The sequence below is a fragment of the Convolutriloba macropyga genome, chromosome 4 (genome assembly GCF_964194025.1).
Source record: "Convolutriloba macropyga chromosome 4, txConMacr16.3, whole genome shotgun sequence".
Taxonomy (NCBI): domain Eukaryota; kingdom Metazoa; phylum Xenacoelomorpha; order Acoela; family Convolutidae; genus Convolutriloba; species Convolutriloba macropyga.
The window spans coordinates 14,146,856-14,218,944 of record NC_134471.1 but is presented as its reverse complement, the minus strand read 5'-3'; positions in this window follow the sequence as shown (position 1 = coordinate 14,218,944).

Below are 72,089 nucleotides of genomic sequence, written 5' to 3'. Positions count from 1 at the left end.
ACACCTGATTACACGAAAACAGTTTTCCCATCACACCTTGAAATTGATTCTCTACTAGATTCAGGCGCCGCGCTGAGTGTACTAAATAATGATACTTGGAATGAAATTTAAGAAAACCACAAATTACAACTAAAAGCATCAACAATTGCTCTCTCAGCGGCAAAAACTTCTAAACTACAATCGAATGGCACTTTAAAGCTTACTCTTAATCCAGATGTAACAGAAAGTAGAACTCTCAAAAATACATCCTTCACACTCACGTTTTAAGTTTCAAATACAAAATTCAGCATCTTAGGAACACCTTTCCTAGAAATATATGTCGATTCTATTAAATGTTCATCTCTTACACTAGAGATTAAAGATAGTCGCGAACTCGAAATAACTAAAATTTCATGACTCTTCGACAAAATCACCCCCGTGATATTCACGGTTATCATTGTCTTTGGTGATCAATCACTATTTTCAACCCTTTGAACACAGAACTTTAACTTATTCTTTAACTGCATATGAATGTCAAAAACAAAAATACCAACGACACTGTTCTTTATGCGTCTGTTTTTCATTTATACAACTTCGCAAATAACAACCTCGAATATCCTTACCGATCGTTTATCCAAGTATTAATACAAAACCCATTAAATCATCCTCTTACTCTTGACTTGTAAAAGGACTAATTGGATATGCACAACAAGATGTTTCACTCCATGATTTACAAACAATGAAATATCGCATCAATGAACATACACAATTCATAATCTTACGCTTTAAACTACCTTACAATCGGTACATCAGAAACACACAGAAAAATTAATTGTCTTAACTTCCATAAACAACAAGAACGTGAGAATGAAGCAAAAAAGGTTTTATATACATTTTTATGTCTCAGAGTTTACAGAAAACAATCGAGATTTTCTCGCAAAGTCGAATTTTGAACACACAAAATCAACACTACCACAGTTGAAAAAATAGCACAACTTCTCACACAATTTAAACAATTTCATGCAACGTCTAAATTCGATGTAGGTAAAATCAAAGTAGAACTCAATCTACCCTTATAATTAACAGCGATATTTGAGAAACAGCGAGCAACTCGTATCCCTATGCAATTACAAGAACGATTTCAACACTTACTTGATATTTCAACTTATTTTGATATCATAGCCCCTGTGAACAAAGATTCACTTACTACGGGAAACACTTTAATGATTCCAGTAATTACTCTCAATAAAGGAGAAGCACTAAAAAAGAAGCTGTCCCATAGAACCAAACCAAATAATACTCACACGTAAAACAGGACCAAATTGTCTAAAGCCGACTTGAACAGCGCATACAACCAGATGCCGCTAGACAAACCATCACAACGACTCACAAATTTTGTCATAGCAGAACAACAATACTGCTTAAAACTGTTATTTTAAGGCATTTCAATTGGCCCAGCAGCCTTTTCATCTTTCATGAAGTATTTTCAAACCACTGATTTGCAAAACATAAAATCACATATCTTGATGATATTTTTATACAAGACGTTACAAAAGACACAATGTTGAAAACACTTGAACACTACCACAATATTCTTAAATGAAAAACGGAAAGTCGCTTCAGATAAATCGCTTAAATTTTTTAAGACCCCAAATTCAAAACAATCATATACACCTAAAATCCAAAATCGATGGATTTTTGAAATTACAACCAACAAAAAATAAAAAAGACTAAAAATTACGTTGGATTTCTCACTTTCATCAATATATATATATATATATATATATATATATATATATATCACCAAATCACAGTATACAAATATCAATTAAATTTATTGAAATTCCCAAACTTACGCATAATTTGGACGGAAAGGAAAAAACTTTCAATTCCGGATTTATTGAGACGTTCACTTACAACAACAAAACAAGACGACCACAAAAAACGAACTGTTGAAATCCCATATACAATTAAATTTTTTATGACACATAACCAACACACTCAACCTTTACAGTGTCACTAAGCTGTTTCAAAAGAATATATTAACACAATAACTATAAACAGTTGTAGAATCACCACACTTTCCAATATACTTACATGTAAAAGATAACTGTTTTGAAGTACAAATCGAATTCGATCTTTATCTTTCTGTCTCGTATCACGATTTCAAAATTAAGGCAAAACCCCTAGAACATTTGCAACAAAACAGAGTACAACAACTCAAACAAAACCACTCATTGCTAGAAAACTATCCTATTGTACAAAACACTGATGTCACTCTAAACACAAATAAAACAGTCCAATGAAGATGCAAAAAACGCCATTAAATTTTCACTCCCAGCACTGAACGATTTTTTGCCTAAATCTTCAGAAATCTATATTTTTACAACGAACAAAATAAACAATACACTCCTATATGAAGCACAACAACAAGACCCGGTTATTAGACAACTTCGCCTCTGGAAAAAACAAATCACCCTCATCCCTTCATTCACTATCCTAGCAAACAAAGGAGTATTACATTATTATCAAAGTTTCGAAGACCTAAGCATAAATGAAAGAAATCATCTTCTATACTATATACAAGAAACCACTTCACCAAAAAACTACCATTCTCTCTTCTTCTAACTGTATTTCACATCGCACAATCTCACGATCTTTCAGACCACCCTGGTCGTAAAAAACATGCTACAAAAACAGAAAAACTTACTTCCCCAACATTAAAACATGGATAGCAAAACCTACACAAGATTGCTTGAATTGCCAAACGAGCAAGTCCATGCCAAACCTCCTTATGGTTCCACAACAGCCTTTTTCAGAAGTTTAGCCATACTTTAACCACAGCATCTCAATGGATACGAAAGTCCCAATCTCTCCGTCTTCGGATGGATATTCCTATGTTTAGGTAATAGTAGACGCCTTCACACATTATGTTGTCCTTCACCCTTCTCCCAAAAATGATGCATCAAATGCACTCACTGTACTATTTCACCACTGGATTGTCAAATTTGGAATACCCGACATTTTAACAGATAACGGAAATGAATATATTTACGATGAATTCACACATTTGGTCCGCGGATATAATGTGCAGTTTAAACCACGAACGCCATACGCACCATGGTCCAGGGGACTCGTTGAAAATAGTAAATGACAAACACATTTCTCCGCAAAGTTCTAGATTCACAATACGACACAATCACAAAGTAAAAACAAACATTTCCTTTTGCTTTTAATTCACAAATCAGAACCAATATGACTGTCATCATATGAAGGATGGTTTTTAAACCATCCTATGAAACTTCACGTGATCTGTACTGCTCGAATCTCTAACTAGGTCAAAACTACTTGCTCCGAAAAGACTGTTTTTGTCCATTGTTAAACTTGAACTTAAACCTGTATGACGGTTTGGATTGCTTTTACACTTTTCAGCTAAATGTCCTTTTCTTTTGCAAACTGTGAACTCTGCACTGTCTTTTGTTTTAAAAAAATTGCTCTTACATGTCCTGCTTTTCCGCAGTTATAACAAGTTAGAACCTTTTGGCTCAGACTACTTGAGCTATCTTGCTTAGGCTGATAATGACTGCCTGGTTTCCAATGAGAATGAGATGGATTTTGAGCTCTAGAATAGTCTTTTTGCCATGGTAGCAATGTGCTCTTCATTTTCAGTTCACGTTGGTGTCTGTTCTCATCAAAGTTGGTTAGTCATTTTTGCGACTCAATGAAATTGTTAGTTGGGTTGAAAGGTTCTTGTATCACAAATTGCTCGAATTGACCAGGAAGATCGCTCAAGATCATGGCATTGACGAGTTTCTGAAATTTGTCCACCTGCTTGACCAAGTCCCCTGATCAACTCTTGGGCTCTGATGGAATACTCATGTAATGGTTCATCGTCTTTCAGCTGTCATTGGACCAATTGTCGCTACTGTTGTCGTTTCCTTGCTTATAGTTCTTTCAAAAATCTTCAGGCTCGTTGTCCATCACCAAGTCCCTTCTTGTCGACGCAGTCGTGTCTGATTAACATCAGGCTGGAAGAGTCCAGTGTCATTGCCAGATAGCACCAATTTAGTTTTTCCGTTTCTCACTTTCAACTAGTGCCGCTGCTCTTTCTGGTGTCAGTCGCCGATGTTCTTGCCTGTCCTCTGCTGATGCATTTTTGCCAAGTCGTGGGGGTGCCTCTGGGAATTCTTCTGTACCCACCAGGTTGTCATGCGGTTCCTTTGTCTGAGCGATTGCTGCAAATGGTGTGAACCATGAAGTAAAGTCAACACTGAAGACCACTGAAGCTCATCCACGTATTTTAGCTGGACTCCATTCTTTGGCAGTGTGATCTCTTTTTTTGGTAACTTGTTCGTTAACTGTATATATTTTTGAGATTTCAAAATTTAGTGAGGGAACAATTGATTAGCGATTATTGCTCTGGGCCCATAACTTGTTAGCCAGGACTACAGAACCTCAGCGAAATCGATTGGCGCACAAAGTTAATTGCTAGCAAAATTGATTAAATTTGACGTTATCGTACAGAAATTTGTGGTAAAAATGTCACTAATGTACACTATATATACAAGATTTTGTTTAATGTCAACGGGCGTACATATTAATCACAAAATTGTTAGTTTGTAATAAATTAAAGTCACATTATTTTTTATTATATACAGTTTGCTATTTGAGTCCAAATAGCTCAGCACAGGCATTTTTTATGAAGATTAATTGACATGTCGAAAAGTTGACATGTGTTCTGTGAATATGAACGTTCGATCAGTTGGTGATTTTAAATGGCTTCTAGTTTTTCAATATGATTTCGTTTTTGCGTTCTGCTTTTTTTTATCAAAAGGTCCAATCGGGCTCATAATAGATGACTCTGAAAGCTTACCTAAATGTCTAGAACTGTACTGCGAGATTCATAACAAGTTTGTTCTTCAAAAATGAGATATTCGTCTTTATGTTCTAATACCCCCACTCAGATTAAGCCTTTTTTCGTAATGTATAATCTGGATTTGTCCAAATGGACTTTTGGAGTGTTGCTCCACTTTTGGTAGAGGTAGAAATATTTTGTTAAAATATCTGCTCCCATTTCGTTTGTTGGCGTATACTTGAGTTGAATCGTTTTATCTTCAACTTTGTCACAGATGGAATATTGTTTCTATCGATGTATTTCGACTGTTTATGGAATATTGGGTTTGTCGCCAAATTGGTAGCACTCTGATTATCATCGCCAATTGTAGTAGGCTCGGCTCGTTCTGTGGGTAACTCATCTCTTTTAAGAGACTTCGAAGAAAATGACCTCTTGTACTGCTGCGGCTAGTCCATGATACTCTGCCTCGCATGATGGTTAGACAACTGTTTGTTTTTGAACTTGCCAGCTGACTGCTGCAGTATTTTTTCCAAGTTTGAAATAGTATCCAGTATTTGATTGTCGATCGTTTACATCGCCGCTTCAATCTGCTTCTGTTTCTTCGATTAGTTCGAAATCGTTGTCGCGTGGAGAATTGAACTTGAAATCTGTTGACTACTTTAAGTATCTCAAGACTCGCTCTCCGGCAGATTAAATTATCAATTGTAGGTTCATTCATGAAGCGTGAAAAAATGTTGATGAACCACATGATATCAGGTCTAGTTTGCTTAGCTAACAAAAAATTGTTGCATTTATAAATTGTTGCATTAGCTTTGCTTGACTCTGGCTTAGCTTTCAAATTTTAAGCTAAGCTCCTCTTTTGTTTCTGCTGGTTTGCAATCACTGGATCTCTGCAGAACGTTCTCATGATATATGCTCTGATTTTGACCGATTTGTGCCTCATGTTTTCAATTTTCTTGCCTAAGAAACAGTTATTTTCCCCACGATCCTCAGTTTTGAAATTTTTTTCTAGTGCTAATTTAAGTTTTTGTTCTTCTTTGCTTGTGTTTGCCATAATTAAGTAATCTACCCAGCTTAGTTTATATAATTTCTTGCTTAGTATAAAAACAATAGTCTTTTTTGCTTCATTCAAACTTTTCACTTTGCAGATAGTTTGCGAATTCTTGAAACCAATTTTTCGCCGTTTTAAACCATAGGTGCTTTTGTTGAGCTTACAAATTAGTTTTCCTCCATTCTGATCTCATTTTTCAAAACCCTGATTTTGCTCTAAACAAATCTGTTCTTCAATTTTAGGATTTAAGTGAGCTGATTTTGCGTGCATTTGTTTAAGCACCAAGTTTTCTTTAGCAGCTAGAAGTAGCAAAATTCTAAATGATTCGGGTTTACTTGTTGGTGCGAAAGTATCAAAATATTTAAGACCCTCATTCTGCTTGAATCCTTTGCATTATAACTTGTTTTGTATTTTTCAATATCAATAGCACCGTTCTCATTTGTTTTGATTTTGTACACCCATTTTCCAGGTATTACTTTTTGACCTGCTGTTTTTGATCTAAATCACTCTTGTCAGTTCTTTGTTTTCTGATTCGATAGCACTTTTATAGGTTTCTGGTTCTTTCAAAGACTCATAGCATTGTGCAGAATGCGTAAAGTTTTGACCATAACGTTGCGGTAACTGTCTATCTCTCACTTCGTGTAAGTGCTTTTTCTCATGCTTACTTGCTTTTCGTCTTCTTTTTCTAGTACTCAACCCAACGCTTAGCTGCTGTACCGAATGAGCTAGGTATCATAATAAATTCTGCGTACTGTCCAATCATTTGCGTTTTGGTCGGAATTTTTTCGGTTCCGAAGTAATTCTTCGTTGGAAGCTGGAATTAGTTGCTGTTTTAACCTCTTTGTTAAAAACAACTTTTGGACGTACAGCTGTTTTAGTTTTGGAATGTCCATTTTTGGCTCGAGAGATTGCGTTTGACAGGTCCTCATTGTCTTCCTTTAACTCACTCGAATCACTGGAACTGAACTCCGAACTTTCTACAAATTGTACTGCTTCCTGAGTTTGTCCTATTTCAACCTGCTTCAACAACCTGTCTGGTTTCTAAATTTTGAACACGGTATGTTGTGCTATTGTAAAAGTAGCCTAAGAAAACATGTTTTGGGGACTTGGGGTCAATTTTTCCCGTCTTCCTTGCACTCTTGCCTTTCACATAAGCTAGACAACCAAATACTTTCAAATGCTCTGTTTTGGGTTTTCTCCTGAAGGAGTTTCGAATGAAGAGTTTTCGTCTGTTTTTGCTAACTATATTTCTAACATATTTCGCGGTGTCTATCTGGCGTACCCCATAAGTTTTTGGTAGCCTTGATTCAATCAGTTAGCATTGTGTTGATTCAATTAGTGTTCTGTTATATCTTTCAGCAGCACCATTTTGCTCTGGGATTTCTGGTACTTTGAACTCATGATTTACATTCGTTTTTCATAATTGTTTAACTTTTGTTTTCAAACTCTGTGCTGTTGTCTGATCGCAGATTTTGTGGGGTTCCCTTATAAGCCACCTATTGTTTGAAACATTTAGGTCAGATTTGTACTTCATGTACTTGACACATCTATTACCATTTTTAGTAGAGGGAGTTACAGGTCTCAATCTGAAAATACTCTTTCGAGTTTTTGAGTAGCTTTGTTCCCACTTAATTTAGGTACTGGTTTGTTGGCTTTTTTACAAAGTGCACAAGTTAGTTGTTTTCTTCTGTTTTGAAGTTTCCTGTGTTCCCTACGTCTTTTAAGTTTAATTGTCCTAACCTTCTGTGCCAAAGTTTTTTCGTTTTCCCCTCACTGAAATTTCCAAAGTAAGGCTTTATGAGTGAATCGAATGGTAGAAAAAAATTGTCCCTTTTTGACATTTTTGAAAAGTTCACAAGTTTTAAGTTTCAAGACACTGCTTTTACTGAAATGCTTTATTGAATGTCCTTTCAATTTCAATTTTGAAATTGAAACTAGATTGGTTTCGTAGCCTGGTACATGCAATACTTGCTTTAATTCTCAGACAAAGTTTACACCCTTAGACTAATATCAACTTTTAAACCTTCAACATTTGTTTTCCCTCCAACTGGATTATTAACACTTGCATCTTGTTTTCTATGGTTTTTAAACCATTCTTCTGGCAATATCAGGTGATCTGTACTGCCTGACTCTCTAACTAGGTCAAGCTAAGCTTACTTTCCCCGAAATGACTGTTTTTATCAATTGTTAGACTTGAAGCTAAACCTGTATGACTGTTTCGATTGCTTTTGCACACTTGAGCTAAATGTCTTTATCTTTTGAATACTGTGCACTCTTCCCTGTATTTTTTTTTAAATTTCGCTTTTACATGTCCCACTTTTCCGCTGTTATAACAAGTTCGAACCTTTTGGTTCAGACTACTTGAGCTATTTCGCTTAGGTTGATAATGACTACCTGGTTTCATATGAGAACGAGATGATTTTGTGCTCTAAAGTGGTCTTTTTGCCGTGACAGCAAGGTGGTTTTCAATTTCAGTACTCTCACGATGGTTTCTGTTCTCATCAAACTTCGTTAGTCGTTTTGCGTCTCAAGGAAATTGTTAGTTGGGGTGAAAGATTGTATCACAAATTGCTCGTATCGACCAGGAAGCCGTCCAGGACCGTCGCATTGAAGAGTCTCAGAAATTTGTTCACCTGCTTGACCAAGTCGCCTGATCAGCTCTTGGGCTCTGATGGTATACTCATGCAGAGGTTCATCGTCTTTCAGCTGCAATTGGCCTAATTGTCGCATGAGACTTACTACTGTTTTTGTTTCCTTGCTTTGAAATAGTTCTTTCAAAACTCTTCAGGCTCGTAGTTCTTTCTTGTTGACGCTGTCGTGTCTGATCAACATCAGGCTGGACCATGTAGCAAAGTCAATACAGAACACCACTGAAGCTCATCCACGTAAGTAAGCTGACTCCATTCTTTGGCAGTGGAAACAATTAGCCTCGAAATTAACTAGGGTCCTCGACCGTGCAATTTAATTCAATTTTTAGCCCACTACCTGGAGTTAATAGGTCTGTTCATAAATTCCAGGTCTCGACTAGGGGAGGGAGAGTACATTGAATTCTGCACAAACAGGCTGAGCAGGGCAGACAGAAGCTCTTCAAGCTCATGTTCCAAAAACCCAAGAGTCTGAGTACATCTATGAGAAAGCCAAAGAGAGATGCATTGAAGAATGCGATGGTGACTGTCATTAACAGTAGACTGTGTACTGAATCGCATATGTGAAACAGCGAAACGCACAAAAATTGATAGCTAAAAAATTAGAGTTATAGAGAAGTTGGCAACTCAAAATTTGAAGCCATTTCAAGCCAAAACGCAAGCGTTTCTCAAGCAAGGGAGCTTTTTGACTTACTCAGTAAGGAAGGCGAGTGTTCAAAATTTAGAGAACTTGTATTCAAGGGGAGAGAAGTCAAAAGTAGAAGGTTGCTGAAGTACTCCTACCCGGGTCGAATGTCCTCCCTAAAATCCTCCCATTTTGATGTAAGAGTGGGGGGGGGGGTAATTTGTCTATGGGGGGTAAATTGATGTAAGAGTGTGGGGGTAATTTGCTCAGAGGGGGTAAAATGATGTAAAAAACGGGCTGCAATGGGAGGACTTTTGAGGAAAAACCCCCCTGACTGAAATTGCCATGTAGGAGTGGGCTGCAATGGGCTGCAATGGGAGGACTTTTCAGGAATTACCCCCCTGACTGAAATTGCCATGTAAGAGTGAGCTGCAATGGGCTGCAATGGGAGGACTTTTCCGGAATTCTCCCCCAGACTGAACTTGCCATGTAAGAGTGGGCTGCAATGGGAGAACTTTTCAGGAATTACCTCCCTGACATTAATTGCCAAGTAAGATTGGCTGCAATGGGCTGCAATGGGAGGACTCCTCAGAGTGAGGGGGTAATTTGTTCAGAGGGGGTAAAATGATGTAAGAGTTGGGCTGCAATGGGAGGACTTTTGAAGAATTACCCCCCTGACTGAAATTGCCATGTAAGAGTGGGCTGCAGTGGGCTGCAATGGGAGGGCTTTTCAGGAATTACCCCCCCCCCCCCCTGACTGAAATTGCCATGTAAGAGTGAGCTGCAATGGGCTGCAATGGGAGAACTTTTCCGGAATTATCCCCCAGACTGAACTTGCCATGTAAGAGTGGGCTGCAATGGGCTGCAATGGGAGAACTTTTTAGGAATTACCTCCCTGACATTAATTGCCAAGTAAGATTGGCTGTAATGGGCTGCAATGGGAGGACTCTTCAGAGTGAGGGGGTAATTTGTTCAGAGGGGGTAAAATGATGTAAGAGTTGGGCTGCAATGGGAGGACTTTTGAAGAATTACCCCCCTGACTGAAATTGCCATGTAAGAGTGGGCTGCAATGGGCTGCAATGGGAGGGCTTTTCAGGAATTACCCCCCCCCCCCCCTGACTGAAATTGCCATGTAAGAGTGAGCTGCAATGGGCTGCAATGGGAGGACTTTTCCGGAATTATCTCCCAGACTGAACTTGCCATGTAAGAGTGGGCTGCAATGGGCTGCAATGGGAGGACTTTTCAGGAATTACCTCCCTGACTTTAATTGCCAAGTAAGTTTGGCTGCAATGGGCTGCAATGGGAGGACTTTTCGGAGTGAGGGGGTAATTTGTTCAGAGGGGGTAAAATGATGTAAGAGTTGGGCTGCAATGGGAGGACTTTTGAGGAATTACCCCCTGACTGAAATTGCCATGCAAAAGTGGGCTGCAATGGGCTGCAATGGGAGGACTTTTCAGGAATTACCCCCCCGCCCCTGACTGAAATTGCCATGTAAGAGTGAGCTGCAATGGTCTGCAATGGGAGGACTTTCCAGGAATTATCCCCCTGACTGAACTTGCCATGTAAGAGTGGGCTGCAATGGGCTGCAATGGGAGAACTTTTTAGGAATTACCTCCCTGACATTAATTGCCAAGTAAGATTGGCTGTAATGGGCTGCAATGGGAGGACTCTTCAGAGTGAGGGGTAATTTGTTCAGAGGGGGTAAAATGATGTAAGAGTTGGGCTGCAATGGGAGGACTTTTGAAGAATTACCACCCTGACTGAAATTGCCATGTAAGAGTGGGCTGCAATGGGCTGCAATGGGAGGGCTTTTCAGGAATTACCCCCCCCCCCTGACTGAAATTGCCATGTAAGAGTGAGCTGCAATGGGCTGCAATGGGAGGACTTTTCCGGAATTATCTCCCAGACTGAACTTGCCATGTAAGAGTGGGCTGCAATGGGCTGCAATGGGAGGACTTTTCAGGAATTACCTCCCTGACTTTAATTGCCAAGTAAGTTTGGCTGCAATGGGCTGCAATGGGAGGACTTTTCGGAGTGAGGGGGTAATTTGTTCAGAGGGGGTAAAATGATGTAAGAGTTGGGCTGCAATGGGAGGACTTTTGAGGAATTACCCCCTGACTGAAATTGCCATGCAAAAGTGGGCTGCAATGGGCTGCAATGGGAGGACTTTTCAGGAATTACCCCCCCGCCCCTGACTGAAATTGCCATTTAAGAGTGAGCTGCAATGGTCTGCAATGGGAGGACTTTCCAGGAATTATCCCCCTGACTGAACTTGCCATGTAAGAGTGGGCTGCAATGGGCTGCAATGGGAGGACTTTTCAGAGTGAGGGGGTAATTTGTTCAGAGGGGGTAAAATGAGGTAAGAGTTGGGCGGCCAAGGGAGCTAAAATGTTGTAAGATTGAGGGGGTATTTTGTTCAGAGGGGGTAAAATAATGTAATAGTTGGGCTGCCAAGGGGGATAAAATGATATAAGAGTGAGGGAGTAATTTGTTCAGAGGTGGTAAAGTGATGTAAGAGTTGGGCTGCCAAGGGGGGTAAAATGGTGTAAAAGTGAGGTAGTAATTTGTTCTGAGGGGGTAAAATGATGTAAGAGTGAGTGGGTAATTTAATGAGATTGGGCAATTCTAACAAGTATTATATATATATATACATATATATATATTATATATATATATATATATATATATATAGAGAGAGACCGTCAAGAGTAGGACAAGCTTTGATGGTCTGGAGGATAAGGCGACGCAGCTGAGGGTACAGAAGTTGTGGGTTCAAGACTGGCAGTCTTCAGGTATGGGGGCTAAAACAATGTAAGATTGAGGGGGTAAAATGATGTAAGAGTTGGGCTGCCAGGGGGGTAAAATGATGTAAGAGTTGGGCTGCCAAGGGGGTAAAATGATGTAAGAGTTGGGCTGCCAAGGGGGATAAAATAATGAAAGAGTGGGGCTGCAATGGGATAATTTTTTAGGAAAATGCAGCTCAAAACTCTTTTTGGGCTGCATTGGGCTTTCAAGGGGGGTAAAATGGTGTAAGAGTGAGGGGGTAAAAGACAAATTAACCCCCCACTCTCACAGATTTTTTGGTCTGCCAAGGGGGGTAAAATGGTGTAAGAGTGAGGGGGGAAAGACAAATTACCCCTGAACTCTTACATCGTCTTAACCCCCTTGGCAGACCAAAAAAGATGTAAGAGTGGGGCGTTAATTTGTCTTTTACACCCTCACTTACACCATTTTACCCCCCTTGGAAGCCCAATGCAACCCAAGAAGATGTAAGAGTTTTGAGCTGCATTTTCCTAAAAAATCCTCCCACTGCAGTCCCACTCTTACATAATTTTGGGCGGAAAAATTCAACCCGGGATTCAGGGATGTGAAATTCAAGTTATGTCAAGAATGTGCTCTCTACAATTCTAGAGAGACCGATCTTGTGCCTCGAACTTAGGAAGAATCTCATTGATCCGCAGCCTACATTAAAATCAGTCTCTGATGGCGTTTTCTGCACTTGTGAAACAAAATATGATTCAAATCTTCTTTCATATGTGAAGTGTGGTCTACAGTGCAAAAAGATTAAATATGCACAATTGAAAACACACCCTGAACTTGGTTGTTAACACTTGGATACTTAGTATTATTTAGAACCTAAAACTAAATCGATCCTTTGGAGGAATATACAATATTCTACTGGTGTTAAAATCATTTTCGACAAAGTTTGGCCTGTTGGAAAGCGCCGTAACGACGAGAACGACAGATTGTTACGAAATGTGTTATAGACATCTACAATTTTAACTTAAAAATTCTTTTAGAAAGCCCGAGATTTGATGTTTCAATCGTTTGGATATTTTATAATCAATACTTTTGAAAAAATTGCCCATTTTGTACAGGAAAAGATAGCAAATTTGCATTGAAATTTGATCCTAACATAGCGTTTTTCATTAAATTAGAAAATGACGTGTCTGATAATGTACCTACTGGAGCGGCCAAGATTGAAGGAACAGGAGATGGAAAGGGAAAACCAGTGCCAATTATGAAGTTGACTGTAATAAATATACGGAATCTGATATATGAGGCTAAATCTGATATATGAGGCCTTCATTGAAGTAAAAAAAAATCGATGGCTAATTGATTAACAGGAATTGAAAGCCCAAAAAATGAAGAAGGCGTAACTAATTTTACTTAGCTCGCAATTATTGAGAAGCTAATCAAACTCCGAGGCGAAGCCCCGTTTATTAACTCAAAACTCGTGGTCTAATGTCACAGCAGATCGCGTCATAGTCGACTGTTCAAAGAATCTACCTACCCTACTCAAACGGACTCAGCAGTTCAGACTGGATGTTGTGCACGCTCATTTTCCGAAAGTGCCAAGATCCCGAGTACCTGTGCAAGTATGAGCAAGCGGAACAAAAATCTTTTACAGGAGCAGGAGGTGGTCGTGGCTGCGATAAATACCCAGTGCAACGTTTCCCGGAAAAATTTGAATTTTCACGGTAAACTTCCAAAGTTTAATTTCCCGGCGGGAAAATACCAAGAACCCTACCGGGAATGACATTTAATGGTAACTTAAGGTAATTTCTCGACATTGTGATCGGGGTTATCAGTAACTTTGCCAGGAAAAAACCAGGAAAGTTGGACATCACAGCAATGTGTGCTTTTTCCTGTCAATCCTGGTAATTTCCTTACAGGAATTTGGCATTTTTAGCGGGAAACACCAGGAATGGTAATTTCCCGGTTTTGCCGCCAGGATTTACCGGGAATCGTCGCACTGGGTAGTACAGACTTTGTACTGAATCTGATATATCGGTGAGGGACAGAATCAATTTTGATAGCAAATTCGTTGAAGAGATTACAACACTAGAAATAAAGGAGAAAGCCTAAACGAACTTCTCTTTACATCACAGTTATCGAGAAGCTAATCAGACTTCGAGGGGACGCCGAGTTGAATAGCTTCGAAACTCCTGGTCTAGTGGCAAAGCAGATCGCATTAAAAGCGACTCTTCAATGAAGGGGTCTCCTAATGTACGCAAACATACCGAGTTGTGCACACTCATGTTCGGCAAGTTTCAAGAACTCGAGTACCTGTGGAAGCATGAGAAAGCGGAATAAAGATCTGTTAAGAGGCAAAAGTGGGATAAATAGTACATACTGTGTACTAAAGCTGATTTTGAGGCACACAGTGAGGATCAAAATCATTTTTGATAGCAGTTTGATCAAAGAGAATATTACAGCCCAAAATATAAAGTAGACATGCTAAACAAAAGTTACTTGACCGCATATTTATCGAGAAGCTAATCAAACTCCGAGAGGGCAAATCCCAGTTTTATAGCCTTGAAACTCGTGGTCTAGTGGCAAAGCAGAACGCGTCATAACTGCCTGTGCACTGAGCGTTTACCTAATTTACACAAATGGTCTGAGGATGGCACACTGAAAGTTCTACAAGCAACTTTTGCACAAGACTCAAAACCCGAGTTCTTCCGGAAGTATGAGAAAGCGAGACAATGGTCTTTGAAGGAGCAGATGACGATTGTGGCAGGGATAAGTAGTACACATGGTGTACTGAATCTGATATATGAGGCTCTCAGTGGAGGTCTAGAACAATTTTGATAGGAAATTGATTAAATTTGACAGCACAAATTATAAAAGAGAAAGGCTAATCAGATTTTACTCTGCCTCAAAGTTATCGAGAAACTAATCAAATTGCCAGGCAAAGCCCAGCTGAATAGCGTCGAAGTTCATCGTATAGACTCAAAGCAGATAGCGTCATAATTGAATCTGCAATGAGTATCCACTCTACACGAACGGACTGAGCAGGGCAGACTGGAGGTTCCGCAAGCTAATTTTGGGCAAGAGTCAAGACCCCAAGCACCTGTGAAAGTAGACGAAAGCAGACAGGAGGCATTTTCGGCCTGGCTAAATACGCAGACTGTTTATCAAATCTGATATGAGGCTGTAATTAAACGTCAAAAACTTTTTTGATAGCAGATTGATTAAAGAGAGAATGACAGCCCAAAACATAGAGATAGGCTAAACGAATTTTAATTTACTTCACATTTCTCGAGAAGCTAATCAAACCCCGAGGCGAAGCCCCGTTGTATGCTTCGAAACTCGTAGTCTAGCGGCAAAACAGATCATTTCGTAACCTACTGTGCAATGACTGTGTACCTTAGCTACACAAATGGTCTTCTAATGGCAGACTGGAGGTTCTGCAAGCTCAAATTAGACAAGTGTACTGACCCCAATTACATGTGGAAGAATGAAAAAATACATGCGGAAGTATGAAAAAGTGGAACAAATTTCCTTTTAGGAGCAGGATGTGGTCGTGGCCACAATAAATGGTACAAAATTTGTACTCAATCTGATATCAGTCTTTCACTGAAGAGCAGAAATAAATTTGATAGCCATTTCATTAAAGAGAAATTGACAAACCAAGTTACAGAGAAAAGCTAAACAATTTTTTTTACGACACAGATATCTAGAAGCTAATCAGGCTCCAAGTGAACGCCGAGCTGAATAGCTCCAAAACTCGTGCTCTAGTTGCAAAGCAGATAGCGTCATAACCGTCTGTGCAAAAAGTATCTACCCTACACAAACAGACTCAGCAGGTCAGACTGCAGGCTCATTTTCCGTAAGTGCCAAGATCTCAAGTTCCGTGGAGGCATGAAAAAGCGGAAGAAAGCTTTTTAGGAGCCGGAAGTGTATGTGGCTCCAATAAAAAAGTACAGACTTTGTACTGAATCTGATGGTACAGACTTTGTACTGAGGCTTTCTGTGAAGGGCAGAAATTAAACTGACAGCAAAATCAATAAAGAGAAGCTGACAACCCAAATTATAGAGAAAAGCTAAACTAATTTTTTTCTACCACACAGTTTTCGAAAAGCTAATCAGACACCGAATGGACGCCGAGTTGAATAGCTTCAAAACTCGTTGTCTCGTGGCAAAGCAGATTGCGTCATATTTGTAATGAGCGTACCTACTGTACATAATCGGGCTGACTTGAAGTTCTGCAAGCTCTTGTTAGAGTCAAGACCACATGCACCAGTAGAAGTATGAGAAAGCAGAACAAACATCTGTTAAAGAGCAGGAGGCGATAATGGCCGGGATAAATAGTACAGACTGTGCACTAAAGCTGATTTATAAGGCTCTGTGAAGGTCAAAAGAACTTCTGATAGAAAGTTGATTGAAGAAAAATTGACAGCACAAACTGTAAAGGAGAGTCTAAACGAACTTTCTTTTTCCTCAAAATTATTGAGAAGCTAATCAAACTCTGGTGCGATGCCCAGTTGAATAGCTCGAAACTCGTGGTCTAGTGGCAAAGCAGATTGAACAATAATCAACTATGCAAAGAGTACCTACCCTACGTAAAGGGAGTCAGGTCAAACTGGAGGATCTGCAAGCTCAATTTCCGCAAGTGACAAGAGTCCGAGTACCTGTGGAAGGAAGAGAAAGCATAACAAAATTCTTCTAAGGAGCAGGAGGCGTGGCCGCAGTAAAAATCACAAAACTTTGTAATGAATCTGATATGAGGCTTTCAGTGTAAAGCAGAACTAAATTTGATAGCAAAATCATCAAAGAGAAGTTGGCAACCCAAAATAGAGAAGAAAAGGCTAAACAAATTTTATTTTACAACACAGTTATCGAGCAGCTAAACAGACAGAGTGGACGCCGAGCTAAATAGCTTCGAAACTCTTGGTCTAGTGGCAAATAACATTACGTCGTAATCGACTCTGCTAAGAGTACCTACTGTACACAAACGGACTGAGCAGGGCAAACTGGAAGTTCTGCAAACTCATGTTGGGAGAGAGTCAAGAATCCGTGTACCTGTGGAAGTATGAGAAGCAGAATAAAGATCTGTTAAAGAGCAGGGGGCGATAGTTGCCGGGATTAATAGTACAGACCGTGGACTATTGCCGATTGATGAGGCTCTCAGTGAAGGTCTAAAGCAATTATGATAGCAAATTCGTTAAACTATAGAGGACAAAGGCTAATCAGGTTTTACTTTACCTCACAGTTATCGAGAAGCTAAAAAATCTGAGGCGCAGCCCAGTTGAATAGCATCCAAACTCGCGGTCTATTGGCAAAGCATAATTGACTCTGCAATGAGTGTGTCTACTCTACACAAACGGACGTAATAGATCAGACTGGACGTTCTGCAAGCTCATGTTGGGCAAGAGTCAAGACCCCAAGCAATTGTGAAATTACAAGAACGCGGAACAAAGATCTGTTCACGAGCAGGAGACGATAGTGGCCGGGATAAACAGTACCGACGATGCACTGAAGATGATTTATGAGGCTCTCAGTTTAGATCAAAAAACCTGATAGCAGAAACCTGATAGCAGAAACCTGACAGCACAAATTATGAAGGAGAAAGGCTAGACAAATGTTCAACGCTATCGAAAAGCTAATCAAATTCCTAGGCAGAGCTTAGTTGATTAGCTCAAAACGCATGGTCTAGTGGCAAAGCAGATTGCGTGCGTCATAATAGTCGATGTAATGAGTACCTACTGTTTACAAACGGAGTGAGCAGGGCAGACTGGAATTTCTGAAAGCTCATGTTCCGCAAAGTTATCGAGAAGCTATTCAGACTCCCAGTGGACGCTGAGTTGAATAGCTTCGGAACTCGTGGTCTAGTGGCAAAGCAGATTGCGTCATATTCGATGCTGTAATGATTGTACCCACTGTAAACAAACGGATTGGGCAGGGCAGACTGAAAGTTTTGCTGGCTCATGTTGGGAAAGAGTCAAGAACCCAGGTACCTGTGGAAGGTTGAGAAAGCGGAAAAAAAGATCTCTTAAAGATCAGGGTGCGATAATTGCCGGGATAAATTTTAAATTCTCTGCGCTAAAGCTAATTTATGAGGCTCTCAGTGACGATCAAAAATATCTTTGGTAGCAAATTGATTAAAGTTGACAGCACAAATTATAAAGAAAGGCTAACAAGATTTTAATTTGCCTCACAATTATCGAGAAGCTAATCAAACTCCGAGGCAAAGCCCAGTTGAATAGCGTCGGAACTCGCAGTCTAATCGCAAAGCAGATAGCAGATAGCGTCATAATTGACACTTCAATGAGTATCTACTTGCACGAACGGACTGAGCAGGGCAGACTGGAAGTTCTGCGAGCTAATGTTGGGCAATAGTGAAGACCCCAAAAACCTCGAAGTACGAGAGGGGAACAAAGATCTGTTAAGGAGAAAGACCAACTGTGGCTGTGATAAAAAAATACAAACTTTTTACTAAATCTGATAAAAAATTATCAGTGTAGGCCAAAAAAATAGTATAGTGATAGCAAATTGATTAAAGAGAAACTGACAGCCCAAATAATAAAGGAGATAGGCTAATCAAATTTTACTCTACCTCACATGTATCGAGAACCTAAGCAAACTCCGAGGCGAAGCCCAGTTGTATGCTTCGAAACTCGTAGTCTAGTGGCAAATCAGATCGGTTCATAACCTACTGTGCAATGACTGTGTACCTAACCTACACAAATGATCTGATTATGGCAGACTGGAGGTTCTGCAAGCTCATGTTAGGCAAGTGCACTGACCCCAAATACCTGCTGTGGATATATGAAAAAATGGAACAAAATTCTTTTTAGGAGCAGATGTGGTCTTATGAGGCTTTTTAGGAGCAGATGTGGTCTTATGAGGCTTTTATTGATGAGCAGAAATAAATTTGATAGCAAATCCATTTAAGAGAAGTTGACAAACCAAGTTACAGAGAAAGGATGAACGATTTTGTTTTACCAAACAGTTATCGAGAAGTTAATCTGACTCCGAGTGGACACCGAGCTGAATAGCTCCAAAACTAGTGGTGTAGTGGCAAAGCAGATTGCGTCGTATCCAAACTTGCAATGCGTACCTACTGTACACAAACGAACTGAGCAGGGCAGAGAGGAAGTTCTACAAGCTCATGTTGGGAAAGAGTCAAGACCTCGTGTACTTGTGGAAGTATGAGAAAGCGGAACAGAGATCTGTTAAGGAGCAGTACCAATAGTGGCTGGGATAAAAAAGAGACTGTGTACTAAATCTGATGAGGTTGTCGAAGAAGATCAAAAATAAATGTGATAGCAATTTGATTAAAGAGGAATTGACAGCACAAAATGTAATGCAGATAGGCTAAAAGAATTTTACTTTAACTCACATTTATCGAGAAGCTAAGCAAACTCCTGGGCGGAGCCCAGTTGTATGCTTCAAAACTCGCAGTCTAGTGGCAAAGCAGATTGGTTCATAACCTACTGTGCAAAGACTGTACCTCAGCTACACAAATGCTCTGATTATGGCAGACTGGAGGTTCCGCAAGCTCAAGTTAGGCAAGTGTACTCACCCCAATTACCTGTGGATATATGAAAAAATGGAACAAAATTCTTTTTAGGAGCAGATGTGGTCTTATGAGGCTTTTTAGGAGCAGATGTGGTCTTATGAGGCTTTTATTGATGAGCAGAAATAAATTTGATAGCAAATCCATTTAAGAGAAGTTGACAAACCAAGTTACAGAGAAAGGATGAACGATTTTGTTTTACCAAACAGTTATCGAGAAGTTAATCTGACTCCGAGTGGACACCGAGCTGAATAGCTCCAAAACTAGTGGTGTAGTGGCAAAGCAGATTGCGTCGTAACCAAACTTGCAATGCGTACCTACTGTACACAAACGAACTGAGCAGGGCAGAGAGGAAGTTCTACAAGCTCATGTTGGGAAAGAGTCAAGACCTCGTGTACTTGTGGAAGTATGAGAAAGCGGAACAGAGATCTGTTAAGGAGCAGGACCAATAGTGGCTGGGATAAAAAAGAGACTGTGTACTAAATCTGATGAGGTTGTCGAAGAAGATCAAACATAAATGTGATAGCAATTTGATTAAAGAGGAATTGACAGCACAAAATGTAATGCAGATAGGCTAAAAGAATTTTATTTTAACTCACATTTATCGAGAAGCTAAGCAAACTCCGGGGCGGAGCCCAGTTGTATACTTCAAAACTCGCAGTCTAGTGGCAAAACAGATTGGTTCATAACCTACTGTGCAAAGACTGTACCTCAGCTACACAAATGATCTGATTATGGCGGGCTGGAGGTTCTGCAAGCTCATGTTAGGCAAGTGTACTGACCCCAAATACCTGTGGATATATGAAAAAATGGAACAAAATTCTTTTTAGGAGCAGATGTGGTCTTATGAGGCTTTTTAGGAGCAGATGTGGTCTTATGAGGCTTTTATTGATGAGCAGAAATAAATTTGATAGCAAATCCATTTAAGAGAAGTTGACAAACCAAGTTACAGAGAAAGGATGAACGATTTTGTTTTACCAAACAGTTATCGAGAAGTTAATCTGACTCCGAGTGGACACCGAGCTGAGTAGCTCCAAAACTAGTGGTGTAGTGGCAAAGCAGATTGCGTCGTAACCAAACTTGCAATGCGTACCTACTGTACACAAACGAACTGAGCAGGGCAGAGAGGAAGTTCTACAAGCTCATGTTGGGAAAGAGTCAAGACCTCGTGTACTTGTGGAAGTATGAGAAAGCGGAACAGAGATCTGTTAAGGAGCAGGACCAATAGTGGCTGGGATAAAAAAGAGACTGTGTACTAAATCTGATGAGGTTGTCGAAGAAGATCAAAAATAAATGTGATAGCAATTTGATTAAAGAGTAATTGACAGCACAAAATGTAATGCAGATAGGCTAAAAGAATTTTACTTTAACTCACATTTATCGAGAAGCTAAGCAAACTCCGGGGAGGAGCCCAGTTGTATGCTTCAAAACTCGCAGTCTAGTGGCAAAGCAGACCTACTGTGCAAAGACTGTACCTCAGCTACACAAATGATCTGATTATGGCAGACTGGAGGTTCTGCAAGCTCATGTTAGGCAAGTGTACTGACCCCAAATACCTGTGGATATATGAAAAAATGGAACAAAATTCTTTTTAGGAGCAGATGTGGTCTTATGAGGCTTTTTAGGAGCAGATGTGGTCTTATGAGGCTTTTATTGATGAGCAGAAATAAATTTGATAGCAAATCCATTTAAGAGAAGTTGACAAACCAAGTTACAGAGAAAGGATGAACAATTTTGTTTTACCAAACAGTTATCGAGAAGTTAATCTGACTCCGAGTGGACACCGAGCTGAATAGCTCCAAAACTAGTGGTTTAGTGGCAAAGCAGATTGCGTCGTAACCAAACTTGCAATGCGTACCTACTGTACACAAACGAACTGAGCAGGGCAGATAGGAAGTTCTACAAGCTCATGTTGGGAAAGAGTCAAGACCTCGTGTACTTGTGGAAGTATGAGAAAGCGGAACAGAGATCTGTTAAGGAGCAGGACCAATAGTGGCTGGGATAAAAAAGAGACTGTGTACTAAATCTGATGAGGTTGTCGAAGAAGATCAAAAATAAATGTGATAGCAATTTGATTAAAGAGGAATTGACAGCACAAAATGTAATGCAGATAGGCTAAAAGAATTTTACTTTAACTCACATTTATCGAGAAGCTAAGCAAACTCCGGGGCGGAGCCCAGTTGTATGCTTCAAAACTCGCAGTCTAGTGGCAAAGCAGATTGGTTCATAACATACTGTGCAAAGACTGTACCTCAGCTACACAAATGCTCTGATTATGGCAGACTGGAGGTTCCGCAAGCTCAAGTTAGGCAAGTGTACTCACCCCAATTACCTGTGGAAGTATGACAAAGTGGAAAAAAATTCTTTTTAGGAGCAGGATGTGGTCGTGGTCACGATAAATGGTACAATTTTGTACTGAATCTGATATGAGGTTTTCACTGAAGAGCAGAAATAAGTTTGTAAGCAAATTCATTAAAGAGAAGTTGACAAATAATGTTAGAGAAAAATTGACAAAATTTTTTTACAACAGTTATTGAGAAGCAAATCAGACTCCGAGTGGACGCCAAGCTCTGAATAGCTCCGCAACTTGTGGTCTAGTGGCAAAGCAGATTGCGTCGTAATCGACTCTGCAATGAGTACCTACTATACACAAACGGACTGAGCAGGGCAGACAGGAAGTTCTGCAAGCTCATTTTGGGAAAGAGTCAACACTACGTGTGCCTCTGGAAGTATGATAAAGTGGATCAAAGATCTTAAGGAGCAGGACCTATAGTGGCTGGGATAAAACACAGACTGTACTAAATCTGATATTAGGCTATCAAAAGATGTCAAAAAAGTGTGATAGTTTTTGATTAAAAAGAAGTTGACAGCTCAAAAAATAAGGAGATAGGCTAAACGAATTACTTTACCTCACATTTATCGAGAAGCTAAGCAAACTCCGAGGCGAAGCCCAGTTGTAAGCTTCAAAACTCGTAGTCTAGTGGCAAAGCAGATCGGTTCATAACCTACTATGCAAAGACTGTGTACCTCAGCTACACAATTAGTCTGATTATGGCAGACTGGAGGTTCCGCAAGCTCAAGTTAGGCAAATGTGCTGACCCCAATTACCTGTGGAAGTATGACAGTGGAGAAAAATTCTTTTTAGGAGCAGGATGTGATCGTGGTCACGATAAATGGTTCAATTTTGTACTGAATCTGATATGAGGTTTTCATTGAAGATCAGAAATAAGTTTGTTAGCAAATTCATTAAAGAAAAGTTGACAAAAAAAGTTACAGAAAATTTAACGAAATTTTTTTACAACAGTTATCGAGAAGCAAATCAGACTCCGAGTGGAAACCGAGCTCTGAATAGCTCCGCAACTTGTGGTCTAGTGGCAAAGCAGATTGCGTCGTAATCGACTCTGCAATGAGTACCTACTATACACAAACGGACTGAGCAGGGCAGACAGGAAGTTCTGAAAGCTCATTTTGAGAAAGAGTCAACACTACGTGTGCCTGTGGAAGTATGAGAAAGCGGAACAAAGATCTTAAGGAGCAGGACCAATAGTGGCTGGGATAAAACACAGACTGTACTAAATCTGATATTAGGCTATCAAAAGATGTCAAAAAAAAGTGTGATAGCTTTTTGATTAAAAAGAAGTTGACAGCCCAAAAAATAAGGAGATAGGCTAAACGAATTACTTTACCTCACATTTATCGAGAAGCTAAGCAAACTCCGAGGCGAAGCCCAGTTGTAAGCTTCAAAACTCGTAGTCTAGTGGCAAAGCAGATCGGTTCATAACCTACTATGCAAAGACTGTGTACCTCAGCTACACAAATAGTCTGATTATGGCAGACTGGAGGTTCCGCAAGCTCAAGTTAGGCAAATGTGCTGACCCCAATTACCTGTGGAAGTATGACAGTGGAGAAAAATTCTTTTTAGGAGCAGGATGTGGTCTTGGTCACGATAAATGGTTCAATTTTGTACTGAATCTGATATGAGGTTTTCACTGAAGATCAGAAATAAGCTTGTTAGCAAATTCATTAAAGAAAAGTTGACAAAAAAAGTTACAGAAAATTTAACGAAATTTTTTACAACAGTTATCGAGAAGCAAATCAGACTCCGAGTGGAAACCGAGCTCTGAATAGCTCCGCAACTTGTGGTCTAGTGGCAAAGCAGATTGCGTCGTAATCGACTCTGCAATGAGTACCTACTATACACAAACGGACTGAGCAGGGGAGACAGGAAGTTCTGAAAGCTCATTTTGGGAAAGAGTCAACACTACGTGTGCCTGTGGAAGTATGAGAAAGCGGAACAAAGATCTTAAGGAGCAGGACCAATAGTGGCTGGGATAAAACACAGACTGTACTAAATCTTATATTAGGCTATCAAAAGATGTCAAAAAAAGTGTGATAGCTTTTTGATTAAAAAGAAGTTGGCAGCCCAAAATATAAGGAGATAGGCTAAACGAATTTTACATTACCTCACATTTATCGAGAACCTAAGCAAACTCCGAGGCGAAGCCCAGTTCTAGGCTTCGAAACTCGTAGTCTAGTGGCAAAGCAGATCGGTTCATAACCTACTGTGCAAAGACTGTACCTAACCTACACAAATGATCTGATTATGGCAGACTGGAGTTCTGCAAGCTCATGTTAGGCAAGTGTACTGACCCGAAATACCTGTGAAAGTATAGAAAATTGGAACCAAAATCCTTTTCAGGAGCAGGATGTGGTCGTGACCACGATAACAAGTACAGATTTTGTACTGAATCTGATATGAGGCTTTCACTGAAGGGCAGAATTAAATTTGATAGCAAATTCATTAAAGAGAAGTTGACAATCGAACTTACAGAGAAAAGCTAAACCAATTTTTTTTACAACACAGATATCTAGAAGCTAATCAGACTCCAAGTGGACGCCGAGCTGAATAGCTCCTAAACTCGTGGGCTTGAGCAACGCAGATTTCGTCGCAATTGACTCTGCAATGAGTACTTACTGTACACAAACGGACTGAGCGGGGCAGACATGAAGTTCTGCAAGCTCATTTTGGGAAAGAGCCAAGACCCCGTGTACCTGTGAAAGTTTGAGAAAGCGGAACAAAGATCTGTTACGGAGCAGGACCAACAGTGACTGAAATAAAAATAGTCTGAACTAAATCTGATATGGGGCCAAAGTAGGTCAAAAATATGATAGCAATTTGCTTAAAGAGAAGTTGACAGCCCAAAAGATAAGGGAGATAGGCTTAACGAATTTTACTTTACGTCACATTTATCGAGAAGCTAAGCAAACTCGGAAGCTAAGCCCTGTTGTATGCTCAGAAACTCGTGGTCTAGTGGCAACTTAGATCGGTCCACAGCCTACTGTAATAGGTTGGTACCTAGTCTACACAAATAGGCTGAGGATGGCCGACTGGAGGTTCTGCAAACTCATGTTAGGCAAGTGTACAAATCCCAAAAACCTGTAGAAGTATGAGAAAGCGGAATAAAATTCTTTTTAGGAGCAGGATGTGGTCGTGACCACGATAACAGTACAGACTTTGTACTGAATCTGATATGAGGCTTTCACTGAAGGGCAGAATTAAATTTGATAGCAAATTCATTAAAGAGAAGTTGACAATCGAACTTAGAGAAAAGCTAAACAAATTTTTTACCACGCAGATTTCGAGAAGCTAATCAGACTCCAAGTGGACGCCGAGCTGAAGGGCTTCGAAACTCGTGGTCTAGTGCCAAATCACATTACGTTGTAATCGACTCTGCAAAGAGTACCTACTGTACACAACGGACTGAGCAGGGCAAACTGGAAGTTCTGCAAGCTCATGTGGGGAAAGAGTTGAGACCCCGTGTACCTGTGGATGTATAAAAGGAACAAAGATCTGTAAAAGAGCAGGGGCGATAGTTGCCGGGATAAATAGTACAGACTGCGCACTAAAGCAAATCTATGAGGCTCTCAGTGAAGGTCAAAAATGATTTTGAGAGCAAATTGCATAAATTATAAAGGAGAAGAGCTAATCAAATTTTACATAACCTCACAGAGTTATCAAGAAGCTAATCAAACGCTTTCTGCAACTGTGAAAAATTTTTGAGTTTTCAGTATCTAGTCAATTTTTGTTTCATTTCAAGTGTAAGACATCCCACTGGTTAGTCGAGGTTTAACCAACCATTCAATACTAAAATTTCAGCAATTGGATCTCTTTTGGCGAATTTTTTCTATTGTACGAATCTAGTAGTGTCGAGAACTTAAGAACACAGGCGCGTTTAGTTACGCATATGTATAGGCTCTGAAGACATCACAAATCTGATTTCGATCCCAATGAGCTGGAGATTGCATGCGAAACAACACAACCCCTTATTTTTCTTGGAAGCTTAAGTACTTGAAAAGCAACTAATTCATTGTTATTTTATAAGCAAGACTAACTGTCAAGATGCAAATCTTTAATCCATGCATGTTGTAAAAGCATGCTGTGGGATTTTGATAAAACAAGAATATTTCATGGAATTGGATAATTATCGAGTAAGTGAATCTTTAAAAAATCAATTCAATCGAGAATAGTTATCTTAATTCAGAGCAAATACTATAAGTTTGGCTAGAAAAAAACATTAGATATTAAGATCTAAGAGAATCGATTATCGACATTTGCGTCAAAATAGCAAAAAAAATTTAATCAAAAAAAAATGTAGCTCTTTCAACACTTGGCTCTAGCTTGCGTTATAATAGATTGTTCAATGGAAGTTCAAACTCAATACAGACACCGACCAAGGATGACAGACTGGAAGTTCTGCGAACTCGCGTTTTGTCCAAGATTGAGTACCTCTGGAAGTGTGAGCAAGCGGAAGAGAGATCATTAAGGTGGTAGAGGCCTGGATAAATATTACCGACTATGCACTGAAAAGGATGTATGAGGTCTTCAGTGAAACGCAAGAAAATTGATTGCAAATAAATTTCATCGAAAAAGTTGGCAACTCAAAATTTCAACAATTAAGCAAATGCGCAAATAATTTTCAAGCAAGGGATCTTTTGTTACTCGAGTCAAAAACATTAGGTTGCTGTCTAAATATTGCATTTCTGGGATGTGATTTTCACGTTACTAGAATGTGTTGTTTGAAAAAAAGCAGTTTGTGCCAGGGGGACCAAAGTTTATATAGCCCCAATGAGCTGGAGATTGGATGCGGAACAACAGATCCCATATGTTTCTTGGAAGCTTCAATGCTTGACAAGCAACTAATTCAATGTTATTTTATAAGCGAAACTAAGTGCAAAGATGCAAATCTGTAATCCAAGCATGTTGTTAAAGCATGATGTGGGATTTTGATAAAACAAGAATTAATCTTGGAATTGCATAATTATCGACTAAAGTGAATCTTAGAAAAATCAAGTCAGTCGAGAATAATTATCTTAATTCAGTGCCAATACTATAAGTTTGGCTAGAAAAAACATTAGATATTAAGATCTAAGAGAGTCGATTATCGACATTTGCGTCAAAAAAGCAAAAAAAATTTTAAAAAACTGTAGCTCTTTCAACACTTGGCTCCAGATTGCGTTATAATAGATTGTTCAATGGAAGTACAAACTCAATACAGAAACTGACCAAGGATGGCAGACTGGAAGTTCAGCAAACTCGTGTTTTGTCCAAGATTGAGTACCTCTGGAAGTGTGAGCAAGCGGAAGAGAGATCATTATGGTGGAGGAAGCCTGTATAAATATTACCGACTATGCACTGAAATGGATATATGAGGTCTTAAGTGAAACGCAAGAAATTTGATAGCAAAAAAATTTTCAGTTAAAAACTTGGCAACTCAAAATTTCAACAATTAAGCAAATAGGCAAATATTTTTCAAGCAAGGGATGTTTTTGTTACTCGAGTCAAAAATATTAGGTTGCTGTCTAAGTATTGCATTTCTGGGATGTGATTTTCACTTTACCAGAATGTGTTGATTGAAAAAAGCAGTTTATGCCAGGGGGAACGAAGTTTGTATAGCCCCAATGAGCTCAAGATTGGATGCGAAACAACAGATCCCATATTTTTCTTGGAAGCTTCAATACTTGACAAGCAACTAATTCATTGTTATTTTATAAGCAAAACTAACTGCAAGATGCAAGTCTGTAATCCAAGCATGCTGTTAAAGCATGCTGTGGGATTTAGATAGAACAAAAATTAATCTTGGAATTGGATAATTATCGACTAAAGTGAATCTTAAAAAATGAAGTAAATTGAGAATAGTTATCATCTTAATTCAGAGCAAATGCTATAATTTTGGCTAGAAGAAACATCAGATATTCAGATCTAAGAGTGTTTGACATTTGCGTCAAAATAGCAATAAAATTAAGAAAACAAAATAGCTCTTTCAACACTTGGCTCCAGATTGCGTTATAATAAATTGTTCAATGGGAGTACAAACTCAATGCAGAAACTGACCAAGGATGGCAGACTGGAAGTTCAGCAAACTTGTGTTTTGTCCAAGATTGAGTATCTCTGGAAGTGTGAGCAAGCGGAAGAGAGATCAATAAGGTGGAGGAAGCCTGGAAAAATATTACCGACTCTGCACTGAAACGAATATATGAGGTCTTCAGTGAAACGCAAGAACATTTATAGCAAAAAAGTTTTCAGTTAAAAAGTTGGCAACTCAAAAATTCAACAATTAAGCAAATAGGCAAATATTTTTCAAGCAAGGGATCTTTTTGTTAATTGATTCAAAAAAATTAGGTTGCTGTCTAAGTTTTGCAATTCTGGGATGTGATTTTCACGTTACTTGAATGTGTTTGTTTGAAAAAAAAGCAGTTTATGCCAGGGTGACCAAAATTTATATAGCCCAAATGAGCTGGAGAATGGATGCGAAACAACAGATCCCATTTTTTTCTTGGAAGCTTCAATACTTTACAAGCAACTAATTCATTGTCATTTTATAATCAAATTTAACTGCAAAGATGCAAATTTGTAATCCAAGCATGTTGTAAATGCATGCTGTGGGATTTAGATTAAACAAAAATTAATCTTGGAGTTTGACAATTATCGACTAAAGTGAATCTTAAAAAAATGAAGTAAAGTGAGAATAGTTATCTTAATTCAGAGCAACTACTATGAGTTTGGCAAGAAGAAACATCAGATATTAAGATCTAAAAGTGTTCGACATTTGCGTCAAAATAGCAATAAAATTAAATAACTCAAAAAATTTAGCTCTTTCAACACTTGGCTCCAGATTGAGTTATAATAGATTGTTCAATGGGAGTACAAACTCAATACAGAAACCGACCAAGGATGACAGACTGGAAGTTCTGCGAACTCGCGTTTTGTCCAAGATTGAGTACCTCTGGAAGTGTGAGCAAGCGGAAGAGAGATCATTAATGTGGTAGAGGCCTGGATAAATATTACCGACTATGCACTGAAATGGATGTATGAGGTCTTCAGTGAAACGCAAGAAAATTGATTGCAAATAAATTTCATCGAAAAAGTTGGCAACTCAAAATTTCAACAATTAAGCAAAAGCGCAAATAATTTTCAAGCAAGGGATCTTTTGTTACTCGAGTCATAAAAATATTAGGTTGTTGTTTAAGTATTGCAATTCTGGGATGTGATTTTCACGTTCCCAGAATATGTTGTTGGAAAAATAAAGCAGTTTATGCCATGGGGAACAAAATTTGTATAGCCCCAATGAGCTCAAGATTGGATGCGAAACAACAGATCACATATTTTTCTTGGAAGCTTCAATACTTGACAAGCAACTAATTTATTGTTATTTTATAAGCAAAACTAACTGCAAGATGCAAGTCTGTAATCCAAGCATGTTGTTAAAGCATGCTGTGGGATTTAGATAAAACAAAATTTAATCTTGGAATTGGATAATTATCGACTAAAGTGAATCTTAAAAAATGAAGTAAATTGAGAATAGTTATCATCTTAATTCAGAGCAAATGCTATAAATTTGGCTAGAAGAAACATCAGATATTCAGATCTAAGAGTGTTTGACATTTGCGTCAAAATAGCAATAAAATTAAGAAAACAAAATAGCTCTTTTAACACTTGGCTCCAGATTGCATTATAATAAATTGTTCAATGGGAGTACAAACTCAATGCAGAAACTGACCAAGGATGGCAGACCGGAAGTTCAGCAAACTTCTGTTTTGTCCAAGATTGAGTATCTCTGGAAGTGTGAGCAAGCAGAAGAGAGATCATTGAGGTGGAGGAAGCCTGGATAAATATTACCGACTCTGCACTGAAACGAATATATGAGGTCTTCAGTGAAACGCAAGAACATTTATAGCAAAAAAGTTTTCAGTTAAAAAGTTGGCAACTCAAAAATTCAACAATTAAGCAAATAGGCAAATATTTTTCAAGCAAGGGATCTTTTTGTTACTTGATTCAAAAAAATTAGGTTGCTGTCTAAGTTTTGCAATTCTGGGATGTGATTTTCACGTTACTTGAATGTGTTTGTTTGAAAAAAAAAGCAGTTTATACCAGGGGGACCAAAATTTATATAGCCCCAATGAGCTGGAGAATGGATGCGAAACAACAGATCCCATATTTTTCTTGGAAGCTTCAATACTTTACAAGCAACTAATTCATTGTCATTTTATAAGCAAATTTAACTGCAAAGATGCAAATTTGTAATCCAAGCATGTTGTAAATGCATGCTGTGGGATTTAGATTAAACAAAAATTAATCTTGGAGTTTGACTATTATCGACTAAAGTGAATCTTAAAAAAATGAAGTAAAGCGAGAATAGTTATCTTAATTCAGAGCAACTACTATAAGTTTGGCAAGAAGAAACATCAGATATTAAGATCTAAAAGTGTTCGACATTTGCGTCAAAATAGCAATAAAATTAAATAACTCAAAAAATTTAGCTCTTTCAACACTTGATTCCAGATTGCGTTATAATAGATTGTTCAATGGGAGTACAAACTCAATACAGAAACCGACCAAGGATGACAGACTGGAAGTTCTGCAAACTCGCGTTTTGTCCAAGATTGAGTACCTCTGGAAGTGTGAGCAAGCGGAAGAGAGATCATTAAGGTGGTTTAGGCCTGGATAAATATTCCCGACATGCACTGAAATGGATATATGATGTCTTCAGTGAAACGCAAGAAATTTGATTGCAAACAAACTTTCATCGAAAAAGTTGGCAACTCAAAATTTCAACAATTAAGCAAATGCGCAAATAATTTTCAAGCAAGGGATCTTTTGTTACTCGAGTCATTAAAATATTAGGTTGTTGTTTAAGTATTGCAATTCTGGGATGTGATTTTCACGTTCCCAGAATATGTTGTTGGAAAAATAAAGCAGTTTATGCCAAGGGGACCAAAATTTATATAGCCCCAATGACCTGGAGATTGGATGCGCAACAACAGTTCCCATATGCTTCTTGGAGGCTTCAATACTTGACAAGCAACTAATTCATTGTTATTTAATAAGCAAAACTAACTGCAATGATGCAAATTTGTAATCCAAGCATGTTGTAAAAGCATGCTGTGGGATTTTGATAAAACAAGATTTAATCATGGAATTGGATAATTATCGACTAAAGTGAATCTTAAAAATCAAGTCATTCGAGAATAGTAATCTTCATTCAGACCAAATACTATAAGTTTGGCTAGAAAAAACATTAGATATTAAGATCTAAGAGAGTCGATTATCGACATTTGCGTCAAAATAGCAAAAAAATTTTTAAAAGCTGTAGTTCTTTCAACACTTGGCTCCAGATTGCGTTATAATAGATTGTTCAATGGGAGTACAAACTCAATACGGAAACCGACCAAGGATGGCAGACTGGAAGTTCAGCAAACTCGTGTTTTGTCCATGATTGAGTAGCTCTGGAAGTGTGAGCAAGCGGAAGAGAGATCATTAAGGTGGAGGAAGCCTGGATAAATATTACCGACTATGCACTGAAACGGATACATGAGGTCTTCAGTGGAACGCAAGAAATTTGATAGCAAACAAATTTTCAGTTAAGTTGGCAACTCAAAATTTCAATAATTAAGCAAAGACGCAAATGTTTTTCAAGCAAGGGATCTTTTTTTTATTCGAGTCAAAAGTGTTAGGTTGCTGTCTAAGTATTGCAATTCAAGATGTGATTTTCACATTACCGGAATGTGTTGTTTATATCTATGGACAGACCTCCCTCGACCCGTTGATCGCTTGCCTCTGTGAGAAAGATTCCTAAAGATCCGCAGTCTATTCTATAGGCAGTTTCAGGAGGCGTTTTCTGCACTTGTGAACAACAATTTATCAGCATGCAATATCTTATTTTTTTCCAATAATGCTTCGTTTTATGTGTAGACCATACCAACGGGTCGAGGTCTAGGCAACTGTTCAAAAATGCAAATTTTTGGCAATTGGATCCCTAGTGGCAAAATTTACGTTGTAGCAATCTGATATCGTCGGGTGCTACCTACAAAAGCGCGTTACATTAAGCGCGACTGCAGGCTATGATTTGTCGATAAAAAGACAGTCTAGGTCAGTGTGCGCAAAAGTTTCATCTCCCCACTGTGCTGGAGAGCGGAGGAGAAAAAGGAATCCTTTTTTATCTTTGGAAGCATCAATAATTGACAAGAAACAAAGTTCGACAAAATGTTTAAGCAAAACTGCAAAGACAGAAATCTTTAATGCGGAAAACTGTAATGCAGTCGTGCAAGCTATGCCAATTTAATGAGGCAAGAATTGCTCATGGAATTGGAATAGAAAAAGTGGCCATGGGAGGCAGTGTACATTACCTCCTTGCAGAAATAGGCTGAGTAGGGCAGACGGGAAGTTCTACAAACTTTTGAGTTCCTGAGAAGGGAGATCAGTGCAGGAGCAAATTTCCATAGAGGCCTGGAAAAATATTACGGTCTATTTACTGAATGGGATATCTGAGGACCTCGCAAAAATTTTATAGCAAACAAATATTGAGATAAGTTGGCAACTCAAAATCTCAAGCTATTTAAGCCAGAACGCAAACATTAATCAAGCAAAAGATACTATTGTCCAATTTCCAAAGGAGGTTGTTATACTTTATCTTATTGAATAGTTTAGGATTCGCGTTGCGAACACTCTATCTCGAGAATGTGTTCGGAATTGCTGAGCGAATACACAATTAATTGTGTTTTACGAATTCTGATTATTGGAAACGCGGTGCGAATCCACTGCTAAGTTTAACTCAGGAATATGAAGAGCGTTTGCAGAGCAACTTGAATTCAGACTGACTAAGTGAACTTATGATTACTTATAATAAACTAGCATGAATAAAATATGAAATAATTTAGTAGACTAACGGGAATAAAAATATAGGTGAATAAATAGAAGTCATAACTTTCAGTTGTAAAAACGCATGATATAATTATAGATATAGAGGATAACTAATTTAGTACACATAAAGGTTTCGATATATATTTAGGTATCCATGCGTATCACATTTCCCTCGTGACAAAAAAAATTTTAATGTATTTACAATTTTTTTAGAATCAACACAAAACATGTAAATGAGTGGAATGAACATAACTTAACTCAAAATTGTAGAGATACTACAAATGTTAAATTTAAGAATAACAACGATTAAAATTTAAGTATATGCGAGGCTTATAAGTCTGAGGACTTTCAATCGTACATGGGTTGTGTATGCTAATGAATGTAAATTATCACCACTTGACAGACAATTACAGCACATAAAATTCTAAATGTTCAATAATTTTGGAATCGTAAAGCGAATACGCTTCAAAATTCTCAACATGTAAACTGAATACATTACACTGAATAATTTAAGTGCACACACAGTAATAAATGGATTCGCAGGGCGAATACTTGAATGAATTTAAGGCTAACAATTGAAGAGCAACTGTAATAAATTAAAAGCAAGGTTAACATTAAAATTAGATGAAAGAATAAGTGATTGTAGTTTATGACAGTTTTACTGAGTTTTAGCTTAAATTTCATTTTCTGCATCCCGAACAGATAGTTCTCTTTCTTGTTCATATTCGTGATATCTAACTCTTGAATCTGGCGGCGAAACTTGGCCAATTTGAATGTCCGGTCTTGGGGGAGAGGGGATTCTTGAATATTCCGCACTTTGAATCATGGCTACCACTGTATTCGCGTTTTCTGCATCCTTCTCTTTTTTCGATTTGCGTTTTTTCTGTTTGCCTGAACTAGTAAAGGTCAGAGAACTGGTTGGTGAAATATCCGCGTCTGTGAAGCCGTAAAATTGGGGCCGTTTTCGTTTTCGCGTTCCTTGTTGTTCTTGCGGGTCGGAATGTGTGTCTTGATTCTGCTGGTTTTAAGAAGACATTTGTGGAGCGGGTACTATTGATATCAGTTGTTGTTCCTGAGCTGTCGCGTTGTCATTGTCGTTGATTGAAGCTGCATTTCGACGGCGTTTGGGCTGCGGTTTTGTAGGTTTGCGTACGGTGAGGGCTCGAGAAACGTTTGAATTGACAGAGGAAACAACTGAAGTAGTGTCTCGTGTCGTTGTCGAATTTTGATTTCCCCTCTCTTTTGCTTTTTGATGTCGTTGCTGTGTTTGGCAATCTTTATTTCTGTTGTTTGCTCATAGGGCGCAGGACGCCTTTGTGCGTATGCCCAGAGATTAGTGGATCTTTCAGCTTTGGTGCCAAACTTTGCCAAATCGCTATCTCTGACTTTAACTGGTGATCGCCCCGGTTCGTTAATTATTGTCGTGGGAGAGGATTTAGTGATGAATGATCCGGGTTTTAAAACTTCGTATAGCCCAGCGAGCTGTCTTTTCGCCCTCTTTTTGTTCGGTAGTTTTCGTGCTAGCTTCACATTTAATGACTTTTCCGTTCTCGGAATGGGGTTCGTGAGTCTGGGGTGTATTATTAACCGCGATTCCTTATTGTCTGAGTCACGATAGCGGAGGCCTGCATCTTGTTGTGCCTTGTTCATCGCTGTCTCAATTTCCAGATCGCTTCTCTCAGGATTGACCCATCCAGCATCATCGAGGTAGTTGTCTACAGGAACTGTATCAGCATCTAAATAGTGATTAATAATTTTTTCATATGTTAAATTTAAACTTGATGGACATGTGCTAATATTGCGCAAAGGAGTATTCACCGGACGACCAAAATGAGCTTCAAACGGAGTTATCTGTGTTGTTTTCTGTCTTGTTACTCGTAAGTCAGAAATTATTTGTTTAATTGCTTTAGATGTTGAAAATGAATCTTTATTTTCAGTTTTCATACAGTATAACCGTCGTTTAATTTTCTGTATCATTCGCTCCACTAATCCAATAGCTCTATGATCTCCGACTGGCGCGTCGAGAATGTTTATATTATTTTCATTACAGTAGTTTGTAACTTGTTCACCTACTAAACAAGTGGCTTGATCTAAACGGATTGTTCGCGGAATTCCAAGAGTATAAGCGTAATCGCGAAGAAATTTTACCACATTTGTCCCATTTGCATGTTCAAAAATTCTAGCTGTCGGATACTTTGAATAACGATCAATGCATGCCAAAAAGTAAATATCTTTGTCTTTATTATATGTTATCGGACCCCCAAAGTCAATTTGAATTTCTTCATTTGGTTCTTGACAAGCCTTATGCGGATACCATTTAGATTTTGGTATAACGGGTTTTAAATTCTTACCAATTTCTGTACACGTGACGCAATCTGATGCTTTGGCTAGAATCTCTATGCATATATGGCCACCATGCATACTGATATAGTGAAATCATGCCCCAACTACCAGGGTGGGTCATGTGAAGGGATTCTAATACCGCTTACTTTATCGAATTGGGTATAGCGACGCGCTCGTCAACACACAAGCAACCAGACCTCACGTGCAAGTCCTTCCAAAACGAATGTATGTAAGGGCTGACTTCTTTACAGCGGTTCTCGTCGTCTTGGAGGACACAATCTCTAATTTCCTTTAATACTGCGTCCTTACTTGTTAGAACCGCTAGGAATGATTTTGTAAATAGTTGATTTAAATTACTTTAAAATTTCCTCTCAGGACAATTCAATGTCTTGAATTTCGGGTGATGATTAAATTGGGGTATGAATGTTAGGGCTCGTGCTAGTTGTCGCTATTGGGGTTGATTGAGTGCGGAAAGTTACTTTGGGAGCATTAGTAGGAGTTGGGGGGTTAGATTGAGGCACTTCTTTTGCAGACATTATTATGTGGTTTACTTTTTTTTCTGCTTTTGTGGCTAAATTACAATTAAAATTATTTGACTGGATTTGCGATGCGGATGCAGTAGTGTTTTGAATCAACTGCTTTGCACGGCAATTAAAGTTGGAAATGAATTCGGAATTGTAATTGTTTACTTGTGCTCGAGGAATGAGTGGACTAATTGAGGCATTTGAATTATTCGTGCTAATTTTAGCAGGTTTGCAAAAGTGGACGCGCGTCTTGTTTACTTGTTGCTTATAATTGCTGGTTATGTGCCGCTTTTAGAAAAGAATTTTATTCGCGTGACTAAATAAAGATGTAATTGCGTCGCGAATACGGGAAATTGTTGCTACCATGAATTCCTCATCGTATTGATTGACACTTTTAGCGTTTTGATTTGGTTGTATAATCAAATATAATCAACTAAGCCCATTCTAGTACCAGGAATATGTTCGATGTTAAAATCAATTGGTAACAAACGGTCAATCCATCGTGTTAATCTACTGTTGTAGGATTTATTAGAGCGGTGTGATTTTAATACTGAAAGAAGTGCTCTGTGATCTGTTAAAACTGTAAAAGTCTTCCCAAAAGGATAATATTTAAAATATTCAATGGCCCAAACCACCCCAAGTAATTCGAGTTCATTTATACTATAGCGTTCTTCATTGCTATTGAGAAAACGAGATGCAAAAGCTACTGTTTTCCACCCTTCACAATCTAATTGTTCACGCGCAGCGCCTAAGCCTTGACGGGATGCGTCGCATTTGATTCGCGTTTCCAGTGTTGGGTTAAAATGAGTATTTTCTTTAGCGTTTGCAATAACAGTTTCGATATGTTCAAAATGTAATTGATGATTTTCATTCCAAATAAATTTTTCGTTTTTCTTTAATAGAGGCCGAAGAGGGTGGCATATTTTGGCAAGATTAGGTATAAATTTGCTTAAATGATGAACGCTACCTAAGAATGACCGTAATTGTTTCAATGTTTTTGGAGCTTTGATTTCCGCAATTGCCGCTGTTTTAGATTCTATAGGTTTAACACCACTTGTGAGAATGTGAAGCCAAGCCAATTTATTTGATGTTTTGCGAAGTGACATTTGCTTAAATTAATTCTAAGGTTATCCGCTTCGAGTTTTTGCAGATATTTGTACACGTACTTGAGGTGCGATTCCTTGGTGCCTTTGCTAACTACAATTATGTCATCCAGAAAACAGTATGTGTTAGTCAACCCAACCAATGTGTAATCCATTGCCTTTTGAAACTCGGCCGGCATATCCGTAAGGCCATAAAATCCCGTTTTGAAACGATACGTACCTGTTGCTTCGCCGCAAATGATATTAAAATTAGAATGACGTGCGGTATCCGGATGCTGCTTTAGTTGGCTATAGGCATATTTTAAATCGATCGTTGAAAAATAGACATTATCTCCCGGATTTGAATTATTAATATGTTGTGAAATTGAATCGATAAGACTATCTATGTTTGGCATTTGATACTTGTTTTTGTGGATCGCTTTATTTAATATTTTCGAATCAAGAGCTAATTTTAGGGATTTGTCCTTTTTGACCGTAATCACAATGGGAGAAATGAATTTTTTATCCGAACATTCGTGTAGTTTTTCAATGTGTCCTTGTTCAGAAAGTTTCTTCAGCTCAACGGATACTTTGTCTAATAAGTTCATAGGAACGCGGCGACCTTTTTGGTGTGATGGAGTATAATGTTTGTGGAATTTTGAACGAACTGTATGTACTTTGGAGTTACCAATTCTGGAGATTAGGTCAGGAAAATCAGTAGCAATCTGTTTATTGATTGGGCAATATTCTTGATCTACCTGGTTGATTGTTTTATGATTATTTGATTGTTGTATTGAGAGTCCAAGAGCTGTAAACAAATCTCTACCCAATAGAGAACGATGTCCATCCGCCACTACTTGAATTTCTATTGGATTCGCGTACCAATTACTGCTTTGAATTGAAGTTTGGAGAATGCCCACCGTATGAATGGGCTCGTTTGAAAATGTTTTCAATTGTTTAGGATTCGCTTCGCGTATCCACTTCGATTTTGAGTCATGGGAAATGATAGAGTTCGCCAAGGATTCATTTATTATTGTGCATATGCTGCCCGAATCCACCAAAACATTTGCTGATGTATTGCCGAAAATTACAGGAAGAATGATTGCGTCCACCGAAGTTGTGGAATCTGTTGAAGATACTACTGCTACGCAATTATCTTCATCTGAAGAATAGTTTGACTCCAAATCAGGATCGAAATTGGCCGAAATTTGATTGACACCTTCATTTTGATCATCTTTTTCTACGTTATTGACTCGCGGCTTAGGTTTTGGGTACGAATTGGGATCTTTAGGTTTGCGACAAACCTTTGCAAATGGTTTTCAATACCACAGTTGTTACATCGTTTTCCCCGAGCGGACATTTATTACGGTGGTCAGAGGTCCAACTAGATCCACAGAAACGACAGGTTGTAGGCTTTTTTCGTGCTGTTGTATTCATATTGGAGAAAGGGGTAGCATTCGCGATGCGCATCCGTTGCACTTGGTTAACAGTTGAATGTGACTCGGTTTTACTTGCATTCATTTTGAGTTGGTTGAGCGTACCCATCTCGATATTAATTGCTATTGCCAATGCTTTTTCCGGGTCTACTGTTTCTTTAAGAAGCTCCTTTTGAATGTCTTCATTTTGCATGTTCGCAATAAAGACGTCCCGGATGATAGTGTCTCCTTTATCTCCTAGATCACAGTTTTCCGAAAGTTCTTTGAGGTGTCCGTAGAACTTCTCAATAGGTTCCCCTTTTGCTGTTTTCGTGTGAGGAAGAGATATCTATCGAAGGTTATATTATGGATCCGAATGAAAGTTGTATTTAGAACATCCCAAAGATCCTTCGTTGAGATTGTTTCGAGATTGACGGTCGAATTCTTGGAGTTGAATACGCGCCGCCCTTCCATGCCTAAGCTCAAGTACATCAAAGAAGATGCTTTCCGATCACATAGCTTCCACGGTTTGTCACCGCAAAGTACGCCGACTGCTATAACACGTTGACACCGATTTTTCCACGCTGTTTTTGCCTGCTCATTGCGGGTACGTCGGTCTCGCTCTGACTGTGCCTTCGGGTTGTCAACTGCGTCCTGATATGCTGGTTCAGGAGGCAAGAGAACATGTTCTGGAGGGTCCGCCAAGAGGAGGTCCACTTCAATTCCTTCTCGGGCGAGGATTGCGAGTTTCAATTGTATTCTCCAAAACTCCCAGCGAATTGGGGGTTCTAGTGTCGCCTTTTCCCAATAGGGTTGAATTCCAAGTGGGGATTTGCCGCTGTCCTTTGTCGCTGAGTGCGCCATGTTATACTTTATCTTATTGAATAGTTTAGGATTCGCGTTGCGAATACTCTATCTCAAGAATGTGTTCGGAATTGCTGAGCGAATACACAATTAATTGTGTTTTACGAATTCTGATTATTGGAAACGCGGTGCGAATCCACTGCTAAGTTTAACTCAGGAATATGAGGAGCGTTTGCAGAGCAACTTGAATTCAGACTGACTAAGTGAACTTATGATTACTTATAATAAACTAGCATGAATAAAATATGAAATAATTTAGTAGACTAACGGGAATATTAATATAGGTGAATAAATAGAAGTCATAACTTTTAGTTGTATAAACGCATGATATAATTATAGATATAGAGGATCACTAATTTAGTACACATAAGGGTTTCGATATATATTTAGGTATCCATAAATATCACAGAGGTCGAGACTGTTTAAAATTTAGAAATTGTATTCAAAGGGGAAGAGTCAAAAGTAGAAGGTTGCTTTCTATTTCTTGCAATACAGAGATGTGAAGTTACCAAATATCTGGTCTATATCTGTGGACAGACCAATGTCTACACCGTGTACATCTTATCTTGCCTATGGAATTGAAATTTCAAGTTGAATAAGCTTGGGGTGTGAGAAAACTGAATATGAATGAACGGATCTATTCTGTCCCCCCCCCTCCCCCCCGCTTAGTGAGCATAAATCTTTTATGAACCCCAAGCGCACGTGCTATTTTCTTACATAGTAACGTGCTATATTACAACATGCAATTTGTAACTGGGGGTCATAAAGAGCCGGCCCGGGCCGAGGAATTTGGCCAAAATTATGTAAGATCAGCGGCAACTAGCGTTGACAAGTCGGAAAATTCACCGCAATTTTCTTACATAATTTTGCGTTGAATGCGTTGAATTTGAAGACAAAAATTCAACGCATTCAACGCAAAATTATGTAAGAAATGGCGGTGAATTTTCCAACTTGTCAACGCTAGTTGCCGCTGATCTTACATATTTAGCGTTGAATTTAGCGTAGATCTTACATATTTAGCGTTGAATTTAGCGTTGATCTTACATATTTAGCGTAGAATTTAGCGTAGATCTTACATAATTAGCGTTGATTTTAGCGTAGATCTTACATATTTTTGCGTTGAATTTAGCGTTGATCTTACAAAAAATCAACGCGTAGAACTCTGGGTATGGGACTCGAACCAATGACCTCCTGTTTACTTGTCGCCTCTTCTACCATTGCGCCACGGTACCTTGGTTTCCTTAAGAGCCGCAATCCTTATAAAGCGTAGATCTTACATATTTTGCGTTGAAATTAGCGTAGATCTTACATTTTTTGCGTTGATTTTAGCGTAGATCTTACATATATTGCATTGAATTAAGCGTAGAACTTGCATATATTTCGTTGAATTTAGCCTATAAAAGAGCACTAAAACGTTTTTTTCTGACTTCTTGTTTCTCACCTTAGGAGTATAGGGTTCGAAATAGTGAAAAAATTAATTTTTCGAAAAAAAAACTTGAAAAAATTTTGAAATCGTAAAATGGTCTGAAACGGATTTTGCACTTTGAAAGAGCACTAAAAAGTGATTTTTCTCACCTGTGCAGTATAGGGTCGAAACACGAAACAGTTAAAAAATTGACTTTTTGAAAAAAAAAACTTGAAAATTTTGAAATCGTAGAATGCTCTCAATTGAATTTTTCACTATAAAAGAGCATTAAAAATGATTTTTCTCTGACTTCACGTTTCTCACCTTTTCAGCATAGGGGTCGAAACAGTAAAAAAATTGATTTTTCGAAAAAAAAACTTGAAAAAGTTTTGAAATCGTAAAATGGTCTGAAACGGATTTTGCACTTTGAAAGAGCACTAAAAAGTGATTTTTCTCACCTGTGCAGTATAGGGTCGAAACACGAAACAGTTAAAAAATTGACATTTTGAAAAAAAAACTTGAAGAATTTTGAAATCGTAAAATGATCTCAAATGGATTTTGCACTATAAAAGAGCACAAAAAAGTGGTTTTTTGCTGACTTTGCTTTTCTCACCTTTGAAGTATAGGTATCGAAACAGTGAAAAAATTGACTTTTTGAAAAAAAAACTTGAAAAACTTTTGAAATCATAAAGTGGTCTGAAACGGAATTCAAAAAGTTCAACCTTAATTTTGTAAGATCTACGCCAAAACTCTACGCAAAAATATGTAAGATTGGCGTTGAATGCGTTGAATTTATGTAAAATCTAGGCTAAATTCAACGCTAAATATGTAAGATCTACGCTAAAATTCAATCCAAAATATGTAAGATTGGCGTTGAATGCGTTGAAATTATGTAAGACCTACGCTAAATTCAACGCTAAATATGTAAGATCTACGCTAAAATTCAACGCTAAATATGTAAGATCTACGCCAAAATTCAACGCAAAATTATGTAAGATTGGCGTTGAATGCGTTGAATTTATGTAAGATCTACGCTAAATTCAACGCTAAATATGTAAGATCTACGCTAAAATTCAACGCTAAATATGTAAGATCTACGCCAATTTTCAATGCAAAATATATAAGATTGGCGTGGAATGCGTTGAATCTATGTAAGATGTACGCTAAATTCAACGCTAAATATGTAAGAGCTACGCTAAATTCAACGCTAAATATGTAAGATTTACTCTAAAATTCAACGCTAAATATGTAAGATCTACGCCAAAACTCAACGCAAAATTATGTAAGATCTACGCTGAAATTCAACGCTAAATATGTAAGATCTACGCTAAAATTCAACGCTAAATATGTAAGATCTACACCAAAATTCAACGCAAAAATATGTAAGATTGGCGTTGAATGCGTTGAATTTATGTAAGATCTACGCTAAATTCAACGCTAAATATGTAATATCTACGTTAAAAATCAACGCTAAATATGTAAGATCTACGCCAAATTTCAACGCAAAATATGTAAGATTGGCGTTGAATGCATTGAATTTATGTAAGATCTACGCTAAATTCAACGCTAAATATGTAAGATCTAGGCTAAAATTCAACGCTAAATATGTAAGATCTACGCCAAAATTCAACGCAAAATTATGTAAGATTAGCGTTGAATGCGTTGAATTTATGTAAGATATACGCTAAATTCAACGCTAAATATGTAAGATCTCCGCCAAAATTCAACGCAAAATTATGTAAGATTAGCGTTGAATGCGTTGAATTTATGTAAGGTTTACGCTAAATTCAACGCTAAATATGTAAGATCTACGCTAAAATTCAACGCTAAATATGTAAGATCTACGCCAAAGTTCAACGCAAAATTATGTAAGATTAGCGTTGAATGCGTTGAAATTATGTGAGATCTACGCTAAAATTCAACGCTAAATATGTAAGATCTACGCCAAAATTCAACGCAAAATTATGTAAGATTAGCGTTGAATGCGTTGAATTTATGTAAGATCTACGCTAAATTCAACGCTAAATATGTAAGATCTCCGCCAAAATTCAACGCAAAATTATGTAAGATTAGCGTTGAATGCGTTGAATTTATGTAAGATTTACGCTAAATTCAACGCTAAATATGTAAGGTCTACGCTAAAATTCAACGCTAAATATGTAAGATCTACGCCAAAATTCAACGCAAAATTATGTAAGATTAGCGTTGAAAGCGTTGAAATTATGTGAGATCTACGCTAAAATTCAACGCTAAATATGTAAGATCTACGCCAAAGTTCAACGCAAAATTATGTAAGATTAGCGTTGAATGCGTTGAAATTATGTGAGATCTACGCTAAAATTCAACGCTAAATATGTAAGATCTACGCCAAAATTCAACGCAAAATTATGTAAGATTAGCGTTGAATGCGTTGAATTTATGTAAGATCTACGCTAAATTCAACGCTAAATATGTAAGATCTCCGCCAAAATTCAACGCAAAATTATGTAAGATTAGCGTTGAATGCGTTGAATTTATGTAAGATCTACGCTAAATTCAACGCTAAATATGTAAGATCTCCGCCAAAATTCAACGCAAAATTATGTAAGATTGGCGTTGAATGCGTTGAATTTATGTAAGATCTACGCTAAATTCAACGCAAAATATGTAAGATCTACGCTAAAATTCAACGCTAAATATGTAAGATCTACGCCAAAATTCAACGCAAAATTATGTAAGATTAGCGTTGAATGCGTTGAATTTATGTAAGATCTACGCTAAAATTCAACGCTAAATATGTAAGATCTACGCCAAAATTCAACGCAAAATTATGTAAGATTAGCGTTGAATGCGTTGAATTTATGTAAGATCTACGCTAAATTCAACGCTAAATATGTAAGATCTACGCTAAAATTCAACGCTAAATATGTAAGATCTACGCCAAAATTCAACGCAAAATTATGTAAGATTAGCGTTGAATGCGTTGAATTTATGTAAGATCTACGCTTAAGCGTAGATCTTACATAAATTCTACGCATTCAACGCCAATCTTACATAATTTTGCGTTTTTTAGCGTTGACCCCTCGACCCGGGGGGGGGGGGGGGGGCGAAACAATAGATCCGAATGAAATATATCTTGCACATTTGAACTGGAGGAATAAACTCACTTACCCGCCATCTTGATCGACAATCACCGAAACATTCAAGTTGACTAAGATTTGCGCACACTAGACAATACTAGTGCATTTTGTAGTAAATTTCGTGCATCTTGCCAATAGTGACCCATCCAAATAATCCACAGCATCCAGATCAATGTCGCAAGTGTCGGCAATTACTCATTGCCCTTTCGATTAATCGAGGATCCGTTAATCAGGATAACTCAGGCAATCCATTCAAAATTGTAGTCTCCTAGAAAATCTCCCAAGGTTGAAATAATCTGACGTTTGAAAAAGGGCAAAAACGGGCAAATGAACATAAATGTTGTCATTTTAATGATAACTTTTTCCCCTTTTTCTCAATTTCATCTCAATTTTCTCTAAATGTTTTAAGTTTGAACTTTGAGCTTTAAATAAAACTCTTAGAACTTTGACCTTTGAATCTTGCAAGTAATCTAATCCATTTGGAGGGATGTTTTATTTTTTCGCCAGAAATAGCATTTCGGTTTCGAAAGTTACATGGATTTGAACAACTTCACCAAAACTTACTTCTAGTGCCAATTAAGGAGCAAAAATAATTCCGAATTATTATCGTGAATCAATTCATGAACTTCATTTATATTGTGCTTTCCTACTCGAAATTTCGACGAGATTGGTTTTGTAAGTTTTGGCTGTAGAGGTTCCTCAAGCTAAAGTAATTTTTGCTTCTCAATTATTCTTTCGAATAAATATTTAGCATCTTCTTCATAATCTTGCAAGATTCATAAGTGAATTCATAATCTTGCCAGATTCTTGCAAGTTTCCAATTCCTACTTTACTAGGGATTTTTAAACATTCGCTTATTTTGGCGTGGCTCATAAAGTGGAAATAAGCGAAAGTTTCAAAAACTCATTTGTATGCTCAATTGCATGTTTTGGCGTTTTCAGTATGCGACAGAATATATAGTCAGTCCCATAAAATTGCAACGCTATCGAACGTTTCAAAGTTCACATTTAAAACATGCAGAGATGACTACTTCGTTGTTCATTTGCATGTCTATAGAGCTTTTGCGAGTTATGGACTTACTATAGTTGGTTCAACAAAAATATTGCAACGCAAGGGCGAACGTTCACAAAAAAACTCCTGAAGTGCAAATGAACGCTGAAACAGCGGTGTCTTAATGTCAACATTGGCCTTTGAAACCTTCGATAGCGAAGAGATTAGTCAGTCCCATAAAGTTGCAACGCTATCGAATGTTTTCAAAAGTCAAAGTTCAAATTTAAAACATGCAGATATCTAGCAAAACACTGTCCATTTGCATGCCCCGGGCTTTTCGATCGTTCGCTTGCGTTGCAAATTTATGGGACTTACTATAGTCTGTCCCATAAAGTTGAAATAAGCGAACGTTCGAAAAACGCCAAAAACGTGCAATTGAGCATCAATGTGCTCATTTTAATGTCAACGTTTTCTCCATTAAGTTTTCATTCGTCAATTTTTTCTACATGTTTTAAATATGAATTTTGACCTTTGAACTCTGTAACATGTGGCTTTTGAAATGTTCGCTTGTTTCAACTTTATGGGACACGCTATATAATCAAAAATTTCAACAATTCTGTCCATATTGCTCTTTTGTATGCTCATTTGCAATTTTTTGGCGTTTTTCAACCGTTTTTTTATTGAATTTTACGGGGGACGGACTGTATAGTTCATCACATAAAGTTGCAACGCTATCGAACGTTTCAAAAGTCAAAGTTCACAAAACACGCAGATATCCACAAATTTGATGCTCATTTGTGCGCCTCAAGCTTTTCGAACGTTTGATTGCGTTGTGCTTTCGTTGCAGCTTTATGGGACTAACTATAAAACGTTGGCATTTGAATGACCACACTTGCGCTCAATTGAACGCTCAGAATTTAGTTTTTGCATATTTTAACTTATGGGCCTTATAGCATCAAATCTAAACTCTTAGCGAACCCTTCGAAGGTCAAATTGTTGTACAGTTGGTACCACAAATTTGCAGCCCAAACCTAATGTTTCGAAAAATCATGACATGCAAATAGACGATAAAATGTTAACGCATAAACACAATTTTAATATTATCTTTGACCTCCGAAACTTTCAATAGCCTGACCTATACATACGAGATCTCTTGTCGTTTCAGCTGCACGAAATTGTTGGAATTTCACGTTGCTATGAAACAAACGCTTGCCCAAACTTGACATATTTCATAGGAATGTCATTTCAACGAATTCCAATACTCCTCTCGTTTTCTCGATTTAGATCCATTTCACTTAAATGTGTTCTTGTTTTAAATTTTAACTTCCGCCTTCAAGGAAGTTTTACCTTATAACTTATAACTAGCTTATAACTAACCCTTGACGAAATACGAACTTTTTTCGGAAGATTTAAGCATATTTACCAAAAGAAACTTAAGCGTCACAATATGGAAAATTAAATTATTACCAGTCAAGTCGTTGGTCCAAAGCAGTTGCAACCCAAACAAACCTTCGAAAAAGGCGACGTATAAATGGACAAGGAAGTGCTGATCTACTCTGACCTTTGCCCAGGCCTAGGCCTCGACTTATGAAAAGACTTTAAAAGTCTAGAAGGGGGGGAGGGGGAGGCAACTTTGACTAAAATTACACGGTCCAGTATCCTAGTTAAAGTCGAGCTAGTATCTTTTCATGGGTCGAGATTAAGTCTTTTCATAACGAAGAAAGTCCAGATAAGGTCTTTTCATGGGTCCCCCATCAGTCTCTTCATAGGTCCTGTTTTTCAAACGAAATTTTTCATTTTCTGCTTCTGTGCATACAGAAGCAGATCCGGAGCAAGACTAAATATTTTTGCACCAGAGCAGTTCAACTTAAGAAAACTGTCAAAAGTCTTAAGATCTTCGTCAAATGTTAAGATAAAGAGCAATTATACAATTTATGTACAACCATTCGTTAAAAGAAGTTTAATACATATTAAGAAAGAGTTTCAGTTTAAAAAGAAGTATTGAAGCAGAAAGTTCTCGTTAAAACTTGAGTTTCTGTTCCTATTGTATTAAAGACTTCTTTTGCATCCGGCGCACTCAGCCATTTCAAGCACCATGGAGGGCTTCTACTGGCTGAACTTGGCATTTCAAAAAGATCATGGATCGGATACATGGCTAGCCTCGTAGGAGATGGTGTGATCGGCAACTTTCATTATCACAAGGTAAGTAACAAGTACTGTTAATTAATAAAAACAAAAAAAAAATAAATTTTCAGGATACTAAATGTTTGCTGACGTTGGTGGGACTCGAACCTCATTGTGTGGATGTCAGAATTTTAACCGATATTAGTGCATTGCACTAAGTTTTTCTGTTTTTGGAGGTGTTTGGCATCATAGTTTCATTGTTCTCAGTTTGGAATTGTCTGAAAAATTGAGACGGATGAAATTGGCTCCTGAGTCTCGAACCCACGCTCGCATTGGTAATATCGAGTTAGCTGTCCGCGCTAAGTTCCATGTTTGACGGCCCATATTTTCAATACTTTTTCGATCGCAATACGAATTAACTTCCAACTAATTAAAGCAGATAGGTAGTATAAAACAAATGATCTTAATTCGTATAATATAATAGTCGTCAGTCTAAGGAGAACAAATGCTAAAATTTTCTGTTCGAAAAGGAAGGACTGAAAAAGTTAAAATGAACTTTGTTTTAATTTCATAAAGGAAAGTGAATAAAAAAAATCAAAACTGACGAAAAATAAGAAGTGCTTGATTAAAAGTGCTACGCTGACCTAACCATAAAACCACTGAAACCAAACCGCGCGCAGCACAAAAATAGATGATGAAGTGTTTCTCTTGTTTAATTTAATTCAGTGGAGTATGAAATAGATGGTATAAAGACTGAAATAAAGATTTCAAAATGAAACGAAGCTTGATTAAATTGATAATTGCCGTAATTAGCTTTTGTTTTGGTGTTTTTGGTGATCTGTTCAGCCCCGAATTTACTAAGCGAGCGGCTGGCTGAATAGAATGAAAAGAATGAAGTGGATTAAAAATAAGTTGTGTCTGGCCTCGAATTGACTAAGCGAGCGGCTGGCCATACTCATAATATTTCTGATCGGATAAAAAGACGCCTATGTGCAAAATAAATGCGCTGCTGGCTAATAATTTGTCTTATTTCGTTTGCTAGTCATTAAAATCGTGTGATGTTTTTCGCTGAGATTTCAATATAAAGTTGCACTTCCTTGTTTTCCCGTTTTTGTCTTCGTATTCCTATTTATTCAATTCCCAAGTTTTCCACTGATGTTAGTCCGGCTTGTGGTTTTCTGTTTTGACTTGTGGTCCTTTGTTAGTTCTTTTATTGCACTCCAAAAACCTTTGCTGCCCTTGTCTCTTGCACGTGCCAAAATTTTAGCTCTTTTTTGTTCTTCTGATTGCCTGATTGATCCTTTGATTTCTTTCTGCAGATAATTTATCTCGGTTTTTAGAGACCTAAATTCATCGTCAACTGCACCTTTGAGTTCTCTTCGCTTTTTCCTTTTCAGTTTTATCAATTTTTGTGTCTCAATACTGTAAGGAAGCTTGTTTTTGTTGACATAGGAGTCTTCCAACGATTTGTGTATTATTTCAACCAGGTTGCTGCTAAACCTATTTAGTTCATCTTTTCCCGGATACTGCGCAGGCCAAAGGTCCGATGATCTATACGATTTTCTAGCGGTTTCTCTGAATTGTCTGAAGTCAATTTCCGATTTCAATTCAAATTTTTTTGCTTATTTTGAGGTTAAACGTTGTGATTGTGGTTCTATGGTCACTTCCCAGATCCTCTGAGACTTCGAAATTACTAAAAGTCCTAAAAACTGTACTATCGCAAAAGTGTAAATCGAGCATGTTTTTACTTTTTCCGTCGAACGACTGATATGTGTGGTGACCGTTGTTTAGCAGTTTAAAATGACCGTTGTCTATTAGATTCAGGAGTTTCTCACCGTTTTCAGAATCATAGGAACAGTTTAATTCTTGGTGGGGAGAGTTGAAGTCACCACAAACAAAAACATTTGTCATACTTTCTGAGAATACTTTTTCCAGTGAGAGTGGTTTTCCAGGTGAATTGTAAACAGATATTATCCAAAAGTCTCCAAAATACGGTAGCGTGATGCATAATTTTAGTATTTCCAGTGTTTTTCCGCTGCAATCGTTCTCTTTTTCAGCTGGTTCTGTTTGATTTATGACGATGTTGTTCTTTATTAAAATAAGAGAGCCATGATGACTGTTGGTATAAGTTTCTGTTGCAACAACATAATTACGAAGAGGGCTTGTCTTCTGCCATTTTTTCACTTCATTCACGCAAATTATGTCTATGTCATTTTCGGCTAAGAATAAAATGAGATAATCAATTTTGTTGTTTAGACCTCGACAGTTCCATTGCAAAATTTTGAGCTTATCCATTTTGGTTAATGTTTTGGCTGTTTGATATGTTGTTAGGCGGCATTGAATTAACAGGGATTGCATTTGCACTCTTAATGCTCTCATGTATTTTTTGACCGTCAATTTTTCATTGAAGATGCGTGAGGCGCTGTTAGAGACAATGTTTATTATATCACTATAGGACATGGTTTTTAGAACTGTTCGTATTTTGCTCAAGACTTCGGCTACAAGAACAGCTATTTTTTCAGTTTGTGGCGGCATTTCAATGTTGGTTTGCGGTTTTAAGTTTTTTGCTGCAGTAGAGTATTTATTCTCATTTATCTTTCTTGAAGCCTCAGCTAGCTTCTGCTGATAGGCCGGACAACCGCGATAAACTGTCGCATGAGCACCGCCACAGTTAGAACACTTAGCGTTTTCTTTTTGAACAGTACATTTTTTAACACTGTGCTCCTGCGAGCAGCGAAGACATCGAGTAGCATTACTGCATTCTTTTGCTGAGTGACCAATTTGTTGGCATTTGAAACATTGCATTACATTGGGTGGTTCACGGCTTGCTTCTCATCGGTGTAGCTGCCAACCTAATTTGACACCATGTTTCTGAGCTGCACTAACATGGTTATTGGAATCAGTTATGACTCGAATCAATTTTGTTGGTTGGCAAGTTGCTCGACTTGTTATTCGTGTAACTTTGTTGACATTCATTGCATTGTTGCAACTTTTATCTCATCAACACTAATGCTGTGTTGGACATTTACAATTACGAAACTGGGTTTGGTTTTTGGCTTAGGAAGCGTGTTTCTGGAATTCACAGTGGCATTTGGAAAGGCTTGGGTTAGGTTTACTGTTAGCATTAGGCATTCTCTAGAAGCGAGGTCCTCAGGTTGAATAAAAAAATCGGTATTGTTCTTCAACTCTCTTATGTGCTTTATTTTGACCACTGGAAAGTTCGATCTGATTGCTCTTGCAAACTGTATTTGTGATGGCCTTGGATCAATAGAAACAACAATTGGTCTAACGTTGGTGATTGGAATTTGTGCTTGTTTTCTGAACCTTTTTCTTTTACTTCGCACTTCATTAAAATCGCTTTCATCTTGTGTTGTTTCGTCGGCTGTCATTCTGGCTTCAGACAAAAGCCTTTCAATTTGGCTCATTTTAAAACTCAGCCTCAGAGAGGCTGTGACTTCTCGAAAAATTCTCTAATAAGACTTAACTTGGCCGAGTTGTTTTCCGTTTAAATGGTTGATTAAAAGTAATGTGCTAAGTTTGGTAGTGCTAGGCAAGTAAAACTTCAAGAATCGGGATTTAGGCGCTTTAAGATTGAGGACTATTGCTTAGCAGAACGACAAAGGTAAAAATTGAAACAACTTTTAAAGCGCAGAGAATAAGTGAAAATAAGCCGATTAAAAGTCAGGATTTAAAAAGCAACATTTAGTGGAAAATCTCTTTTTATAAAAGACTCACTCCCAAAGGATAAAGAGTTATGGCAGCTCGAGTATATTACCACAATACTTTATTCAGTGAAACCAGCTAGCTTAAGTGTATTGGTCTTAGTCCCATTAGCCATGACAAAATTTCGGCGTTATTCAGTTTGTTTTCCCCTCCAAAGTTATGAACTTTTTTTAGTAAAAATAATGCATGTTTTTGAGGGATTATTGGTTCTTCTGAATTGAAAAAAATGAAGGAACAGACTCGCTGACTACGTTATATGCAATATTGCACGAACAATTTTAATGGTAATAAAGCAGACTTATGAAGACCAATGATGGACCCATGAAAGGACTTTATCTTGACTTTGTTTGCAAACATTGTGTCGAGCTTATGTTCAGCGCAAATATTGGGTAGAGCAAAGTCTTTTGTAATATTTTGGGTCAAGCTAAAGTCTTTTGCAAAAAATCTCCGTCGAGCTAATGTCCAGAATGTCTTAAAGTCCAGCTAAAATCTTTTCATAGCTCAAATGCGTTGAGTATGGTCTCCTCATAGTACATTTGGGTCGAGCATTGTCTTTTCATAAGTCTGTACCTATAGACCTGGGTGAATGTTCGACAGCGTCGGAGATTTATGGGACTAACAATAGTCTGTCTAGTAAAGGAAAAATCGGCCATTCTAAAAGCGCCAAGACAAGCAATTGATTGATCATGCAAACAAGCTACGTGGAGTATTCCTTGAAACCTCTATTTTTTCAATTTTTTGGGGCACGCTATATAGTCAGTCCGCTTAAGCTGCAACACTATCGAACGCTTCAAAGGTCAAAGTTCAAATTAAAACAGGCCGAGACTAACACTTCGTTCCTTTGCATGTCGGTGCTTTTTCGAACTTTCATTTCCGTTGCAATTCTATGGGACTAACTATAGATACAAACGCATCATCGGGACTTTATGGGACAAAATACGTGGGCATTCAAATGGACAACATGATGCTTAGTTGAAATTGGCGTTTCTCAAACGTTCGGTTACATCAAGTTTATGGGACAGCCCTAGTCGAGGACAAAAGTTTTTCTTGATCTTGCCAGATTCCTACAGTAAAAGTTTATCTTGCTAGATCTTGCAAGAAAATTGTTTGTTTTGCAAAATCTTGCAGGAAAGTTTAGTTTGCAAGAATCATGAAATAAGAGAAACCACTTGCAGAAAGCCGAAATCCGAAAAATCTCGCTACAACATTATTTATATTCAATTACAGAGCTTACATCTAAAGCAAGTGATTTATCTCAGTTTTGGAGAGAAACTACGTAATTTTAAGGCTCTTCTCTAACCCTAATAACCCTAAAACAAAAAAAAATAATCAAGAAACCAGAAAACAAAGAAATGAAATATCGAAGCAAACTTTGAAAAATGAATATGGAAGCACTTTTCTCATGCCTAAGGTTTATAATTTTGATGTTAAATTTCTTTGGTCTCAATTTTTCGATGCAATTTCTTGACCATTTCTTGATTCCTTAGAATGATACTTATCTGGTGTACTTTGTCATTCCGGCTTCCTTATATCAATGTCAAAATGTGTGAATATTAATACTCTGCGCAGTTTAAGATTTTGTCTTTGATTATAGGTCATAAGAACAGGTGCTGGAGGCAGAAAACCAATTTTGAATATTAAAGTTATTTTGTAAGATTTTTGATAGAAAAAGTGCATCTTGTAAGATTCTTAAAAGAACAAGTTTATTTCGTAAAATTTTTGAAAAAATGTGTATCATGTCAAACTCTTGTAAGAAAAAGTGTATCTTGTAAGATTCTTGAAATAGTGTATCTTGTAAGATTCTTGAAAAGGTGTATCTTAAAAAATTAGTGTAAGTAAAAGTGTATCTTGTAAGATTCGTGCAAGAAAAAGTTTATCTTAAAATATCTTGCAAGATTTTGGAAGAAATTCTTAAAGGCGACGCATCGTGTTGCAAGTTTCCGCCAGAATCTTGAAAGACTTTTCAAGCAAAATTTTTTTTCTCACTAGGGAGACTATATATAGTCTGTGCCATAAAATTGAATCGCTATAGAACGTTTTAAATGTCAAGCAAAATGTGCCAGTTTTGACAACATAGACATAATTTTATTCAAAAATAGCGATGTTCAACTGACAAAGGGAAATCTTCAATTCGAAGCACACGCTAAGTCAAGTTTTCGTGTTTTTAGTATTCTCCTTAAGTAGTATTTTATCTGGATTTCTAAGGCCTTGTGGTGATCAATGAACCAACGATCTGCCATTAACTTAGCTTCAATTATTTTTCCTCACTCTGTTTCTGCGATCGTAGCTCAATCAAAGTAATGTTTGGCGCCAAAACAATTTTTGGGTACCGTGCCCTACCGCACTAACAATTCCCGTTAACTGAGGTCTCGATTTAAATTCGGGCCATGTTCCCTCAAGAAAGTCAAATACCGCAGCGTTTTAAGGCAACTTTTAACCGGAACTACCTCTAAGCACTGATCCGCAACAAACAATCCATTTCTGCATACGGGGGCAACATAGAAACTTTACCAATTACCACTTAGGAACATGTAAGAAACAACTTAACTCTGAATTACTGCAACTAACGTTTGGCACCTATTTCTCGAGCTGATAGTTCTTCCTGTGTGCGGCCATACAGCTCCCACACCGTTGTCTGGGAGTTTTATATACCAAGCGTCCGCCAGCGTCAATGAATTTTCAAACCAAATTATGGCGCTCGCCGTAACAAACAAGAGGAACGATCCAATATCTGAAAGGAAGTTGGTGCAACGCAACGGCTATCCGTTACCGTGGCATGAGTTTTGTGGTCAGATCAAAAGAGGATGAAATCTTGAAAGCTCTTAGGAAACTTGTAGCTGTTAAAGCTGAAAAAAGATTTAGAGCGAGAGACAAATTCTAGTCTACGACAGCGCACTGAAAAATTGAAGTTCGTATTTTTCCAGCGCTTAAAATACACAATGGTGATAACGCAAAGCAGCCTTTTGGGCTCACTTTTAAATTTTGAGGTTTAGAGTGGCTCTCATGAAATTCATTCCGAGTGCTGCACTTCTCAAAACTGACAAAGAATCGCACGCGGAATTGTCAAATGTAATTAGTCTACCGAGAAGGAGGTGTGAATCACTAAAACTTAAGCTATCTAGGGAAATTCTAAAATTATGTAGTCGACATATCACCTGAGAGCCCACAGTCTCTCAGTCAATGTTTCAGATCGATAAATAACCTTCTGATTTGGCTAACAGAAACCTCGCACAGACAGCGTGTCGGGCGTCAGCAACGTAACCCTTGTTTCCGGAGAAGCATCCCTTTATCTCAATCGAAAACCACTTGAGAATCGCTCTTTTCCAGTTACTACACTCTAAAAAAACTGCAGGTATATTTACCTCGATTTTGCAAGTAAATTATTCTTTAATGCAGCTCACCTAAAACTTACCTGCAAACACATTATATTACCTGCAATTTTAGGTAAAATTTCCTGCAAATTACCTAGAATTTGCAGTTATACCCTCCTTGAATTTTACCCGCAAAAAAAACTTCTAGCTATTTCATGCAAAAACAAGACGTAAAAAGTAACAGCCTTCACTTTAATCTACACCATTTGCTAGTGTCACAATATCAATATCACATAATTTGACTGCTTTCTGGTGAATTTGCGGTGGTGGTACCCAAATCATGACAAGGTTTTTTTCATCAGTTGAATACTTGATTTCGGCTGGCAAGGTCGCCAACTTTCGCAGTGCTATTTCTTTTGGCTCAAATCCCTAACCCAGATCGCTGCGTTACTCCTGTAAGTTTCCTGCTTGTCCCGTAGTAGCTCTAAAAAGCTTGAAACGAAAAAATCTAGCTCTTTTTCACATTTTTTTAGTAATCTACTGCTGAGGATATATTTTAGATTTCAACACGGTATTCTATTGTAGATTAAAAGAAGACTAATTCAACGTTTTGCACTCTAAACCAACAGAACAAGATAAGAGATTTTTTTGTCCCGAGTCGGTCTTGGATAATACATTCAGATACAACGAGGAATTTTACTGTTCGAACTAAGCACCAGCTCTAAACCGAGCCAATTTCATTTAGACTTTGATTAACTAATTAGATTGTGATATTTCTATAGACAACATATACTAGGATTGTCTCCTTTATCGGCACGCCATAAGCTTAATGCAGCCTGTTCAATTCCCTATCTGGGGACACATCACAGACGCTGCGTTTGCCTTGATTTATCAATTATAGTTGGCGTGATAAATAGCAGCTAATCTGAGACTTGCTTTGGCTCTAACTTTTCAAACTCACACCCACTACAAGGTTACTGTATTTGCTTAACTCTCCAGTAGTGGGACGCAAACTCAATCAGAAAGCTAATCTTTCTATAGTCTTGCAACCAGTTCATGTTTCCTTTTCGGAGGCTCCCTTTTATATCAAGTTAGAGGATCCCTACAATTTGTTCCACCAAAAATTTCTATGATGGCCCAAGGGGAGGTTTCGATGACAGTTGAGAAATCGTTACCCTTCACTACCAGAAAAATTTGCGTAGAACCAAAACAGACTTTAAGACGTTAACGATCGTCTGCGAGAAAGAGAGACCAATGCGCATGATTTAATGAAGAAGAATAATAGCGCATGATTTAAAGAATGCGCATGATTTAACGAGAAAGATTTAATATAATAGCAACATAATATCGAAAAAGGATGTAATAAAAGTTACTAACTCGCAACAAAAAGGGAAACAGAGACCGTCGCAGAGTTCCTCCTCAATTCTGCTCACAAACTCTTTTGTATTAAAGATCAGGTATCAGCAGTGGGAATGTCTTCAGGGAAAAAACCCCAATCAGCGATTCACGGGATTGACTGAAATAAGACTCTGTTTCTCATGTCTGCGTGGTAAACGCACGTTTAGGCACCGACCAAGTCCCCATAGCAAGTGAAGAGGAAGATTGTTACGAAATGAAACAATAATTCGCCGAGTTAAAAATTTTTTATTCCGCTAAACCCTCAACAAAAAACAACATCACTAAACCAAAGACGTAACCAGTTACATGTAAAACGCCCACTGGTCAACTTTCGTCTCGCAAACAGGATGGGTGACAGAATTGTAATGGAATAGCTTTTCTGTTGCCAATACTATGAGGTTGAATTGAGCGAGACAACTTACATTAGTTCGTGGATGGACGACGCACAACGGTTGTCTCATAATCAAACCAAATAATCTTTGCGAGACAACAAAACTTTGAAAGTGGCAGACAAGGGAATCAACACTGAAAACTCGTTGACAAAAAAGTGGCTGAACTGACTTCGATTCCTTCTGAAGATAAGGACGTCGAAGTATATCGGGAGGAAACTTTAAATGTAGGCAATATCATATTGACTTTAAGGCTATGTAAGAAACTTGATCTTTTTTGATAGTCATAGATCCAAAAAACAGCAATGACAAAATTCGGATTACCTCTAATCAGCATGTGAACCACGCTCCTAGTCCCTTTGAGTACTTTACAGCCAACAAAACGTGCTTACCATTCTCTAGTCACATGCTTGCCGGAAGTTTAGAGCAATTCGTTCCGTTGAAATAAATTTTATTCTCAACAAGTCAAGGTAGCCTGTGTTGAAGAAGTTCTCAAACTGGCTTCTCACATTAGTTCTCGGTACGATATGCAATCTCAGAGTGCGTTAGCCATGGTGAACCACGAATCGAAGCTGATGTTGTCGGTTGAAGTACTTGAAAAAACAACCTTGCAAAACAACCAAAGATACGGTTTTGAAGTTTTCTGGACCGGTCCCAACATCGTTTTTCCAAAGAACTGTATTTTGTCTCTAGTAGATTTATAGCGAATTAATAGTCCATTAAAGCGAAGCGAATTATGAGAGACGCAATCAAATATAGTTGAAAAGCATTACTGAAGATCTTGCAAAGGTTAGTAATTTTTTCATTCTGGATATCAACAATGCTAAATAACATCTCATATTTCATTCAATCAGAGCGGTGGAAGCTCGTACTGTACCAGATGGTGAACCAGATACTGTACCAGCTAAATTCCCCGGTGAGCCTTTTAAAAACTTTCCCCCGACCGATTTCAACATGCTCCAAAGATTTATCTGTGTGCTACGTTAATTCTGTCAACGTCAGTTTCATGTGTCATCAATTTTAAAGGTAATATTTCTCCATTATGGTGGCTTTGCTTGTTACCAAGCATCTCGAACTTGTTTTTTTGGGGTAAACGGTATAGTGTTGCAGTACACCCCCAAATACTCTTGGCTAAAAATTTACCCAAATTTGTTGATTTTACATTGCAATGCAAAGCTGTTGATGATACCAAGTACTATCTAGAAGCGAACGAAACCGTCTGAGAAAATTTTTAAATGCACCGTTATTTAGATTCAGTGTGTTTCTTGGACAGGGCGCTCGATAGATCGATGAAAATGATGTGGGTTGAACTCGCAATGAAAAGTTTACTGGATCCATAGAGAGCCCCGAAGGGGAGTCAACTGAATCCAAGCGATCTTGACTGTGAAATTTATTTTGAGCATTATCCAGTTTTGAACTCTATCCTGTGCTTTAGTCATAATAATTGCATGTGGGTCAATCTTTTGCCCCATATTTGGTTACTTGGGGTCAAACTAACGAAGTGCGAATGCATTGTACCAAGGCTTGCTAACCAAAAACATCAATCAACTGATACTAACTGATGAAAAACCTCAATCAACTGAATTGAAGGTGACGGCGTCGTCCGATGCGAAGTCTTCGCAGGTGCAAGGGTTGAAATTGGATTGCAACATTGACACTTAAATTGTAATTTTTTTTACCTCAAGTAGGGTCAAAAAGAACATAAAACAGCTTCTGTTTTCACACCAAGCGCCTGGGCGTTTTGATTCCATTAAATTTGTTGTACAGTTTGTTGTTGATGATCTCCTGTCAATTATGAGCATTAGCGTGTCAGCAGATAGCTGACTTCGGTGGAAAAAAAACCAGAAGACACCTCTAATATGTTCTTTGAAAGCTGAGTAGAATTAGCCCAGCTTCAAAAGTTACCAAATAGAGGAGATACCTTGTAGAACTCTGCAAACTTCTGGAATTAATTTTATTCGGCATTGGTTCAAAAAAAAATTATAGCTATCGTTTTCCTCCAAGTGTTGTTACTACATAAACCTGCCTCAAACAGAACTTGTAACTTTTGGAATAAGCGAGCGTTGCTCCGAGAAAAAGGACAACTCTGCCAAATCACTAAATGCTGGCGGCTCTTTTCGCCGCTCGGTTGATGCAAGGTAACTGTCAAGTTGTCACGTTAAGTGTCAGGTTTAAGGTGGGTATGCCAAAGCGAAAAAAACAATAAATGAATCTGAAATTGTTGGTTATTTCACTTCATAGCTAGTGTCAACTGTGCACCCTTCATGACTCTTCTTGTCGGGACTCATCATTTGGATGGAAGAAAAGTGCTAGACAGCTAGTCTTTTTCATTCGTTTGTTTTCATGGAGATTCTTTTGTCAAGGACTCTCAATGATGAATATAATTAAAATGGATATCAATTTTTTGAAGTTCAGCATGATCTGTTACAATATCAACGAGAACTCAACACATTTTGATTGTTGTCATGGTAACAGCTGCATTGCTAATCCGTTTTTGCGTGTTAAATAATCTAATAGAATTTGTTGAGACGCAGATCCCTTCGCTCACTTAGATACTGAAACGTGTAGTGATGTGTTTTTTTTTTGTCAAAAACCTTCGTTAGCAAACCGAATTTGATAGTATTACATACCCTTAGTGCTCTGATAAAATGGCAAAAGCTTGGTTCTTAAGAAATTTTATCACCTCAATTGGCTTCTTTGTTGCAAAACCACGGCGGTGGGCATGCCACACAAAAGACCCTCTAGGGTTATCTTTCGACTTGACGTGATTCCGATTGCAAAAAATTTTATGTTTCAAGAGTTCAGCCACTTAAATCAAATAGTGCAGTCAATCGACAAAATATTGTTCAAACTAAGCCGGACTAATTGAAAGATATCTTGCATCAACCGAGTGGCCAGAAAAACATCCAGCACTTACTGAGTTGGCAGAGATACCATTTTGATTGGAGCAACGCTGGCTTATTCAAAAACAACTTTTGTGTCTCTTCGAGACAGTTTGAAGTAGTTACAAAACTCGGAGAAAAACTATTGCTTTAAACCTTTTTGAACTATCGCTGAACAAGTTTAATTTCAGAAGTTTGAATTGTTTGACAAGGTATCTCCTCTCTTTCGTTTCTTTCTTGAAGATTGGGTAGCTCTACACAACTTTCATGGGACATTTTACCGATGTTTTTTTTTGGTTTTTTATCATCGAGGTCAGCTGTCTGCTGAAACGCCAAAACTCATAATTAGCAAGAGATCACTATCCAGAAAATGTACACTGTATCAATGGTATAAATTAGCTCAGACGCTTGGTGCATTTCATATTATTTGTGTATGTCAAGTTTTTGCTTCCGCATAACTACCTAAAACACCACCAGCAGCGTATAGACAATCTTTGTTCAGCTTTTTCAGAAGCTACGTCATCGCTGGACTACGTTCTTCACTGAGTGCAAAACTGTAAAATTTTGCCCGCAAGACCTCCGCTGAACATTTTGTTATCACTAACGTTTGGTTTCATCAATATTGCCTATATATTAACAGCCAAAGCAGTTTTTCTGCATAAAAGTGTGGATACCAATACAACCTAAGGCAGCGTAGATGACAAAATTTGTAGATCCAAAATAAAGGCATAGAAACAAAATAAAAGTGTAGATAAGTACTAACATACCCTCATGAAGAGAAAATAAAAACAACAAAGCAGATATCCAAAAAGAAATATGAGAAGGGATTTCAATGTTTTGTTGCTTGAATTTTACAAACCTGAAAAATAAATTTAGAAATTCATTAAGTTTTTTCACAACAAACAGCTAGCTGTTTTTCTGGGCTTTTATACGAACTGGCCTAATCCTTGGAATAGACATTTTCTGGCAAACAAAACATTTCGAACAATTGGAACGAAACAATTTTGTTTTAATCAAGTTCTGGTTTTATCAACAAGACTATATTTTATTAGCAAAACATGAAAATCCAGACACTTGTTTTGCAGTGGTCACCAATTAATTCGCCAGCTGAGTTTAGCATTAAATAAATTAGTTATAGGATAAGTGCAGACAAAGTGATATCCAAACAATTTTCGGTCAAATTAAAAAATGACTCCATCAAACGGACTTTTATTGAATCCTTGTGGAAGGATATATCGGTGCCTCTGCAAGGAAACCTATTGTAAATTTGGCCTAATACACAGAATTAAACACTTCAAGGTTCTTATTTAATGAGTTTAAATCTCAAGCGTACGTTTTTGCAGTGACATTGTAATCTCGTTGGAGATTACGTCATAAGTAATCTAAGAGATATTGGAGTCAAATACTCCACAAATTCGGTGCAGATAAAGAAGTTTAACTTGAGATCAAAAAACAAAGCAACAATATGAAATGGAGGATAGTTTTTTCAGAAATGAACAGCGCTTTTTTTCTAAAACCAAAAATTGAATAAACTTGAAGAGGAACAATACTCGAAAATGGTCACTTCACTTTTTATATCACCCATCATTGAGAGCAGTACGTAAAAAGCAAAAGACCGAGTGTTGAGTGTTTTCCTGAGATGAAGAAGATATATGAGAAATGAGTTTAAACGTGATATTGTTCTGTAAGACTGGTCAACAAAAACTTACACAACATTATCTACAAAAAAACAAACGTGAGCCAATTCTCGTATGTTTGCTGAGGATTTCAGGAAAAATAGATGGTTGAAGAGAATAAGAGAATAATATTCTCAAGCAGCAACCAAATTCTATTTCAGCGAAGCTTAAAGGGGAGTTGACGGCGTCAAATTGTTTTTAGTTACCACGGAAATTGAAGAAACTAACACATAACTAAAAGTTAATGCGCACAATTGCATAAGCATTGCAGCTGTCACAAATACAAGAGCGCTTTTCAATTGTATTATCACAGATAAACTTAATCTTGACGAATTCTAAGGTCATTTTCACTATATTTTTGAATTATAGTCTTTTAGAAAAGGATCAAACGAACCTGTGGAGAAAGCAGCCGGATATATCTCTTCTCCAACTTCATACTGTTCTATCCCTGCTGCCTTCTTGAGGTGGTTGGTTGATGTTATCTATGCAGCAAAACAACAACTCGTTCCAGAAAATTTTCTTTTATATAATAATTTTTTCAATAAACTTATATGTGATATCTGCAGAACCGCATTCGAACAATTAGTATTTATTACCGCTTGTTTTAGTCAGCATTACCAAGTACCTATTTATTAAAGCCGTAGTATAAAAGTGAGGACATTGAAACATAACCTTGCCAAGCTCATATAGACAAGTTTAAAGCAACAGACTATAACTCCAAAGTACAGGGATCGACAGAAGAAGCTCCTAAGTTTCAGAGGACGAATTATATTATACTGAATAGGAAAGGCACATTATAGATTTTTTACAAACATAAACTAAGCGGCCTTTTAACTTAGATGTCTTTTATATTATGTAGCAATGGCCTCACTTAGCTAGTTTATAAAGCATCTACAGGTTTTAAATTGTTCAGTGTAACCTATTTTCTGTTTGCTATTATTGAGTGCATAGACAAAAACAAATTTCCTGACAGTTTGGTGGAAAATCATCTAACTCCTATCTATCAGAAAGGCGACAGATTTATCTCTGAGAACAATTGGCCAATATCGGTTACTCCAACCTTAGCAGAAAAGATCGAAAAGTTCGAATTGCCTTCTAAAACAAACAACAGAACATTTATTTTTGCCTAAAAACACAAGTCAAAAAAATTAAGGGTGCCTTCAAAAAACCAAAATTGTGTCTCGATACAATGAGTGGCCCAACAGAGAAACCATATTTTTACGTTTTAGGGGAAAAAGTTAACCACCTCAAATTGTTTTTGGTTACCATGAAAATTGAGGAGACTAGCACATTATCAAAAGTTAAAGCGCCCAATTTCATACGCACTCCAGTTTTCACAATTATAAGAGGACTACTCAATTGTTTTATCACATATGTTTTTAATCTTGACCAATGGACGGTCTTTTCCACTATCTTCTTCAATTAGAGTCCTTTAGAAGAGGATCAAACGAGCCTGTGAAAAAAGCAGGCGAATACCTCTCTTTTCTCACTTCAAATTGTCAATTTCCATCAGCTGCAATCATGAAGTGGTTAGTTGATGTTAGCTATGAAGTGATACACCAAACTGTTTCAAATTTGTTTTCCTGTATGTGACAAAAATTTCATTAAATTTAACTGTGATGTCCGCAGAACCCTACTTGAGCAAATTGTTGTTTTCAACGCTTGGTTTCATCAATATTACCCATTATCATTATATTAAAAGTTTAAGCAATCGTTCTGAAAAAGTTAGGAGACATTAAAAAATGCCCTAACCAAGCTCATATAGAAAATCTTAAAGCAACAGACAATAATTCCAAAGTAGAGAGGTCAACAGAAGATGTTCCTTAGTTTCAGTGGATGAATTATATTATACTGAATAAGAAAGGCAGATTTTAGATTTTTTACAAACATAATATAAGTGGCCTTTTAACTTAAATTTCTTTTACATTAGGTAGTAATGGCCTCACTTAGCTATTTTAGTAGGCATCAAGGGCTTTAAATTGTTCAGGGCAACCCGTTTTCTGTTTGCTATTATTGAGTGCATAGACAAAAACAAATTCCCTGACAGTTTGGTGGAAAATCATCTAACTCCTATCTATCAGAAAAGCGACAGATTTATCTCTGAGAAAAATTGGCCAATATCGGTTGCTCCAACCGTTGCAGAAAAGTTCGAAAAGTTCGAAATGCTTTCTAAAACAAACAACAGAACATTTTTAATTGCCTAAAAACACAAGTAAAAAATGTGTGCTTTCAAAATGGACGAATTTTATAATACTGAATAAGAAAGTCAGATAATCGATATTTACAAGCAGAAACTAAATGGGTTTTTTTTACTTAATTGGCTTCAACATTATCAAGCAATGGCCTTTTTAAGCTATTTTAGAAACATGCTTCAGCGTTAATCAAAACTCTAGATTCTTTTTAAGCAGTATTCATCAATATGTTCACCAGACGAGTTCATCATTATTTAGATTTGAAAGAAGGAGAAGTGCAGGCAGATAAAAACTAGGTCAGTTTTTATTGGAATTTTACAATACCAACTAATAAAACTTTCTGGAGACAATTACTAAGAAATTTTTTGCACATAATGGAAGTTATTGTGTGAACAAAATTTGAGCAACAAGGACAAATGATATTTTTTCCTAATAGATTACGGCTGCTTTGTATCACACAAATAAAATATCAAAACAGATCAATAGAGGCAAGATTCAAAAATCATGATTTTACTGAAGGTGATGGCGTCGTCCAATGAGAAATCATAGCACGTGCAAGAGTTGGAATCGGATTGCAACAGTGACACTTAAACTGTAAATTTTTGTAACTCAAGTAGCTTCAAATATAATATATATTACAGCTTTTGTTTTTACACAAAGCACTTGAGCTAATTGTTTTCATTGAATTTGTTGTTACGGGTTCTCATTGGTGTTCACCCGGATTCGTTTGTTTTCGTAGAATACCTTTATTGAAGGACTTTCAATGCAGAAGATAATTAAAATGAAGATAAATTTTTCATAAAGTTGTGCAGCATATTTGACACTATCAAAGAGAGCACAACAAAAATTTTGAATGTTTTCATGGTAACATCTTTAGCGCTTACACCTTTGTGCTTGTACGTTTTTGATGAAAAAAAGCTAAAGAAATAGAATCAGTTGAGACACAGATGTTTTTGATCACCTAGATACTGAAAAAGGCAGTGATGTAATATTTTTGGCTATTACCTTCGGTAGCAATCAGATTTTGATAGCATTAAAAACATTAGTGTACTGCTAAAAACGAAAGTGCTTGTTTCCTAGGAATTTTGACAACTTAGTTAGCATTTTTGTCGTCAAAACACGTCGGTGGGCATGCTATAAAAACAAGCCCTGTGCGGTTAGTTTTCAAGCTGAGTGGTTCCGATTGCCAAAATAGTGCCGTCAGTCGACAAAAAATATTTTTCAAAGTAAGCCAGACTAATTGAAAGACATTTTGCATTAATCGAATTGCCACAAAAACATCCGGCACTTACTCATTTGGCGGAGATATCCTTTTGATTGGAGCAACGCTGGCTTATTCCAAAACAATTTTAGTGTCTCTTTGAGGCAGTTTGAAGTAGTTACAAAACTCGGAGGAAAAAAGCAGATATGTATCTATGACGATGCTAAATTTTGATTGGTTGAAAAAGACTTCTGTAAATTCATACAGCACGCGTTTATTATCTTGAAATTCATACAGACGATTCTGCTCAGTACAGTTCAGTTGCTTACTAAATTACTTGAATTGAAAACTTGTAGCAGAAAAAGAGCGTTTTTACCGAACCCGCGCTCCGAATAGCACTTAGCAAAAACTTGCAATTAAAAGCCTTTATTAGAAAGGATGTTGCAACGGTAACTCGTCTTCATACAATATAGCACTTGGCACTAGCACCTACACAGCCGCCTCTAAAAAGATAGAAAAGGTAGAAGCAACTTAAGAAGAGAGTTATCATATGGCGACAGAGATGTTGAACGCTTACTTCTGTTAAAAAGAAAGAAAAATTTGCAACTGATGGAATTAGCCATTAACGGAAAAACTTACAATCTTCGAATCATTAGAAAAACAAACACCGGAATTAGCTTTTATTTTATCGCACAAGAAGACAATCAAACCGATATCAAACGGATCCGTATTACAAAAGACTCCGAACTTTACAATTTCTTTCAAAACTACCGAATTCGAGAAATTAACCAAACCACAAGCACAAACCAACTTTACCCCTTCAAAATTATTTGAGCATCAACCTCTTTGTTTTGCTAGCAAAGAGAAAATACAACGCAAGCCACAACTGTACTTCTATGACACTATTGGAAGGCTATCATCCTAGAAACCCGTTCGTAAACTTCAACGACAAAACAATCGACAGAAAAGTAAGTCAAAAACTTGCAGCGAAGAACAAAAAAGACCAACCAAATAGCCTAAACTGCAAACTCTGTGACACAGCTAAATTGGAGAAGCGCACAAATTGCTCTTTCCACAAAAACACTTCAAAAACGAACTGACTAAAAGAAAATGGCAGATCCAAGTCCGCCTCACGTACATCTGAAAAGGTTCTCAGGACTACCAAACGAAAACTGGCCTGAATTTGAAGGACTACTGAGAGCAAGCATTGCTGTATCTAGAATTCCTGAAGCGAACCACCAACGTGCAAGATATCTTCACCTACACTTAGCCGGTAATGCACTCAACTATTACCTTCGACTCGCTGAAAACACAAGAAACGATCTAGACGACTCCCTTGAACAACTACGCAACCGATTTGCAGGAGCAGACCAAAGAAGAAACTTTGAGCTCGATCTGCAGTCGAGAAAGTTTGATCCAGTGAAAGAACAACCCGATGAATTCCTCACAGATCTGCAACGCCTCGCCAACCTCGCAATTGTGGACGATCCTGCAGCTCACATAGACCGCGAAAGAACAAGACGAATTTAAGAACAATTCATTCAAGGCATGCCCTTCAAGTACAAGAAAGTGTTGCTGAAAGAGAATGACAACATCACTGTAAACGAACTATGCGCTATCATCAAACGACGAGTCAGAATTGATCAGATAAACCCCGAACCACAATACACCACGGCATTCAATACACTAAACGCATCAGGAAACCCTGCTGTGGCCCAAGCCATAGAAAGCATAATGGCGGCAGGCATAGCATCAATGCAAGTAGCACAGCCATCGCATCAGCGCGTGGAGAGTACTCATTACCCTAGCTACAGAAGAGGAAATAACTACAGAGGCTACAACCACAACAGACAAACATACCAGTATAATGGAAACCAAAATGGCCGAGGATACAGTAACAACTACAACAGCAGAGGACGTAACCGTGGAAGCTTTCAGAGAGGTAGAGGAAATTATTCGAGAGGAAGGTCAAACTTCCAACGAAACGACCGAAGTAATGGACGTACCGAAAGATCTCCTCCACCAATGAGAACATTTTGCAGAACATGTGCTAGCAATGAGCACACTGCCCGAGATTGTCCAGAACGTCAACCAGCATACCACGATGGAAACATGCCATTCAATCAGCAATCAGAAAACTAAATAACCTGCATGTTTTTCTACAACATATACCAGATAGCATGAAAAACTATAGCGAAAATGTATTCATAATACATCTGCAGTTCGAAACATTAATAATGAAAGCAGTAGCAGACACTGGAGCATTCAGGAGCGCCATGTCAAAGAAACATTTTGATAAAATAAGCAGAAACCTCTACCAAAAACCAGAAAAAACAAATCCTCCTGAAATAAACGTTTCTACAGCTTTCCTACACCAATCACCCATTTTATTTACAGTCCAACTGACATTCAAAATTGGCCATTTACAGTTTGAGGAACAGTTCATGGTGTTTGAAACACTTTCCGCTATCCTTCTTGGCTTTCCCTTCTTTGATAAAAATGAGATTATTATTGATGCCCACAACAGACTACTCCAAACACCAGAATTTACTTTTCAGCTAAATCTAATGCACATAAAAGGCAACAACAAACAAAAACGTCTCAACAGCCGAAAAAAATCATGCTCAAAACCAAAACAACCTATACGCTATCACCTGGGGAACAAAAATTTCTGGAACTAATCCCATCGGAGGAAACTGATGCACAAGAACAAATTGGACTCGTAGAGCCTACTGTCAAATTTGAAAAACTGGGCCTTGGTCTAACAAGCACGCTTGACAAACTTACAAAAAACAAAACTACCACCCTACTTGCAATCAATACAACAGAAGTTCCACTGCACATTAGACAAGACTCTCCAGTAGCAACATTCGAAATCATCACACCAGAGCAAGCACGCTACCTGATACCACTTGAGCCAAAACTTCTCCCATCAAGCAACTCAAAGAAAACAATAAAGCAAATAGAAAAATCTATAGAGAGAACAGCAAAAGGCGAAATAAATCATATAACAATAAAACACGAAAACGGATTCTGGTTTCCGACCCCAGAAACCAATCCCGACACATCGAAGATGAGTGAAGTTGAAAAACGCATATATGACGAACTTGTTAAATTTAAAAATCTTGAAGCAATTCAACCACTCTCGAAAAACGAAACAGGAAAACTTTTCTTAACGCATTCAAATGGAGCGACAGCGTACTCTCTGACAAAGATAAAGAAAGAACAGAACAGCTTCTAGTTGAATTCAATGACATATTCACAAGGCACCGCCTTGACATTGGCTACACTCACAAATTCTCAGTCAAACTGACACCAGACACAAACAGATCTGTATACTCAAAAACTCAAAGAATTTCAATCCATCTCAAAGACGACTTGCTTGTTGAACTAGCCCTTCTCCAGTACTACGGAGTCATAACAACGCTCCCCTTCAGCCGCTACTCATCTCCAATATTTGCAAAACGGAAGCCAAACGGGAAGCTCAGAATATTAGTAGATCTAAGAAAAATAAACCATCTCATTAGAAACGACTACAACAATAACAACTTCCCGATAGCTACACTAGCAGATGCGGGCACCCACTTAGCCGGCAAGAAACTCTTTTGCAAGATGGATGGCAGCCACGGCTACTTCTCTGTACCAATGGCAGATGAACAATCAGTACAGTTACTGGCCTTCAACTTCGCATCGATAACATATGCTTTTCAAAGACTAGCCCAAGGACTAAGCAGAAGTGTCAGCGCCTTTAGCTCATTCTTGCGTCAAAACCTGGACCCCGTGATAACAGCGGATAAATGCTTTCAGTACGTCGAGGACATTGGCATCGGAGCGCATGACACAAACGACATGTTGGAAAAACTTCGAGTAGTCTTTACCTGCATCCGAGAATCAGGAATGAAACTCGCAACAGACAAATGCGCATTTGGACTCAGAGAAATACAATTCCTTGGTAATACGATAACCTCTGAGGGTCTCACACCAATTACACAGAAGATTACAACCTTTCTGAAAACATTCAGAATGCCGCGAAACCCAAAACAAGTCAAACGAATGATCGGATTTTTTCAATTTTACAAAGCCTTTATCCCTGAACTTGCTGAAAAACTTTCACCGTTCTATCGTCTACTTAAGAAAGACAGAAGAACATCCAAGTGATAGAAGAAAAACACCAAGTTATGCTGGAAAAGCTCACAAATGATCTAAGAACAGCCTGTGACCTTTCACTCAGATTACCCAAAGTTGACCAGCAATATGTAATAATGGCTGATGCATCCTTTTACGCAGCCGGATACGTACTAATGATAGAAGACTACACAACAAATGATGATAATCAGGAACTGAAAATTTATGCACCCGTCAGTTTTGGATCTAGAATTTTCCTCCCAAACCAACTCAAACTTTCGATATATGCGCAAGAATTCCTCGCAGTTCACTTTGCCCTAGATACCTTTGCAAATATTATATGGGTATGTAAAAAACCAATTCTCATTTTGACAGACAACAGATCAGTAACCAGGTTCATTCAAACAAAAATCATACCGCCAACACTTTGGAATGCTCTCGATCATGTACTCAGCTTCGACATCATACTGGGACACATACCCGGAAAAGCCAATTTAGCAGCGGACTATCTGTCGAGAATACACATAAACCCGAAAGAGAAGCTCGAGCTACGCATCAACTCACGCATACCGATGCACGAAATCGAAATCAACACAGCAGCAGATACACCTGACAATTCAATCAGTTATCTGAGCAGCTCAGAAAATGACGATACCCCCAAAATTATGAAAACATACTTACTTGAGAGAAAACAAACCAGCGGAGAAGATCCTATGAATGTTCGAGCTGACGTTCAACTGCAAATTCTTTCACCTGCAACGCAACAAATAAACGCCATGCATGGCCAAAACCCATTGGATGAAATCATCACTCATGGGCACGGACCTTTAGACCTGCGTGCCGAACAACAACAAGACAAAGATATCAAACGGGTACTGCTCTCGTTTGAGAGTGGTTCACCGACTACAGGACAATATCTATCCAGTGACCTAAAAAAGTATCTCAAGCAGTTCCCAAGACTATCGATAACAGAAGGCGTCCTTCATCGCAAGTTCTATAATCACACTGGAAACCAATTTATTAAACAATATTGCGTCCCGTCGCACTTACAGAAGGAAGTACTCTACAGAATTCATAACAGTGTTTGGAGTGGGCACAAAGGAGTCTCACTGACAATAGCAGAATTTAGAAAACGATTTTACTTCCCGAACTTCAATGAACGCCTAACAGAATATATCAGAAACTGTCTCACATGCTTGCAAACAAAACCAGCACCAACATCTGCATTGAAACCTCCATTACAACCACTTTCGTCTCTCCAAAACTTCCCAGCAGACCTTTTACTAATAGATCTGGTGGGAAAGATGCACCCTTCTCCTACACGAACATTCTCTCAGGTATTGACGTGTTCTCGAAGTACCTTTTCGCCACACCTCTTATGAAAGGCGACGCAGACATCGTAGCACGAGCCCTTGTCTCAATTTTTCTGAGACACTCCTACATTCCCTCAAGAATCATATGTGACCTTGGAACTGCGTTTACATCCGAATTAATGAGCGAACTAGCAAACCTATTGGAGGTAGAGCTCAAACATTGCACACTGAAACATGCGCAAACCATTGGCTTACTTGAAAGAAACCACGCACCGCTCAAACAAATCTTGAGAATTAACGAAAACCAAACTTCCTCGGACTGGCATAGATACGTTGACATTGCAGTATTCATACACAACACAACATTTGCACCAGCTCTTGGGTGCACGCCATCTGACGTCTTTCACGGCAGAACACCGATAAATCCTTTGGACCTCAGATTTCAGAATACAAAATTTTGGGAGTCTCACCCAAAATACGACTGCATTAAAGAGCTACAAGACAAAACTACGGAGCTTTTCTCCAGCGTAAAAGACAACCTTTTCTCGTCTTATCTGAAATATAAAAAGTACTATGACAGAAAAGCCAACGCCACACCACTAAAACCCAAATCATACTGCTTGATCCTTGACCCAAAAAGCACAACACAAGTAGCAGTGATGAATAAACAGCAAATCAGGTGGATATCATTATACAGAGTAGAAAAATTGCTCACTAATGCAAACTACATTGTACGCAAAACTAACACAAATTACACGCAATGTATCCATCGAATGAGACTTCGACCTGTGAAACCTCAATATCAAGTAGAAGACCTCGAACATGTAGACCCCGAAGCAGATCCCACCATACCAGAAGAAGAGAGAGAACCACAGCTGTTCGACAACCAAGTCAGGCACCACATTAACGAAGACAACATGCAGCTACCCATAACAGCACCAGATGTCCAGTCAGTTTCTTTCAACTCAAACATCCAAACAGCTAATTTTTCTTGTGAAGACCCGCCAATACAATTTCATGATATGACACACGAACCGACGTTTGACCAAGATGCATTCTTCGTGGAAGGCTCAGTTCCAAGCGCAAACACGCAAGAAAGACCAGAATCAATTGATACAGGAGACTACGTCTTCTCAAACAACTCAAACTTCTAACTGTCCGACAGTCGTTTTGGCTCAAATCGACGATACAACCTTCGCAGAAATGATCATCTGGCATTGGCCCGAGAAAACTCGCTATATAACCTCTTGCAACCATCAGAAAAAGCAAAGGAAGAACAGGTCAATGTAATAACTTACTTCCCACTTGACCACATCCCAGACCCAAACCTGACAATTGATACAACAGAAACTGATCACGATGAGAGCATTGCAGACTCACAAGCAACAAGCTCACAGTCGCGAAACCAGAGTCTCAATGACTTCACGTTCGATTCATCTGAAAATCTTGGCGATCTATTTGATGACGTTAATAGACCCGTCTACACGCCCCCAATATTAGACACTACAGGCGAAACCTTTTACCGGACCAACTCGATCAGCGATATTTACAACAATACAACCTCAAGCGATGATGTCCAACAACCGAGATCCGACGAGACCAATGAGCACTCCTTTATAGGAGGCACCATTTCACAAATTGAAAATAACGAAAGCAATAGTGCTATTGCTCAACACGACAACCCAAGAACATCTTCACCACTTCCTCAAAGAGTATCCAACAGAGAACTAGCGGACCTTGGCCCAACGCTTCAAAACAGACGAAGAATTGTTCCGCTAACACTTCACCGTCGGGAGATCAACGGAAACCTTCACCAAACTTTTGGCTTCGAAGATGACAGCCAATAGGAATTGAGCACCAATTCTCTATTATACATACACATTAGATACGTCACCAACCAATGAAAACACTCCAAAAAAATCCTAATTTAAAAGGAAAAAAAGACACAGCTCAAATCATTTTCCAAAATTTTGTACCTCAAAATCGGTCGCACAAAGACTCTGATTCAATTTCACAAACAAGCCTAGTTATTAAAATGCTCAATATCGTACTATTTTTACTACAACTTTTACCCTTGATGAAAACGAACCAACCATCGGTGGCAACAAAAGATGGAGTATTATTCAACCTTCACCAGAAAATTCTATTGACAGAAAAATTTGTCAAAACTGAAAACCTGGTCCCCTACCCAATATATAACAAAACAGTGGAAGAAAAACTGATCAACCTGACAAAAGAGATAGACAAAATGTGGACTTCAGAAAATTATGGATGCCCATTGAACTTCACAAATATGACTGACTCGACAGCAGGCCTCCACTGGATAGCGCAACAAACAATGATAGAAAACCAACAGGCCCAACACGACATTGTAAACCTCAAATTGGAAATGAACACACTACTAAGAGCAAACAGTCAAACTTCTACAACACTGCAAAGACAACCCCGCGGTGCGGCTGCCGCAGCAGCAGCAGCCGCAGTGCTGGGAATTGGAATAGGAACAGGCGACAAATTACTATGCTTCATCAAATCAGTGTTTGGAGGATGCGACAAAAGAGTGGCTAGAAACCAAAAAAACATCAGACAAGCAATGGCTTATCTTCAATACCTAACCGATCATGTTGAACAAATAACAATCCAAAACAATGAAAAATTCTATGTTGTATCAGGTGAACTGAAAGCCATCAAAGAAGCCCAGAACGAAATAATAGAGACACAAAACAGGAACTGGGAACTTGCTGAAGGACAATTCAAGGCGTTACGACAAAACGTGCACCACATGAGAAACTGCATCCAATACTTATACGTAAGACAACAAATCAATCAACATAGTCTTGTACTTAGCAATATTTTTCAAGCAATACTTGCTAACATCAAAACATACCGATCGGCCCTTTATACGTTTCGAATCAACATACTGAATGCCTTGACGCCTCTCATGAATCAACTATTACCAATGTCATTAGTCCCAAGGGAGCAGTTGCATGAAATTCTTACGATTGTTCATTTGCAAAAAAATTGACAACAGGATCGATTATCTCTAGCCGTACCAATCCAAGAGATTCTCTCGTACTATGAAACGAAATTAGTCACACAAGTCGAGGCAATTGACGCAGGTCTTATACTTACACTTGCAATTCCAATGGCTTCAAAAAGTACAGTTATGAACGTATTGCATGCCATTCCGATCCCAATGCCGGACGGAGATACGGGTAAAGCTTTGGTTTGGCGACTTGAAGCCAAATACATGGCCGTCTCAGACGACGGAGAAGAACTACAGTTTATCGATGAAGACGAGCTCGCAAATTGTATCGGATCCCAAAAATACGCAATATGCACCAAAGCCATTCCAAC